General features: G+C 45.5%; 1 long non-coding RNA gene across 2 annotated transcripts; it reads left to right on the top strand.

Annotated features, from left to right (window-relative positions):
- Window positions 1-44,207: 44,207 nt before the first annotated feature.
- On the top strand, window positions 44,208-70,080 carry LOC148139879 (uncharacterized). 2 transcript variants are annotated; one of them, XR_015753401.1, is made up of 4 exons: window positions 44,208-44,435; window positions 57,192-57,273; window positions 62,539-62,705; window positions 69,844-70,080. It is a non-coding gene; the product is annotated as an uncharacterized LOC148139879 (long non-coding RNA). The 2 variants fall into 2 exon arrangements; XR_015753400.1 differs by lacking the exon at window positions 69,844-70,080 and having other exon boundaries at window positions 62,539-62,865.
- Window positions 70,081-72,089: the final 2,009 nt, after the last annotated feature.

Genomic DNA, 72,089 nt, shown 5'->3' with positions numbered 1-72,089 from the left:
CTGAGTTTGCACAAGATTACGGACCACTGAATATTTTTGGTCACCCTGTATCCATGTCTCCCTGGTGTCTAAATCTCTTTTATCTCTGTGTCACAAATCCATCGACCTTATTGCAGCAACGTTGTCCATTCAAATAAAAACATTATATACTCTCTTCCACAATTTTCTGTCACAAATCTATTTGCTGATGTACAATTTTAGTTAAACTCTGTCCCATTCTGTTCCTTTCTGCTTGTCTTCAGTCACATTCCCATTCCGTTTCATTGCTTCACCTTTTCCCTTTGGATTTGGAAAGCTCCTTTCACCTGCATCCTCTCTGTCAGTTTAATGCCCTGTCCATAAACCTAGGGACATGATTGGTCATGACATTGGTCCCAGCACAGTTCCAGGGGGACTATCCTAATAGATTTTTTTTTTAAAAAATCAGGTATCGGATGTGAGTCTCTGGCTGACCAGCCTTTCTTGCCCAGTCCTAGAAGCCCTTGAACTGAGTAGCTTGCTCGGCCATTTCAGATGGTTATTGAGAGGCAAACACTTTGCTCTGGGGATGTCGTGCAGGCCACGTCACGATGGGCAGATGTCCTTCTCTAAAGGACAAGTGTTTGGATTTGTTGTACATCAGTAATGGTTTCATACTTATTTGTGGATTGTTAATTATTATTTTTAAAATTATTGATTTCAAATGTCTCCTTTTCAGATGGCGGGATTCAATCCTGTCTCCCCTGAAAATTAGCTGAGGTTTTGGATACATTCTCTCGCAATAATACCACTAGTACATTACTTCACCTGCTCACTGGGTGCTCATCCCTGAGCACTGATACCAGGGCATCATGAAGCTAAACCCATTCTCCCGACACAATTGTGCGAACCTGACATCTTCCAGCAATCTGGGACTATTACTTAATGTCGTTCCATTTTCCAGATCTCTGTGGAACTCAGTGCCATTCTCGATGTGTAACCCTCACTGCATCTGTTTAACTTCCTATTCTGTCTATTTCTCTGTCTCCTGTAGGTACTCAGGAAAGTCCTGACTCAGTAGCCTTCCCAGCTGCTGGGTGGATCGTCCATCACCTCATTGAACGCAGTTGGTCTGCCAGAGAGAGACAAAGGGAAAGGAGATCTGGAGCCTTCAATAAATCCTGTAGTGAAGTAAGGTCACCCACAGTGCACAGAGCAAAGAACAATGAGAGGGCCCCAAACATCTGTGAACAAGACATGACATTGATACACTGCTGGAGGGGAGCACAGGACACACACACACCCCAGGCTCAATCACCACCCCAATGTAAGTTCTGTTATATTAAACTCGCTACTCTGCAACAGTGTATCTATGGCATGTCTTGTGGTCCAGTGTCTTCAATAACTTTTAATTCCTATAACAGATCCTATTGCTGTAACCTACTCCCTTCCCGATAATCCCTCCATGTATTTGAAATGTACTGCATTCCAGATTACCATCCCTATCGCTGTTACCTGCTTCACTGTCTACAACATGCCTTATTTCGGTAGTCTCCTCCTCCAATAAGGTAAAAACAAATTATGCAGATGCTGGAAACCAGAGTCTAGATTAGAGTGGTGCTGGAAAAACAGGGCAGGTCAGGCAGCATCCGAGGAGCAGGAAAATCGACGTTTCGGGCAAAAGCCTTTCCTCAGGAACAGAGGCCGGGAGCCTACAAAGTGGGTAGATAAATGAGAGGGGGGTGGGGATGGGGAGAAAGTAGCATAGAGTACAATAGATGAATGGGTGGGGAAGAAGGTGATAGGTCAGAGTGGAGGATGGGGGAAGGTAGCAAAGAGTACAATGGGTGAATGGGGGTGGGGATGGGGGTGATAGGTCAGAGAGGAGGGTGGAATGGATCGTTGGGAAGGGAGATAGACCATTAGGACAGTTCATGAGGGTGGTGCTGATCTGGAAGGCTGGAGTTGGGGTGAGATGGGAAAAGGAGAAATGAGGAAACTGGTGAAGTCCACATTGATGCCCTGGGGTTGAAGTGTTCCGAGGCGGAAGATGAGGCGTTCTTCCTCCAGGCGTCGGTTGGTGAGGAAGTGGCGGTGGAGGAGGTCCAGGACCTGCATGTCCTCGGCAATGTGGAAGGGGTAGGTGAAATGTTGGGTCACAGGGCGGTGGGGTTGATTGGTGCGGGTGTACCAGAGATGTTCCCTAAAGTGCTCTGGTAGGAGGTGTCCAGTCTCCCCAATGTAGAGGAGACCACATCGGGAGCAACGGATACAATAAATGATATTGGTGGGTGTGCAGGTAAAACTTTGGATGTGGAAGGCCTTGGATAGAAGTGAGGGAGGAGGTGTGGGCACAGGTTTTACAGTTCCTGCGGTGGCAAGGGGAAGGTGCCAGGAAGGGAGGGTGGGTTTTTGGGGGGGCGTGGAACTGACCAGGTAGTCACGGAGGGAAGAGTCTTTGAGGAAAGTGGAGAGGGGTGGGGAGGGAAATATATCCCTGGTGGTGGGGTCTGTTTGGAGGTGGCGGAAATGTTGGCGGATTATTTAGTTTATGCAAAGCTTGGTGCGGTGGAAGGTGAGCACCGCGGGGTTCTGTCCTTGTTACGGTTGGAGGGGTGGGGTCTGAGGGCGCAGGTGCAGGATGTGGACGAGATGCGTTGGAGGGCATCTTTAACCACGTGGTAAGGTAAATTGCGGTCTCTAAAGAAGGAGGCCATCTGGTGTGTTCTGTGGTGGAACTGATCCTCCTGGGAGCAGATACGGTAGAGGTGGAGGAATTGGGAATACGGGATGGCATTTTTGCAAGAGGTAGGGTGGGAAGAGGTGTAATCCAGGTAGCTGTGGGAGTCGGTGGGTTTGTAAAAAATGTTAGTGTCATGTCGGTCGTCATTAATGGAGATGGAGAGGTCCAGGAAGGGGAGGGAAGTGTCAGAGATGGTCCAGGTAAATCTAAGGTCAGGGTGGAATGTGTTGGTGAATTTGATGAATTGCTCAACCTCCTCGCGGGAGCACGAGGTGGCGCCAATGCAGTCATCAATGTAGCGGAGGAAGAGGTGGGGAGTGGTGCTGGTGTAATTACGGAAGATCGACTGTTCTACGTAGCCAACAAAGAGACAGGCATAGCTGGGGCCCATACGTGTGCCCATGGCTACCCCTTTCGTCTGGAGGAAGTGGGAGGATTTGAAGGAAAAATTGTTAAGGGTGAGGACAAGTTCAGCCAAACAAATGAGAGTGTCATTGGAAGGATACTGTCGGGAGATGAAGAAACGGAGGGCATGGAGATCCTGGTTATGGTGGATGGAGGTGTAGAGGGTTTGGATATCCATGGTGAAGATGAAGCGTTGGGGGCCAGGGAAACGGAAGTGTTGGAGGAGTGGAGGGTGTGAGTGGTGTGTCGAACGAATGTGGGTAGTTCCTGGACTGGGGGATAGGACAATGTCGAGGTAGGCAGACATGAGTTCGGTGAGGTAGCAGCATGCTGCTACCATGGGTTGGCCAGGGTGGTCAGGCTTGTGGATCTTGGGAAGGAGGTAGAACCGGGCAGTGGGGGATCCCAGACAATGAGGTTGGAAGCTGTGGGTGGGAGATCTCCTCCTGAGGTGATGAGGTTCTGTATGCTCTGGGAGATGACGGTTTGGTGACTGGAGGTGGGTCATGATAGTGGGGGTGGTAGGAGGAGGTGTCTTTGAGTTGGCATCATGGCTTTAGCGGTGTAAAGGTCAGTGCACCAGACTACCACTGCACCCCCTTTATCTGCTGGTTTGATGGTGAGGTCGGTATTGGAGCAGAGGAAGTGGAGGGCTGCACGTTGTGAGGGTGAGAGGTTGGAGGGGGGTAGATAGGTTGAGGCGGTTAATGTCTCGGTGATAGTTGGAAATGATGAAATCGAAGGCAGGTAATAGGCCAGCACGGGGTTCCCGGGTGGATGGAGTGTATTGGAGGCCGGCAAAGGGGTCCTTGGAAAATAGGCGGGAGTCTTCATTGTAAAAGTAAGCTCTGAGGCGGAGGCGGTGGAAGAAGTGTTCGATGTCACGTCGTGTATTAATTCTTTGATGTGTGGACGGAGGGGGATAAAGGTGAGGCCTTTGCTGACGACTGATCATTCGTCCTCAGTGAGGGGGAGGTCAGGGGGAATGGTGAAAACTCTGCAGGACTGGGAGCTGGGACCAGGCGTAGGTGTGGAGCTGGGGGAGGCGACGGAGCTTGTAACTGGAGTGGGTGTGGTGTTAGGGGGAATGGGGATGGGGTCATGAGAAGGGGTGATATTCCCCTCAGGGTTCTGGGGGCGGGGATGGTGACAGTGGTACCTGGGGTGGGGTGTCAGCAGAATGCAGGTGAGTGGTGTTGGTGGGGGCAGAAGTGATGGCAAACACGGCAGTGGGGGAAGCGTGGAAGTCACTGAGTGTGTGAAATCAGCGATCATGTGAGGGGCGGAAGTGATGTCACTTGTGGTGTATGAGGAGTTGTGAGGGGCGGAAATGGCATTTACTTTATTTAACCAATAATTTCCTGTCACAAATTTGATTGACAATGTCGTAGTTTAATTAAACTCAGTCCCTTACTGTTTCTTTCTTTTGGTCTTCATCACATCTCCATGGTGTTCCAATATTTCAACCTTTCTCTTTGGACTTGGGAATTTCCATTCACCTGAGACCTGTCTCCCTCCTCATCTTTGTCCGTTTATAGCACACTGCATAATCTGGTACCAGAGGAGCCTATTCCAATAAAATAGCTCCGTCCTCTCTGAGTACTGGTAGCAGTGCTCACTGGTCAGAACCACTTCTGATGATACCATTGTGTGATCCTGATATATTCCTGCACTCTGCTGATATCACTGTTTCTCTCCATGTGATATCCCTCACTGTGTGGGTCTAATTGCAGCCTCTGTCAGTGTCTCTCACTCTTGCAGCTACTCCAGAACCTGAGTCAACAGCATTCTCCACTCCAGAGGGAAGCAACTGCACAGGCCATGGATGGAGACTGGGAATTTCCAGATCTCTGTGGGACTCAGTGCCATTCTCCATGTGTAACCTTCATTGCATTAGTCTAATTTCCCATTCTGTCTACTCTGTCTCATGTAGGTATTCCTGATGTCCCTGGCTCAGCAGAATTCCCAATTCCTGTCTCATCCATCACCACATTGAAGACAGTTGGTCAGCCAGAGAGAGATGGAGAGTGAGATCTGGAGTCTTCAGTAAATCCTGCAGCCGGTAAGATCACTCACAGTAAACAGCACAAGGAGGAGTTAGTGGACTTTAATTCAGACCCTGAGGGCATGATGTAGGAACAATGCTGGGCAAGGAGCATGAGAAAATTCTCAGGCTTCATTATCACCATCTTGTCTGTAAATTCATCTGTTCCACAGAACCCTCCCTCTGTCTGTCAGTTTCTCCATTGTCCGTTTCATCGAGACCAATTCCCCTATCTCTATCAGCTCCTACAATCCTGCCTATCCCTGTAAGCTCCTCATATCAGTAAAACTCTCCAAGTTTGAAAGCCTTTGCCTTTAATCCCAGGTTCTGTCACATCTCTCCTTAACTGAAGAAAAACAACTCTTCAGGTCCTTAAGCCATCCTCGTCAGGGTCGTCCTTTGCAGACCTGAAAAACCTCCCTGTCTTTGTGACTTTTTTGAACTCCTATTACCTTCATGATCTCTGTAACCTTCCCCGTCACGACAACAAAAAACCTCTGTACCTTAGTAACCTCTTCCAGCTGTTAGACTCCTCCTTGTCTCTGGGCACAAAGCAGAGTGACCCTGCTTCTCTCATAAATTAGTTTCTGCATTTCTAATGATGACTATGAACTCTTCCTGTCTCTAAAACGCAGTCAGTCACTGTAAACTCTGCTGGTCCCGATTGATGTAATTTCCTTCGGTAACTACAAACCTTTATACCTTTAACCTCCTCCAGACGTGACCACACAGTTTATTTATCTAACCTCTTTGAGTGATAGAGTCATAGAGATGTACAGCACAGAAACAGATCCTTCGGTCCAACACGTCCATGCCAACTAGATACCCCAACCCAATCTAGTCCCACCCCAACCCAATCTAGCACCCGGCCCGTATTCCTCCAAACCCTTCCCATTCGTATACCCATCCAAATGCCTCTTAAATGTTGCAATTGTACCAGCCTCCACCACATCCTCTGGCAGCTCATTCCATACGCGTACCACCCTCTGCATGAAACATTTGTCCCTTAGGCCTCTTTTATATCTTTCCCCTCTCACCCTAAACCAATGCCCTCGAGTTCTGGACTCCCTGACCCCAGGGAAAAGACTTTTGTCTATTTATCCTATTCTATCCATGCCCCTCATAATTTTGTAAACCTCTGTAAGGTCACCCCTCAGCCTCCGAACCTCCAGGGAAAACCGCCCCAGCCTGTTCAGCCTCTCCCTGTAGCTCAAATCCTCCAATCCTGGCAACATCCTTGTAAATCTTTTCTGAACCCTTTCAAGTTTCACAACAATTCTTCCGATAGGAAGGAGACCGGAATTGCACAAAATATTCCAACAGTGGCCAAACTAATGTCCTGTACAGCCGCAACATGACCTCCCATCTCCTGTACTGAATACTCTGACCAATAAAGGAAAGCATACCAAATGCCGCCTTCACTATCCTATCTACCTGCGACTCTACTTTCAAGGAGCTATGAACTTGCACTCCAAGGTCTCTTTGGTCAGCAACACTCCCTCGGGCCTTACCATTACGTGTATAAGTCCTGCTAAGATTTGCGTTCCCAAAATGCAGCACATCGCATTTATCTGAATTAAACTCCTTCTGCCAGTTAGCCCATTGGCCCATCTGGTCCAGATCCTGTTGTAACACCCTTCGCTGTCCACTACACCTCCAATTTTGGTGTCATCTATAAACTTACTAACTATACCTCTTAGGCTCGCATCTAAATAATTTCTGTAAATGACAAAAAGTAGAGGACCCAGCACCGATCCTTGTGGCACTGCACTGGTCACAGGCCTCCAGTCTGAAAAACAACCCTCCACCACTACTCTGTCTTTTACGTTTGAGCCAGTTCTGTATCCAAATGGCAAGTTCTCCCTGTATTCAATGAGTTCTAACCTTGCTGATCAGTCTCCCATGGGGAACCTTGTCGAATGCCTCACTGAAGTCCATATGGATCACATCTATCACTCTGCCCTCCTCAATCTTCTTTGTTACTTCTTCAAAAAACTCAATCAAGTTTGTGAGACATGATTTCCCACGCACAAAGCCATGTCGACTATTCCTAATTAGTCCTTGCCTTTCCAAATACATGTACATCCTGTCCCTCAGGATTCCCTCCAACAACTTGCCCACCACCGAGGTCAGGCTCACCGGTCTATAGATCCCTGGCTTGTCTTTACCACCCTTCTTAAACAGTGGCATCACGTTTGCCAACCTCCAGACTTCAGGCATCTCACCTGATAAGCAATCACTTCTCCAGCTTCCCACAGAGTTCTCGGGTATACCTGATCAGTTCCTGGGGATTTATTCACCTTTAACCGTTTGAAGACATCCAACACTTCCTCCTCTGTAATCTGTACATTTTGCAAGATGTCACCATCTATTTCCGTACAGTCTATATCTTCTATATCCTTTTTTACAGTAAATACTGATGCAAAATATTCATTTAATATCTCCCCCATTTTCTGTGGCTCCACACAAAGGCCGCCTTGCTGATCTTTGTGGGGCCCTATTCTTTCCCTTGTTACCCTTTTTTCCTTAATATATTTGTAAAAACCCTTTGCATTCTCCTTAGTTCTATTTGTCAGACCTATCTCATGTCCACGTTTTGCCCTCCTGATTTCCCTCTTAAGTATACTCCTACTTCAATTTATACTCTTTTAAGGATTCACTCGATCTATCCTGTCTATACCTGACATATGTTTCCTTCTTTTTCTGAACCAAATACTCAATTTCTTTAGTCATCCAGAATTCCCAATACCTACCAGCCTTCCCTTTCACCCTGACAGGAACATACTTTCTCTGGACTCTTGTTATCTCATTTCTGAAGGCTTCCCATTTTCCAGCCGTCCCTTTAGCTGCGAACATCTGCCTCCAATAGCTTTCAAACGTTCTTAACTAATACCGTCAAAATTGGCCTTTCTCCAATTTAGAACATCAACTTTTAGATCTAGTCTATCCTTTTCCATCACTATTTTAAAACAAATAGAATTATGGTCGCTGGCCCCAAAGTGCTCCCCCACTGACACCTCACTCACCTGCCCTGCCTTATTTCCTAAGAATAGGTCAAGTTTTGCACCTTCTCTAGTAGGTACATCCACATACTGAATCAGAAAATTGTCTTGTACACACTTAAGAAATTCCTCTCCATCTAAACCTTTAACACTATGGCAGTCCCAGTCAATGTTTGGAAAGTTAAAATCCCCCACAATAACTACCCTATTATTCTTACAGATAGCTGAGATCTCCTTACAAGTTTGTTTGGCAATTTCCCTTTGACTACTGGGGAGTCTGTAATACAATCCTAATAAGGTGATCATCCCTTTCTTATTTCTCAGTTCCACCCAAATAACTTCCCTGGATGTATTTCTGGGAATATCCTCCCTTAGCACAGCAGTAATGCTATCCCTTATCAAAAACGCCACTCCTCCTCCTCTCTTGCCTCCCTTTCTATCCTTCCTGTCGTATTTGTATCCTGGAACATTAAGCTGCCAGTCCTGCCCATCCCTGAGCCATGTTTCTGTAATTGCTATGAGATCCCAGTCCCATGTTCCTAACCATGCCCTGAGTTCATCTGCCTTCCCTGTTAGGCCCCTTGCATTGAAATAAATGCTGTTTAATTTATTAGTCCTACTTGTCCCTGCCTGCCCTGACTGTTTGATTCCCTTCTGTTCTCAGCTGTACCCGTCTCAGATCGAGCTCCCAAAACCCTCCCTGTGATTGTTACCATGTCCATCCCTGCATTCCTCCATGTAAAGTCCTCCCATTCCTAAAACCTTCCCTGCACCTGTCACCTGTTCCAGCTTCCACAACTCTCCTATTCTCAGTAAGACACCCCCACACACACCCCCGTCCCAGTTACTACAGCCCGCTGCATCACTAAATGCCAGTGGTCACTGTAATATCAGAGTAAGGTGTGAAAGCAGGAATACTGTACTGGGTTAGATGATCAGTCTTGATCATATTGAATGGTGAAACCGACTCTGTGGTCAAATGGCCGATACCTGCTCTTCTTTCCTGTGCTTCTCTATAAACTTACTATCTCCATAACCTCCCTCATGTCCCCACAGTCCTCCCCATGTGTGTAAGCCCCTTCAGTCCCCACAGACCTCTCTATCTCCATCAACCCCTTCAGTCCTCACGACTTTTCCTATCCATGTAACCTGAATCATTCCGCACAAACCTCCCTAACTCCATAACCTCCAAAAGGCCCCACGACCCTTCCTATCTCCATAATCTCATCCTGACCCAACGACCCTCCCATTCAGAGTAACCTCCTTCAATCCCCATCCTCCTCCTGATCTGTGCAACCTCCTTCAGGCCCAACAGCCCTGCAGATCTCTTTGGCCCCTTTCAGGCCCCACAGCACACCCTGTCTCTATAATGTTCTTCAGTCACCACTGCACTCTCTGTGTCCATAATCTCATACAGTCCCCACAGCACTCCCTATCTCCATAATGTCCCTCAGTCCCCACGACCCTCCCTATTTCCAAAGCCTCTATTACCTGTTGAACCTCTAAGATACCTTTTATCAGATTGATAAACAAGAACTTCCATAACCCTTTCTGGTGCCAGTCTGAAACCAAACAGTGTTCGTTAGCCTGACAGTAGGTTGGGAGCTGGAATGTATTAGAAAGGATATGTCAATAAACAATAACTGGGTCCTCAGAAACACATTTAATAAAAAGAGAATGTGTTTTTTAGCCTGTCGGATTATATTCTCATCAGTAAAAATACAAATAGCAGAATAGATACGGGTGTAGGAGTGGTTGTACCGAGGATACGATTTATTTGAATTTTCAGAAACCTTTACACAAGTTTCAGTTCGGGCTAAAGAGTAACTTGGTAGAGAATAGGGCACCTTAACTATCAGGAGGTGGGTGAGATATTGGACAAAGCAATCTTGTCAGAATTTGCTGTGGAGAAAGACACAGAAGCTCGGGAACTTGGGGAAATAAATAGTGATGTCTTGGAAAGAATCTCAACAGAGAAGAGAAAGTGCTGGACTCTTAAAACAAATAAAAGTAGATCAATCCTCAGTAGCTCATTAGATCTATCCTTGAATATTCATGGGAAGCTGGGGAAGAGATTGCAGTGTCCCTAACAGAGATACTTATATTATCAACAGACACAATGAGTTACCGGAAGACTGTAGGGTGGCTAATGCTATTCCATCACTTAAAGGCTGCAGGGAAACACCAGGAAATTACAGCCCCATGAGCCCAGTGCTGGGTAAGTTGTTGGAGGAGATTCTGAGAGAAAGGAGCTACATATATTTGGAAAGGCAAGGGCTGATTAGAGATAGTCAGCATGGCTTTGAGAGTGGGAAAACATGTTTCACAAACCAGATTGACTCTTTGAGGAGTTGGCCAAGAGATAGATGAAGGCAGAGCAGTCAACGTTGTCTACATGAACCTCTGCAAAGCATTTGACAAGATTCCAACGGATGTAGAACATCTAGTCAAGAGGAAGAAGGAAGCTAACTTAACGTTGAGGATCCAAGGATCAGAAGCAAGGCTCTAGAGAGTTACATGGGGCAGCACGGTGGCTCAGTGGTTAGCACTGCTGCCTCACAGCACCAGGGACGCGATTTCGATTCCAGGTCCAGGGGACTGTCTGTGTGGAGTTTGTACATTCTCTCTGTGTCTGTGTGGGTTTCCAATAGGTGCTCCAGTTTCCACCCACAGCCCAAAGATGTGCAGGTTAGGTGAATCAGCCATGTGTTGTTCAAGAAAGGGAATAGAGATAATCCTGGGATTCACAGACCTGTCAGTCTTCTGTCTGTGATGTGCAGATTATTGGAGAGGACTCTGAGATACAGGATTTATGATGCCTTAGAAAACCATAGTTTGATTAGAGAAAGTCAGCTTGGCTTTGTAAGGGACAGGTCATGCCTCACAAATCTTATTGAATCCTTTGAGAATGTGACAAAACATATTTGTGGCTCATTGAGAAAGTACAGGGCATGGGATACATGGAAACCTGCCTGTCTGGATACAGAATTCCTGGCCCATACAAGTCGGAGGGTGATGACAGATGGAAATCATTCAGCCTGGAGCTCGGTGACCAGTGGGTTTTCTGCAGGGAGAGGTAAAAAAATCTCTGCTCTTTGTGATTTCTGGATGACTTGGATGTGTGAGTGGAAGGGTGGGTAAGTAAGTTTGCCAATGACACGAAGGTTGGTGGAGTAGTGAATAATGTGGATGTCTGCTGGAGGTTGCAATGGGACATTGACAGGATGTAGAGCTGGGCTGAGAAGTGGCAGATCAAGTCAAATCTGGAAAAGTGTGAAGTGATGCATTTTGGAAGGTGAGACTTGAATGCAGAATACAGGGGTAAAAGCAGAATACTGAATAGTGTGGGGGAACAGATGGATCTTGGATTTCATGACCAGAGATCCATCAAATTTACCACCAAGCTGATAGTGTTGTTGAGAAGAAATATATTGTATTGGCTTTCATTCGCTGGGGGATTGAGTTTTAAAGCCACGAGGTCATGCTGCAGCTCCATAGAGCCCTGTTTAGACCTCGATTAGAATATTGTGTTCAGTTTTGGTTCCTTCATTACAGGAAGGATGTGGAAGCTTTAGAGAGGGTAAAGAGGAGATTTACCAGGATACTACCTGGGTCTGGAGGGCATGTCTTATGAAGAAAGGTTGAGGGAGCTAAGGCTTTTCTCAGTGGAGTGAAGAAGGGTGAGGGGAGACTTGATAGAGGTGAACTTGATGGTGTGAGGCATAGATAGAGTGAATAGTGAGAGACCTCTTTATCCCATGGCATGCATGGTACAAGGGGGCATAATTTTAAGGTGATTGGAGGATGGGTAAGGGGAGATTTCAGATGTAGGTTCGTTACACAGAGAGTGGTGGGTGAGTGGAGCGGACATTTAATAGACTCTTGGATAGGCACATGGATGATAGTAAAATGAGGTTATGTAAGGTAGTTTGATCTTACAGTCGGGTAAAAGATGGGCATGGCATCATGGTCGAAGGGTCTTGTGCTGTACTGTTCTGTGTTCTATGTTCTGTATGGTAAACTGGATAATAAGCTCTGATCAATGTAAAAGGATATGGCATTCAGGAGGAGCTAGTCGACTGGATACAAAATTGGCTTGATGGTAGGAGACAGAGGGCAATGGGAGGCATGTTGTCTTTCTGAGTGGAGGTATGTGACCAGCGGTGTAGTGGGTCCACTGTTGTTTGTCATTTGGATAAATGGTTTGGATGGGAATATTGGTTTCCTGATAAGTAAGGTTTTTGGATGATACTGACATTGGTGGGAAAGTGGACAGTGAACAAGGTTACCTGTGATACAACAGGATGAACAGTACTGCTGGGATAGTGGGCTGAAGAATAGCAGTTGGAGTTTAATTAGATAAATGCAAACTGTTCCATTTTTGGTGAAACAAACCAGGGTGGGACTTGTACAGTTAATTTTCGGGCCCTGGGTAGTGTTGTCAGTCAGAGACCCAGTGACCCAGGTACACAGTTCTTTGAAAGTGGTGTCACAGGTAGACAGGCTGGTGAAGCAGGCGTTTGGGATGGTTACCTTCATTGGGGAGAGCATTAAGGGTAAGAGTTGGGATGTCAAGATGCTGCCTGACCTGTGCTTTTCCAGCACCACTATAATCTAGACTCTGGTTTCCAGCATCTGCAGCCCTTGTTTTTACCATGTTGCATCTGTACAAGATACTGGTGAGGTCACCGTAAAAGCATTGCTGATCTGTAGGAAGAACTCATCTGGTTCACTGACCTCTTTTAGGGAAGGACATCTTACATTCTAACCAGGTCTGGCAGACATGTGACTCCAGACTCCCAGCAATATGGCTGACTCTGAGCTACCCTCTGGGCAATTCGCAGTGGAGCAAAGAATGCTCGTCCAATCAGTGACACCCACATCGCATTAAGGAATAAATTAAAATACATATGTCTCTCCCTACCTCTGTAAACCCCTCCAGCTGCAGCAATCCGTACTGGCTTTGTAACACCGTTGAGGCCCTGACCACTCTCTGTACCACACTCAGCACCTCCAGCACCTTCACTTCTCCCTATTCCTGCCGTGTCATTAAACCCTGATCATGATTCCCCTTCCCACTGCCCTCCTCCTGTTAGCTGACCCTTTGCAATCCCTTTAACACTTACTCCTCAAAATGCTCTCTTACTTCAGGATTTTAAGTACGTTTTGGTGATCTTCTTGGCCTCATAATCTAAAATGATCCATGCATACCAGTGCATGATGAAGCAAAACTGTTCTTCCAACACAGTTGTGTGATCCTGATATCTTCCAGCATTCTGGTGATATCACTTAGTATCTCGCTCTTTCTCTCTCTCTCTCTCTCTCTCTCTCTCTCTCTCTCTCTCTCTCTCTCTCTCTCTCTCTCTCTCTCTCTCTCTCTCTCTCTCTCTCTCTCTCTCTCTCTCTCTTGCACCTACGCCAGATCCTGAGCCAACAGAATTCTCCACTCCAGAGAGCAGAGAGACGAGGCAGCACAGGCCAGGGATGGAGACTGGGATTTTCCAGATTTCTGTGGTGGTATCTGTGCCATTTTTAATCCTCACTGTATCCGTCTAATTTCCCATTCTGTCTATTTCTCTGTCTCCTGTAGGTACTCAGAAAGGTTCAGACTTGATTAACTTCCCAGCTGCTGGGTGTCTCGTCCATCACCATATTGAAGATGGTCGGTCAGCCAGAGAGACAAAGGGCAGGGAGATCTAGAGCTTTCAATAAATCCTGCAGTGAGGTAAGATCACTCACAGTGCACAGAGCAGAGGGCAATGGGAGAGCTCCAAACATCGGCTAACAAGACATGACACAGGTACAGTGCTGGAGGGGGAGCACAGTTTACACACACCCCAGGCTCAATCACCACTCCTTAGTTCTGTTGTACTAAGACTCACTACTCTGCAACACTGTATCTATGGCATTTATTGTGCACCAGTGTCTTCAATAATTTGTAACTCCTATAACAGTTCCTATCCCTGTAATGTCCTCCTATCATGGACGGCACGGTGGCACAGTGGTTAGCACTGCTGCCTCACAGCGCCAGAGACCCGGGTTCAGTTCCCGACTCAGGCGACTGACTGTGTGGAGTTTGCACATTCTCCCCGTGTCTGTGCTCTGGTTTCCTCCCACAGTCCAAAGACCTGCAGGTCAGGTAAATTGGTCATGCTAAATTGCCCGTAGTGTTAGGTAAGGGGTAAATGTAGGGGTATGGGTGGATTACGCTTCGGCGGGGCGGTGTGGACTTGTTGGGCCGAAGGGCCTGTTTCCACACTGTAAGTAATCTAATCTAATCCCAATAGTCCCTCCACATATTTGAAATGTACTGCATTCCAGACTACCATCCCTATCGCTGTAACCTGCTTCAGTGTCCACAACATGCCTTATCTCGGTCGTCTCCTCCTCCAATAACTGGAGACAGAGACATGCAGCACGGAAATTGTCCATTCACTCCAACTAGTCCATGCTGACCAGAGTCCATGACAAGTCACGTTTCCCTGCATTTGACCGGTATCCATAAAAACCTTCTCCTGCCCAAATGTCTTTTACATGTTGTAATTGTACTTCTCTCTACCACTTCCCCTGGAAGCTCATTCCATAACTGCACCATCCTCTGTGTAGAATATTTTCTCCTAAAATCTCTTTTAAGTCTTTCCTCTCCCATCTCATATTTATGCCCATTGGAACACAGAACATGACAGCGCAATACAGGCCCTTCAGCCTTCGATTTTGCGCCAACGTGTGGAACCAATCTGCAGCTCACCAAACCAACACTATTCCAATTCGTGTCCATATGTCTATCCAATGACCGTTTAAATGCCCTTAAAGTTGGCGAGTCTACCACTATTGCAGGCATTACATTCCATGCCCCGACTATTCTGAGTAAAGAACCTTCCTCTGGCATCTGTCCCATATCGATTTATTAATAATAATATCTACCTCAATGTAAAGCTAACTCCCCTCGTGCTAGGCATCGCCATCCAAGATAAAAGGCTCTCACTGTCCAACCCATCTCACCTGCTGATTATCTTATGTGTCTCCATTAATTGACCTCAAACACATTCTCTTGAACAAAAACAGCTTAAAGTCCCTCAGCCTTTCCTCATAAGACCTTCCTTCCATACCAGGTAACTTCCTAGTAAATCTCCTCTGAATCCTTTCCAAAGCTTGCACATCCTTCCTGAACAAATGTGGCCACACCCAGAGTTTCGTACAGCTGCAGCATGATCTAATGGTTCTGAAAAAAATCCCTCTACCAAGACAAGCTCACACACTGAATGGCTTCTTAAAAAAACCCCATAAACCTGGGTGGCAACTTTGAAGGATCTATGTACATGGACATAGAGATCTCTCTGTTCATCTACACTACCAACAATCTTACCATTATCTCAGAACCCTGTGTTCCTGTTACTCCCTCCAGAGTGAATCGCCTCACACCTTTCCACATTAAACTCCATTTGCGAACTTTCAGTCCAGCTCTGCAGCTTATCTACACCTTTCTGTATCCTACAACATCCTTCGTCACTATCCACAACTCTACCGACCTTAGTGTCTTCTGCAAATTTACTAACCCATCCTTCAATGCCCTCATCCAGGTTATTTATATAATTGACAGCAACAGTGGACCCAAAACACATCCTGGAAGTACCCACCAGTAACAGAACTCCAGGATCGATATTTCCCATCAACCACTACCCTCTGCCTTCTTTCAGTGAGCCAATTTCTGATCCAAACTATTAAACCGCTCACAAACCTATGCCTCTGTATTATCGGCATAGCCTACCATGGGGAACCTTAACAAATGCCTTACTGAAATACATATACACCACATCAACTGCTTTACCCTCATCCATCTCTTTGTTCAACTTCATAAAGAACTCATTAAGGTTTGTGAGGGCACAACCTACCCTTCACAAAACCTTTTTGACTATCCCTAATCAACTAACTCATCTCCAGATGATTATAAATCCTATCCCCTCCAAGCCTTTCCAACACTTTACCCAGATTCAAAGTAAAGCTCGCAAGTCTCTAACTATAAGGATTGTCTCCACTCCCCTGTTTGGGGTGGCACGGTGGCACAGTGGTTAGCACTGCTTCCTCACAGCACCAGAAACCCGGGTTCAATTCCTGCCTCAGCCAACTGTCTGTGTGGAGTTTGGACATTCTCTCCGTGTCTGTGGGTTTCCTCCGGGTGCTCCGGTTTCCTCCCACAGTCCAAAATGTGCAGGTTAGCTGAATTGGCAATGGTAAATTGCCCATAGTGTTAGGTGAAGGGGTAAATGGATAGAAATGGGTCTTGGTGGGTTGCTCATCAGAGGGTCGGTGTGGACTTGTTGGGCCGAAGGGCCTGTTTCCACACTGTAAGTAATCTAATCTAAGGGGATAACATTTGCTCTCCTCCAACCTTCTGGTACTATTCCTGTAAACATTGACGACATAAACCTCAAAGCCAAAGGCTTGGCAATCTCCTTCCTGGATTCCCAGAGAATCCGAGGGTAAATCCCATTCGACCTCGGGGTCTTATCTATTTTTGGACTTTGCAGAATTGCTAACACCTCCTCCTTCTGCACTTCGATCCAATCTAGTTATGGACTCCGCTACCCTGGGGTAAAAACGTTGGCTAATCACCTTACCTGTATCCCTCGTGGTTTTAATCATCGTCCTGCGATTTGTATCATCGAAGGACAATGATGCAAATAGTTCTGCTTGGGTCCCTGCCACTACTTTGCAACATGTTCTGGGATACACTTGTTCAGGACCTAGGGCTTTCTCTACCTTTATGTTTGAAGACCTCCAGCACCACCTCTTCTGTAATGGGGACTCTTTACAAACCATCATTGTTTCTTTAACTTACTTGTCCACAGGAAATTCTGACATAAAATGTTCATTTAGGGTCCCACCCCTCCCCTGTGGTTCCACACACGGATGGCCTTATTGATCTTTGCGGGGCCCTATTGTCTCTCTAGTTGCTTTTTGTATGTGTGTGCTTTAGAATTTCCTAGCATTCTCCTTAACCTTATCAGCCAAAGCTATCTCATTCCCCGATGTTGCTTTCCAGCTTATCCAGCTTCTCCATTTCTCTCAAATCCTTTAGTATCAGTAGCATCTTCGTCAATCCTTGCTCCATTTACAGTTTCGGGAAATGCTTCCTAAAGCAGGAGGATCGGAATTCCATGCAGTACTCCAACTGGGGACCCAGCAATGTCTTGTACAGCCCTATCATGATGTACCAGCTCATGTCCTCAATGCTCTGACCCATGAGGGCAAGTGTGCCTGATGTCACTTTCCCCAGCCTGTCCACCTGCGATGCCACTTCCAAGGAACAATGTAACTGTACCCCTTGGTCTCTCTCTGTTCCACAACACTGCCCAAGGCCCGACCATTAACTGTTAGTCCTCCCTAGTTTGCCTTAACAAAATCCATCACCTTAATCCAACTCCATCTTACATTCCTTGGCCCACTGGCTCAGTTGTTCGTGATCGCCTTCGGTAACTGTATTCCCAGCCCACTATAACCCGTGTTATATAAGGACCTTTATAAACAAACTTACTAACAATGACTCCTATGCTCTTACAGAAATATTTTCTGTAAATGATGCAAAACAGTGGATGTAGCACTGTTCCTTAAGGCACACCGCTGGTCATAGGCCCCCAGTCTGCACAACAACCCTCTCCCACCACTGTTTCCTACTGTCAAGCCAATTTTGTATCCAGTTGGCTAGCTCTCCCTGATCCCATGTGATCTAACCTTACTAACCAGTGTTCCACGCTAAACCTTGTCCAAGGCCTTGTTGTGGTCAGTATAAACACAGTCTCCTGTTCTATCTTCTTCTATCTTCTTAGTCACGCCTTCAACAAACTCAGGCAAGTTTGTGAGACACTACTTGCGTACTTTGCGTTAACTGTCCCTAATCAACCCTTGCCTTTCGAAATGCACGTAACTCCTGTCCCTCAGAGCCCCCTCCAACACCGTACGCACCCCTAACATCAAGCCAATTGGTCTTTTAGTGCCTGGCTTTCTCTCACAGCAGTTTTAAATACTGACACAACGTTAAACATCCTGCAGGCTTCCAGCTCATCACCCGTGGCTGTCACTGATGTAAATACCTCTTTAAGGGGCAATTCTTCCTGAGTTTCCCCCAATGTCCTTGGATATACATGATTAGCTCGAGAGATTTGTCTTTGTTAATGCGTTTTTAAAACTCCATCTCCTCATATTCTATTATGCGGAGTCTTTTGAAGACTTTATTTCCCTGACTTCCCCAGTCTTTAAGTACTGATGTGAAATTTTCGTCAAGGATCTCACCCATCTTCTGTGGTTCCACACATGGATTATCCCATTGATCTTTAATGGGGCACATTCTGTCTCTAGTTAATCTTCTGTTGTTAGTATTCATGTCAAATGCCTTTGGATCTTACTCAGCATTATCAGCCAAGGTTTTCTCAGGTCTCCTGTTTGCCCTACTGCTTTCCCTCTTCAGTGTATTACTGTACCCACAATGTTCTTCGTGGAATCCAGCTAGCCAAAAAAGACATGGACTGCCTTTTTCTTGACCAGAACCTCAATATCCCTAGTCATCCAGAATTTTCTACTTGTAATCAGCATTGTCCTTCACACGAACAGAAATATCCTGACCCTGAACTCTCATTTTATCTCTCTTTTGAAAGTATCCCACCTGCCTGAGGTCCCTTTACCTGCAAATCGTCTCCACAATCAACTGTTAAAAGCTCTTGACCGAAACCTTCTGGATTGGGGCAGGACAATGTTGATGGTTCACTTGTGGACCAGGCCTGTCCTTTTCCATAACTGTTTTCAACCTAATACAGTTGTGTCACTTTGTCAAAACTATCCCCAACTTATACCTCAGTCCCTTTCCCTACCTTTTTCCCCAAGGGGAGGTCAGGTTTTGCCCCTTTCTCCAGGGGGAGGGTGAACAACCAGTGGTAATTGTGCACATCAGTATACATGACATAGATACATTGGATGGGTTCTGGTCAAGTGAGTATCGGGAGTTAGGTAAGAAGGTAAAAAGCAGGGCTACAAGGGTAATGAGCTCCAGATTACTCCCAGTGCCGCTTGCCAGTGAATATGGAAATAGAAAGACAAGGCGGATGGATGAGTGCCTGAGGAGCTGTTGGAGGGGGAAGGACTTTTATGTCTTGGATCATTGGGATCACTTCTGAGGTAGAGGTGACCTGGACAAGGGAGACGTGTAGGACTTGAACCAGAGGGGCAGTAGCAACCTGGGGGTGAAGATTTGCTAGTGTTACCTGGGAGGGCTTAATCTAGTTTGCCAGGGAATTGGGATTCTGAAAAAGAGAGAGACCATTGGCCAGTCAGAGGAAAATACACCAGCCACCGAGAGCAAGTTTCCTATTCAGGATATCCATGGGCACAGTCAATGGACGGAAAAGACTTCTGGTTGAAAGGGCATTTATTTCATGAGGCCTGACTGGTAAGGCAGACGAGCTCAGAACATTGATTGGGTTTGGGGACTGTGATATTATAGCCATAACAGAAACATGGCTGAGAGAAGGGCAGGACTGTCACCTCACTGTTCCCGGATACAGAGGGTGCAGGCATGACAGAAAATACATGTAAGTGAGGAAGGGGAGTTGCGCTTTTGATAAGGGAGAACATAACAACAGTGCTCAGAGAGGATACTCCGAAAGAGTCATTAAAAGGAGGCCATATGGTTAGGAGTTAGAAAGCAGAAGGGGGTGGTCACTTTGGGAATGTATTACAGACTCGCAAATAGCCAGCGGGTATGAGAAGAGCAGCTGTGTAGAGAGATTGTGGACAGCTGTAGGTATAAGAGAGTAGTATTGATTGGAGATTTTAATTTCCCCTAGATTGACTGGGCCACTCGGAGAATAAAAGGCCCGTATCAGTTTGAATTTGTCAAATGTGTCCAAGAAAGTTTCCTAGATCAATATGTATATCATCCTATTCTACTCAGGTGGGCCCAACATTGGACCCCCCCGCCCCCTGAGAAAACAAGGTCAGAAAGTGTCAGTCGGAGAGCACTTTGGGTCCAGTGACCGCAACTATCTTAGTTTTAACGTAACTATGGAAAACGATAGGAGAGGTCCACAGGTTAAGGAGCTATGCTGGAACACAGCCAGTTTTGGGGCCATGAAACAGGATCTAGCAGAGGTTGAGTGGGTGAGTCAGTTTGAAGGAAAGAAACGACTGGAAAATGGGAGGCTTTTAAAAGTGTGATACTGAAAATCCAGGGTCAGTATGTAACTGTTAGGGTGAAGGGAAAATGACAGGTTTAGGGATCCCTGGTTGATGAGGGATATTTAGGCTCTGGTCTGGAAATGAAGATGGTATACATTGGGTTTAAGGTTTCCGTATCTACCTAAACTCTTCCAGCCCTAAAGACACAATCAATCTGTGGAGACCCTATACTCTTCTCAGGCCTCTGCCATACTCCGATCTGTAGAACCCACTCCAGTCCCTGTGACTCTCTCGATCCAGTTCCTAAAGGAACCGCGATCTGTGTAACATGCTCTCAGCACTATCACCAACCCTGTCAATGGAAGCTCTTCCAGTATTTCCATCTATCTACTCATCTGCATAAAGTTTTCCAGCTCTTACACCCCTATCTGTGTTAATAACAACCTCCCCTACAACCCTTCCCCACTTAGGCCAAACTGGAGGAGATTACTAATGCTCCTTTATCTGTGTAACTATCTACAACCAAAATTGCTGTTCTTATCTCCAGGAAAATCTGTCCGATTCCACACCCTCCATGTCTAAATAACCCCAGAACCGAAGCCTTTCGATATCTCTAAACCTGTTCAGTCCCGATTACCCTCCATATGTGTGTTTTTCTTACAGTCTATACATCCTACATTATCTCTGTAATCTGCTTTATTCCCTAAATAGTCCCTGTCTGTGATCAGACCTTTCCTACGAACTTCCTTATCCATGTAAACTGCTCCATCCCTCCCTCCTCCCCAACTCCATGAACTCCTGCAGGCCCTATAGCTTTCCACATTTCTGTAACCTCTTGAGGCCCTCTAGTCCTCCCTCCCTGTGAAACCATCTCCAGTCCCCACATCCCTCCAAATCTGGCTCCTCTGCTCCAGATCAGGCTATTGCTGTCTCTGTAAACACCTCCACCTCTGACAACTCTTCCCATTTGTGTAACCTCGTTCAGACCCCATACTCTCCAGCTTCCTGAATCCTCTTCCTGCCATTTCAACCAAAACCATGTTTATGTAACAACCTCCAGTGCTTAAACCTCCCCGACTCAGTAACCTCTTGAAGTCTTAACGAAACACATAAAACTGTGAAATCTCTCATTTCCTTCCAATCCTCCTTCGCTCCGTCCTCAAATGCCTTCATCACCATAAAACCTCACAATTACTGAAGCCTCATTTTGGCACTGCAACCGTCCTAATGTCTGCAAAACCCTCTTGTCCTGATATTCCTCCGTATCTCTGTAACTCCCTCCACCCTCCAGTGCCCTTCTGGGGAACTTGGCAGAGGAGTGAAGATTTGTAGAGTCTGGGCCATGTTACGGAGGTAGAATCCTGGGAATTACAGATTTAATCTAATGTTTGTTGTGTGCAAATTATTGGCGGGGACTCTATATACAGGATTTATAACTGCTTGGAAAATCATGGTTAAATTTTAGACAGTCAGCATGGGTTTGTGAGGGGTCAGGTCATGTCTCACAAACCTTATTGAATTCTTTGAGGATATGGCATAATATGTTGATGGCTCATTCAGAAAAAAAGGATGATTGGGATACAGGGAAATCTGTCTGATTGGATGGCTCAGAGATGACAGAGGGTGGCAGCAGATGGACAGTATTGAGCCTGGAGCTCAGTGACCAGTGGTGTTCTGTAACAGTTGGCTCTGGGACTCTGTTCTTTGTGATTCTTATAAATGACTTGGATGTGGATGTTGGAGAGTGGGTTAGTAAGTTTGCCAATCACATGAAGGTTGGTGGAGTGGTGGGTAATGTGGAGGGCTGTTGTAGGTTGCGATGGAACATTGACAGGATGCAGAGCTGGGCTGGAAGTGGCAGATGGAGTTCAATCTGGAAAAGTGTGAAGTGATTCATTCTGGAAGGTCGAATTTGAATACAGAATACTGGGTGAAGGGCAGAATACTTGGCAGTATGGAGGAACAGAGAGATCATGGGGTCTATGTCCATTATTCCCTCAAGTTGCCACGCACGTTGATAGGGTTGTTAAAAAGGCATATGTTATGTTGGCTTTCCTTAGCAAGGGGATTGATTTTAAGAGCCGTGAGGTTTTACTGCATCTTTATAGCGTCCTGGTGAGACCATACTTGAAATATTGTGTTCAGTTCTGGTCCCATTTTTACAGCAAGGATGTGCAAGTTTTAGAGAGTGTACACAGGAGATTTACCAGGATGCTGACTGGAGGGCATTTCTTATGAAGAAAGTTTGAGGGAGCTAAGGCTTTTCTCATTGGAGTGAAGAAGGTGACTTGGTAGAGCTGAACAAGGTGATGAGAGGCACAGAGAGAGTGAATTGTCAGAGACTTTTCCTCCCATGGAGTAAATGGCAATTGCAAGGCGGCATAATTTTAAGGTGATTGGAGGATGGATACGAGGATAGAGAATGGTAGGTGGTTGGAATGCACTGCCAATGGTGATAGTAAAATTAGACACATTCAATAGGCAGATACATGGATAATAGTAAAATGAAGGGTATGTAGGTTAGTTTGATCTTACAGTTGGATAATAGGTTGGCATGAAATCATTGCTGAAGGGTCTTGGGCGGAACTGTTCTGTGTTCTATGTTCTGTGTGGTAAACTGGGTAATAAGCTCAGATCAGTGTAAAAGGATATGGCATTCAGGAGGAGCTAGTGAACTGGATACAAAATTTGCTTGATGGTTTTAGACAGAGAGTGATGGGTGTCATGTTGTTTTTCTGACTGCAGTCATGTGACCAGCGGTGTAGGGGGTCCACTGGTGTTTGTCATTTGGATAAATGTTTTGGATGGGAATATTGGTTTCTTGGTAAGTAAGCTTCTTGGGTGACACTGACATTGGTGGTAAAGTGGTTAGTGGAGAAGATTATATATGATACAACAAGATTAACAGTACTGCTGGGATAGTGGGCTGAAGAATAGCAGATGGAGTTTAATTAGATCATGTGAAGTGTTCCATTTTGGTGAAACAAACCAGGGTGGGACTTGTACAGTTAATGCTCAGACCCTGGGTAGTGTTGTCAGTCAGTGACCCAGGAATGCAGGTACACAGTTCTTTGAAAGTGGTGTCACAGGTAGACAGGCTGGTGAAGCAGGTCTTTGGGATGGTTACCTTCATTGGGGAGAGCATTGAGAGTAGGAGTCCGGATGTCATGGTGTATCTCTAAAAGTCATTGCTGAGGCTATCATAAAAACATTGTTGTTCAGTAGGAAGAACTCACCTGGTTCACTGACCTCCTTAAATGAAGAACATCTGATATTCTAACCAAGTCTGGATGATATGTGACTCCATCCCACAGCAATATGGCTGACTCCAAGTTGCCCTCTGGATAATTACCAGTGGGGTCAAAGAATGTTCGTCCAGGCAGTGACACCCTCATCCCATGAATGAATAAATAAAAATACACATGTCCCTCCCTACCTCTGCAAACCCCTCCAGCTGCAGCAATGCGTACTGGCTTTGTAACACCGTTTAGGCCCTGACCACTCTCTGTAACATCTCACCACCTCCAGCACCTTCACCTCTCCCTGTTCATTAAATGTCAATAAACCCTGACAATGATTCCCCTTCCCACAGCCCTCGTCTGCTAGCAGACCCTTTGCAATCCATTTGACATTTACTCCCGAAGCACTCTCTCACTTCAAAATTTTAAGTATTTTGTGGTGATCTTCTCAGCCTCATAATCGAGTATGATCCCTTTTGTCCTGAGTGAGGGATCAGTGGGGATTTCTTGCTGAGGGTTTTACTGTTTCAATAAAATGTCCTTTTGTTGAGTGTTTTATACTGTTCCTTTAAATGTTTTCCACTGTTCATTTACAGACACATGTTTCAGTCTGTTCAGCCTGTTTACCTTGGTCAGTTCTCCTCTCAAACTCATGTAATTGGCTACTTTTGTTTCTAGTTGTAGCTTGTCCTTTCTGTGATTCACTTTAAAACTTTATGTTTATTTAAACTGCACTTTATCACAATTTCCCGAAGGATCTCTGCAGGTGACATTACTCATTCACTAAGTTTCATTACACGGTCGCTCTGCGATAGTTATGTCCCTAGCCAGTTGCACAATGTGTTTTTCAAAGAAACACTGGAAAAGAAATAACCTAACTCCTCTTCCAATATCAATGCTGCCCGTGTGATTGTCCCAGATTATACGAATATTGAAGTTTTCCAAAATTATCATAATGCCTTTATTAAAAATCCAATGAGTTCCTGTGTGATGCTGTGATGAGCAATGGAATGCTGTTCGGTGGCTAAAATGTTCTGCTGCTTGTGTCCTTGGCAAGTAGTAGCCAGAATTTACATTCAGACTGACTCTACTTCATGATCTGCAGCCAATTGCTTTCTCTGTAATGCCTTTGTTGACAATAATTGTTTGGTTTACCCATTTTGCCTGAGTTTGCACAAGAATATGACCTACTGAATATTTTTGTTCACCCTCTATCCATGTCTCCCTGGTGTCTAAATCTCTTTTATCTCTGTGTCACAAATCCATCTACCTTACTGCAGCGATGTTGTTCATTCAAAACACAGCGACAGCGATAGCTAGACAACACACTGAAGGTGTTGCCCCCCCCGTGCTGTCCGTCCACCTTCAGTGTGTTATCTAGCTATCACCATTGTTGACGGCTGGCCCGGGAATGCAACTTTTGGAAGGGGTTTTGTGATTTACACATGGAAGGGGCGAAACTCGCTGTGTTCTAGCAGATGGAAGGCTTGACAGACAGTCAAATTTTCAATGTGTGGTTTCGGTTCCATCACACTGAAAATTGTTGCTGTGGATTCTGTGTTGCGATCGAGCCCTCCGCTGTCACCTGATGGAGGAGCGTCGCTCCGGAAGCTGGTGTGCTTCCAATTAAACCTGTTGGACTATAACCTGGTGTTGTGTGATTTTAAATCCTGTAATGCAGTAACCTTGGGTGGCACGGTGGCACAGTGGTTAGCACTGCTGCCTCGCAGCGCCAGAGACCCGGGTTCAATTCCCGCCTTAGGCGACTGACTGTGTGGAGTTTGCACGTTCTCCCGTGTCTGCGTGGGTTTCCTCCGGGCGCTCCGGTTTCCTCCTACAGTCCAAAGATGTGCAGGTTAGGTGAATTAACCATGCAAAGTTGCCCGTAGTGTTAGGTAAGGGGTAAATGTAGGGGTATGGGTGGGTTACACTTCGGCGGGTCGGTGTGGACTTGTTGGGCCGAAGGGCCTGTTTCCACACTGTAAAGTAATCTAATCTAATCTACTCAAATGTGGCCACACCCAGACTTTTGTACAGCTGCAGCATGATCTAATGGTTCCGAAACTCAATCCCTCTACTAAGACAAGCTCACACACTGAATGGTTTCCAAAAAAAACCCAAAACCTGGGTGGAAACTTCCAAGGATCTATGTGCACGGACATAGAGATCTCTCTGTTCATCTGCACTACCAACAATCTTACCATTATCCCAGAACCCTGTGTTCCTGTTACTCCCTCCAGAGTGAATCGCCTCACACCTTTCCACATTAAACTCCATTTGCGAACTTTCAGTCCAGCTGTGTAGCTTATCTATACCTTTCTGTAACCTACAACATCCTTCGTCACTATCCACAACTCTACCGACCTTAGTGTCTTCTGCAAATTTACTAACCCATCCTTCAATGCCCTCATACAGGACATTTATATAAATGACAGCAACAGTGGACCCAAAACACATCCAGGAAGTACCCACCAGTAACAGAACTCCAGGATCGATATTTCCCATCAACCACTACCCTCTGCCTTCTTTCAGTGAGCCAATTTCTGATCCAAACTGTTAAATCACCCACAATCCCATGCCTCCATATTATCGGCAATCGCCTACCACGGGGAATCTTAACAAAAGCCTTACTGAAATACATATATACCACATCAACTGCTTTACCCTCATCCATCTCTTTGTTCACCTTCTTAAAGAACTCAATAAGGTTTGTGAGGGCACGACCTGCCCCTCACAAAACCGTTTTGACTATCCCTAATCAACTAACTCATCTCCAGATGATTATAAATCCTATCCCCTACAAGCCTTTCCAACAGTTTACCCAGAATCAAAGTAAAGCTCACAGGTCTTTTACTACCAGGATTTCTCCACTCCCCTGCTTGGGGTGGCACGATGGCCCAGTGGTTAGCACTGCTTCTCCAGAGCACCAGAAACCCGGCTTCAATTCCTGCCTCAGCCAACTGTCTGTGTGGAGTTTGCACATTCTCTCCGTGTCTGTGTGGGCTTCCTCTGGGTGTTCCAGTTTCCTCCCACAGTCCAAAATGTGCAGGTTAGGTGAATTGGCCATGCTAAATTGCCCATAGTGTTAGGTGAAGAGGTAAATGTATATAAACACGTTTATATAAATGTCTGTCGGTTCACCCCTCAGTCTCCGACGCTCCAGGGAAAATAGCTCCAGCCTATTCAGCAACAACCCTGGAAACATCTTATTAATCTTTTCTAAACCCTTTCGAGTTTCACAACATCCTTCTGACAGCAGGGAGACTAGAATTGCACAGAGTACTCCAATTGTGTTGTAACGTAGTAATCTGAGTTCCCCAGTCTTGGTGCACAGTAAGTCCTGGAATGAACAATTTGTTTAGGACCTTAGCCATATCCAGAAGTCATGCACATCGACGGCTTTATTGATCTTTCAGGGCCCCTACTTTGTCCCGAGTTAGTCGTTTACTCTTATTGTATCTATATTATCTAAAATCAGTTTTGGATTGTACTCATCCTTCTTTGCCGATGCGATTTCATGTCTTCTTTTTGCATTCCTGATTTCCATCCTCCAGCCCCTGTGCTCCTCAGGGATTCCCTTGATCCAGCTGGCTATACCTGACACGTGCCCCCTTTTCCTTGACTAGACCCTCAATGGACAGCCAGTGTTTCCGAATGCTGTCAGCATTGACTTGCACACAAACAGGAACATGCTGGCGCTGATCGCTCAATTTAACTCACTTTTAAAATATTCTCACTTGCCAGAATTCCCTTTCCCTGCAAGTAGACTCCCCAATCACCTTTTGAAAGTTCCTGGCTGATACGATCAAGATTGGTCTGGCTCGATTTTATAACTTGAACCTATGGACCAGCCCTGTCCTTTTCCATCGCTGTTTTCAAACTAATAGAACTGTGGTCACTTTGGCAAAATGCTTTCCCACTAACACCTCAGTCCCTTTCCCTACCTTGTTTCCCAAAGGGAGGTCAGGTTTTGCCCAATTCTGTTTTCAGGCCGTTTATATATTGATTGGGAGTTTACTGGAAATTAATTACCAAATTCTTCCCTTGCAAACGCTGGAAAGTTAAAAAAACATCTATCATAACAGCCCCAATATTATGATTGACATTTGAGATCTCCCGACATATTTGTTCCTCAGTTTGGCACTTGTTATTAGGGATTAGTAGGACAATCAAATCGAAGTGATGACCCATTCTTATTTCTCAGTTCCACTAACATAGCTTCACTGGGTGATCCCACAGGAATATCCTCTGTAAGTACTGCTGGGATGAGTCATGCAATCAAAACACATCACCACGCGTCCTCTCTTGCCTCCCCTTCGATGCTTCCTGCAGTCCCTCTACCTTGAAACAATGAACTGCCAGTCCTGCCCCTCCCTCAGCTGTGTTTCTGTAATAACTATAATCTCCCAGTCCCATGTTCAAATCCATGTCCTGAGTTCATCTTCCTTAGCTGTCAGGCCCCTTGCATTGAAATAAATGCAGTTTAATCATCAGTTTTCGCCCATTCCCTGCTATGTACTTTCCTGCCTTATCTCTTGAAATGGCTCTCTTTAACTTGTGTACCAGCCTCAATCTTCTTTCTGATCCTTCGACTGTTTAAGATACAACACCCTGCCAGATTAGATTGTATCCTCTCTAGCAGCTCCAGCAATTCGCCCCACTAGGATATGGGTCCCCCTCCCGCTCCCAGTTCAGGTGCCTTTCCCACCCGGTCCACCTGTGCTGACACCTTCAGCGATCTTTGAGTTGTCCATTCAGGTCCCTGTGTTCCTCAGTACTCCGCAAGGTCCGAACACTCATTACGTCTGTCCTTCGCTTATCATACCTCCCACAGGGTCTGACCTCACATCGATCAGAACTACACTCTGCTCAGATTATCATCTGATCGTCATCAGACTGTAGCCTGAGACCATCCCCCTAACTGTGAACAACACCCTCACCTTCCATGTCATCTGCAAACCGACTAATGATACTTTCTGCTTTCACATCGAAGTTATTATTCCCCAGAATAACCAGTGATCGTTCCTGCACAGATCCCTGTGGTACACCCGCTGGTGAAACAATTTCAAACACGAAAAAGATTATCCACCTATTTTGTATCCAATTTGCCAACTTGCTTTGGATCCCATGGGCTCTTTTCTTTTGATCCTTGCATTTGCAAGTGTTGATTCATCCTCAGAGTGGTATCCAATAATATCCCTCCCCCTGCTGTCAGACTATCTGCTCTGTAATTACCTGGCCTATCCCTGCTGCCCTTCCTGAACAAATGAACCACATTCGTACCGCACTTAGGTGGTAGTGTGGGGGTTAAATTTAAGAAAAAAAAACAGGAGATCAGGGTGCTGCACGCAGCAGTCCCCTACAAAAAAGAGAAAAAAAAATAAACAGGAGATTCCTACCCTCCCCTTCACTGTTTTGATCACACACCAAACGAAAGAAAAAAAAAATGAACCACATTCGTGATCCTCCAGTCATTCGGCACTTCACCTGTGGCCAGCAAAGTATTAAATATATCCACCAGGCCCCAGCAATCTCCTCTCTTACTTCCCATAGCAGCCTGGGATACATTTCATTGGGCACTGGGGAGTTCTCCACCTGTTTATGCCTGTGAAAATATTTAGTACCTCCTCCTTATTGATGTTAACATGTTATAGAACCTCACCTTCCCCGTTTGAAATCCCCGGCTACAATGTCTTTCTCCTGCATGAATACAGATGGGAAGTATTAATTGAAGACCTCACCTACTTCCTCAGGCTCCATGCACAGGTTGTTTATTTGGTTTCTAATAGGCCTCACCCTTTCCTCAGTTACCCTTTTATTCTAACTATACTGACAAAGTACCTTGTGGCTTTTCCTTCATAGTATCTGACAAGATTATTTCACAGCCATTTCTAAGGACCCCGTTGCACTCCCTGTCCTTGTGAATGGCTTCACCTGGTTTTATTGCACTGGTTTTCTTCATCAAACTCACAATATCGTTTGATCTGTATTCGCTGGACTTGCGGCCTTTACTACTCCCTCTTCATGAAGACAATGGGATCGGGTCCTGTGAAATGAGTATCAGGCGTTAGGTAAGAAGTTAAAAAGCAGGACCTCAAGGGCAGTGATTTCTAGATTACTCCTAGTGCCACATGCCCCAGTGAGGATAGACATAGAAAGATAGGCCGGGGGGTGGATGTATGCCTGAGGAGCTGTTGGAGGGGGCAGGGTTTTCAGTTCTTGGATCATTGGGATCTCTCCTGGGGTAAAAGTGACCTGAATGGGGCGGGGGGGATGGGTTAGACTTGAACCAGAGGGGCACCAGTATCACTGCGGGAAGATTTGCTCGTGTTACCCTGGGAGGTTTAAACTAGTTTGGCAGGAGGTTGGGACTCTGACTAAGAGAGGGACCATCGAAAAGTCAGCGGAAAATACATTAGCCATCAAAAGCAAGTTTCCTATTCAGGATATCCAGGGGCACAGACGAGGGAGGGAAAAGACTTCTGGTTTAAAGGGCATTTATTTCAATGCATGAGGCCTGACTGGTAAGGCAGATGAGCTCAGAGCATGGATTTGCTCTGGGGACTGGGATATTATAGCTATAACCGAAACATGGCTGAGAGAAGGGCCGGACTGGCAGCTCAGTGTTCCAGGATACAGAAACTACAGGTGGGATAGAAGGACAAGTAAGTGAGGAGGGGAGTTGTCCTTTTGATAAGGGAGGACATAACAACAGTGATTAGAAAGGATATGCTCAAAGAGTCAACAAATGAGGCCACATGTTTAGAACTTAGAAACAAACCAGGGGTGGTCACTCTGTTGGGATGGTATTATAGACCCCCAAATAGCCAGCAGGTACTAGAGGAGCTGATGTGTAGAGAGATTGGTGATAACAGTCGGAATAATAGAGTAGTATTGGTTGGAGAATTTAATTTTCCTAGTATTGACTGGACCACCCAGAGAGTAAAAGGCCCGTACTGAGTGCAATTTGTCAAATGTGTCCAAGAACGTTTCCTAAATCAAGATGCAACTCTAACAAGGCCCAACTCTACTCAGGCGGGTGCAACACTGGACCTCCCCTCAGAAAACGTGGTCGGGCAAGTGACTGAAGTGTCAGTGGGAGAGCACTTTGGGTCCAGTGACCACAACTGTCTTCGTTTTAACATAGTTATGGAAAAAGATCAGACAGATCCACAGATTAAGGTGTGAAACTGGAACAGGGACAGGTTTGGGGCCATTAGTCAGGATCGAGCAGAGGTCGATTGGGTGAATTAAAAATAACACAAAACCAGGTTATACTCCAACAGGTTTATCTCACAGCACCAGCTTTCAAAGTGCAGATGATCATCCTAAAAGATGAAAACTTAAACTAAACGTGTTTGTTATTACATTCCATGACACTGCAATCCTGTTGCTATAAATTCTGTGCCTTATGATTGTGCTCCACAACCACCTGATAAAGCAGCGAACCAAAACCAATCGCTCCCAAATAAACCCACTGGACTGGAAGCTGGTGTTGTGTGATTTTTAACTTTGCCCATCCCAGTCACCACAGGCTCCTCCACATCATGCTCCCATCAACTGGGTGAGTCTGTTTGAAGGAAAAGGAATGACTGGCAAATGGGAGCCTTTTAAAAGTCTGATATTAAGAATCCAGGACAAATTTTTCCCTGTTAGAGTGAAGGGAAAAGCTGGCAGGTTTAGGGATTCGTGGCTTATGAGGGATATTGAAGTTCTGGTCCGGAAAGTGAAAATGGTATACATTGGATTTAAGCTTTCCATATCTACCTCACCTAGCTCACCAGACTGATTGACACAATCAATCTGTGAAGACCCTACAATCCTCTCAGGTCCCTGCAGCATTCCGATCTGTAGAACCCGCTCCAATGCCTGACTCATCCAATCCACTTCCCTATCTGCGTGACATCCAACCGTCGCCAGCACACTCCCTGTCAATGCAAGCTCCTCCAGTCTCTCTATCTAACCGCCCATTTCTATAACCTTCTCCAGCTCTTTCACCCCTATCTGTGTAAACGTCACCGTCCCCCACAACGCTTTCCACTTTGACCAACTGTAAAAGATTAGTAATGCTCCCTTATCTGTGAAACTGTCTCCAACCAAAATTGCCCTTGTTATCTCCTGGAAAATCTGTCTGATTCCACATCCTCCATGTCTAAATAACCTTCACAACCGAAACCTTCCTGTATCTATAAACATCTACTGTCACGACTACCCTCCTTATGTCTGTATGTTCTTCCCATCTGTACAACCGTCTTTACCTCTGTCATCTGCTCCGGTCCCTAAACAATCCCTGTCTGTGTAAACCTCCCCAACCTAACAACATCCTTATCACAGTAAAGTGCTCCACCCCTCCCAATCTTCTTTGCTCAGTGAAACCCCTCCAGCTCTCCACATCTCTGCAGGATCCTGCAGTTCCACAAAACTTCCCTCTATGTGGAACTTCCACCAGAGACCACTACCCACCATATTTTTAATCCCCTGCTGACCCCTCTATCTCTGTTCCCAGCTTCAGTCCCGTCAACCCTACTTCCATATACAACATCATCAAGTCCTTGCAATCCTCCAGATCTGAGGAAACTCCAGCAGACATTGTCACTCCATCATGATCTCTGACTGCCTACAGTGATTTGAAACTTCTGCAATTCAATAACATTTCCAGTCTCCGTGCCCCTGTCGATCATGGTGAACGGCTCCAAACCTCTCAACCCTCCCTGCCTGTGTTCATCATCAAGTTGATACAACTCGTCTCATGTCTGTAGTTCCCTGCAGCCGTACAATCTTCCCCGTTTTTGTGAAGTCTGCCTATCACTATTACTGTCCCTACCTGTGTAACTGCCTCCAGTTACTACAGCCTCTTTACTGTGTAGCCCCCATCAGACCCTAAAGCCATGCTATCTGTGTAACCTCCTTCAGGTCTATATCCTGCAACTTGCTGAAACCTGCTGTCACCATTGCAACCCCCATTATTACTCAACATTGCTTTGTCTTTAAAACCATCCCTATCAGTGTGATCTCTTCCACTGCGTACAACACTCCCAGTCTGTGCAATGGGCGATGCGTGGTTTTATAAAAGGGGAATTAAAAAAAAAAATCTGTTGGATTCTATATTTTGGTGTGACCATAATAGGCAGAATAGATAAGGGTGGGGGAGGCTAGTAGAGGTCGAAGTATATTTGAAATTTAGGAAGCATTTTGATAAGTTTCAACAAGGGTTAAATATTAGCTCAGGAGAGAATAGGGCCCCTGAAAGGTCAATGAGGCTGTCTATGAGGAATCACTGCTGATGGGGGAGGTTCGAAACAAATATTCTGCATTTTGATTTACTTTGGAGAAAGATTGGAAGCTCGGGAACTTGGGAAAATACATAGTGATGTATTGAACAGAGTTCACCTTGGATAACAGGATGGTTTAAAATGAAAAAAGGTTGATAAAACCTTGGGACATGATCAGATGTATCCCAGCGCTCTGTGAGAAGCTCGGGAGGAATTTACAGGGCACCTCACAGTGATAATTGTATCATCAACAGCCACTACAGACCAGTGAGACTGATGGAAGAGGTGGGTAAGTTGTTGGAGGAGATTCTGAGAGAAAGGATCATCATGCATTTGGAAAGGCAAGGATGGATCAGCGATGGTCAGCATGGCCTTGTGCACGGGAAACTATGTCTCAGAAACTGGATTGAGTGTTTGTGGAGGTAGAAAAGTGATAGAGCAAGGCAGAGCAGTGGATGATGTCCACATTAACTTTAGCAAGGCCTTTGACAAGGTTTTGCACGGCAGACTGGTTAATAAGTTTAGATCACTCATAACCAGGGATCACTCACCAACTGGAAACATAATTAGATTGACGGTAAGAGACAGAGCATGCTCATAGAGAGTTGCTGCTCAAACTGAAGTCCTGTGACCAACGGTGTGTCATGGAGTTCGGTGCTGGGTAACTGTTGTGCATCATTTATATGAACGGTTTGGTGATAATACAGGAGTCATGGTTAGCAAGTTTGTAAGTGAGACTGGAAGTGGTGGTAAAGTGGACAGTGAAGAGGATTATCTGAGAGTGGGCCAGTGAGTTTAGGAATAGCAAGTGGAGAAATACACAGTGTTGCACTCTGGTAAAGCTGACCAGAGCTGGACTTGTACAGTCAGAGACCCAGGGATGCAGGTAAAAGGTTCTTTGAAAGTGGTGTCACAGGTAGACAGGTTGGTGAAGCAGATGTTTGGGATGCTTACCTTCATTGGTCAGTGCATTGAGATTAGGAGTTGGGATACCATGTCATGTTATATCTGTACAGGACATTAGTGAGGCCACCATAAGAATAGTGTTGATTACCTGGAAAAACTTAACTAGTTCACGTCTATCCTTTAGGGAAGGACATCTGACATTGTTACCTGACATCTGACACCATGGCTCACGTGTGACTCCAGACCCATAGCAATATGGCTGATTCTGAGCTGCCCTCTGGGAAATTAGCTGTGGGGCAAAGAATGCTGACTCAATCAGTGACATCCTTATCGAATGAATGAATACATTATAAAAAAGTGTTCCTCCCTACCACTGTAATCCCCTCCAGCGCAGCAATCCGTACTGGCTTTGTAACACCGTTCAGGCCCTTGCCCCTCTCTGTAACACTCTCACCACCTCCAGCACCTTCACCTCTCCCTCTTCCTATCATCTGATTCCCCTTCCGACTGCACTCCTCCTGCTAGTAGACTCATAGCGATCCCTTTAACAAATACTTCCATATTTCTAAAGCATTGGCTTCTTCAGAATTTGTCTTCTGTGCATCGCTTAATGAAGTCTGGTAAATCCTGGGAATTACTGAGCCAAGACCGTCCAAAGTGGGGGAGGAGCAGTGGGACGGCATCGAGCAGCTGGACACTTGATGTGGGGAAAAAGGGGAATCCAGGAGAAAACAGCACAAGGAGCGCGCTGTCACACCAACGTCCCACCCATCCCCATCCCACGGCCACCTTCTGCCCCAAGTGTGGAAGGCCACATCGGCCTGTACAGCAACACACATACTCCGTGAGAGTGGGAGAGAGTCAGCCTGGTTTGTGACCCACCGCCAATGAGATGGTGAGATAGGGAAGCTGATTCCCCTTTCAGTTGTCCTACTGTCTTTGTTATAAATTCCAATAATTCCCTGTCCAATGCCATGCCTCACAATGTAATGCTGTAATGGGGCCTTAACACTGCCCTTCACCTTCTGTGTTCTGACTCTTATTACCCAGAATTTGGTTTCCTAATGTTTGATAGTGTGAGGCCACATATAATACCATTGTTATCCCTAACGATGAGAGTTCCCCATTCTCCTTCCCACTCTGCCTGACTTTCCACAATGTTGTGTAGCCGTGAATATTAATGCCCCACCTTTTGTTCACCCCTGTGACCACGTCTCCCTGATGGTGATTAGATAGAAATCACAGTCACACGAGCATATCCCTTATTACAAATGCTTCGTGCATTCAAATTACGAAATAGTAATTTACTTTTGAAATCACAAATTCCTGTCACAAACCTATCTACTGATGTATAGTTTTAGTTAAACTTAGTCTCTTCCTGTTTCTTCCTGTTTTTCCTCAGCCTCAGCCCCATGTTTCAATATTTGAACATTTCTCTATGGAATTGGGAATTTCCTTTCAGATGAGCCCTGTCCCTCCTTGTCTGTGTCAGTTTAAAGCAGTCTACATTGACCTGGTCATATGATTGCCCAGGACACACATTGGCCCCAGCAATGAACCATCTCAATAAAATAGCTGACTCCTCCCTGAGTACTGGTAGCAGTGCCCACTGCATCAGACCCACTTCTTCTGACACTATGGTTTGATCCTGAAATCTCTGGTGATATCACTCAGTCTCTCTCCATTTGGTATCCCTCACTGTGTGGGTTTAATTGCTGCTCCTGTCAGCGTCTCTCACTCTTACAGCTACTCCGGATCCAGAGCCAAAAGAATCTTCCGATCCACCACAGTACGGACCAGGGATGGAGACTGGGATTTTTGTGATCTCTGCTGGACTCAGTGCTACTCTACATGAGTTATCCTCACTGCATCAGTCTAATTTCCCATTCTCTCTATTTCTCTCTCATGCAGGTAATCAGGATGTTTCTAACTCCTGTCTCATCCATCACCTCATTGAAGATGCTTGGTCAGCCAGAGAGAGATGGAGAGGGAGATCTGGAGTCTTCAGTAAATCCTGAAGCCGGTAAGATCAATCATAGTAAACAGCACAGGGTGGAGTTAGTGGCCTTCTTTATTCAGACCTGGAACACAGGACATAGATACAGAGCTGGGCAAGGAACAGCAACATTCTCGGCCTCATTCCCACCATCTTGTGAGGGCCCTCCTGTCACCTCTGCTCTACTGGAACTCCCTGAGACTGCACAGGAGGTCCCAGGCATCAGTCTTGGCACATACTCTATTAGTGATCTCTGTAATATACTACAGCCCCGATAATCCTTCCTCTATTTGGAATCGCCTCTAGTACACACAATGCTGTCTGTCTCTGTCAGGTTCTCCAATCCCTGACACCCTAATCCCTAACCTTCTCCAGTAGATACTAAATTCCTTCATCCCTGTAATTGCCGATCCCTGTCTATCCCTGTAAGCTCCTCCTACCAATGCCACCCTCCATGTAAATGTGTTTTGTCTCTAACCTCTCCATCCATCCCTATCTGGGTAAACTTCTCCAGCTCTTACAACCCTTCCTTACCTATGAAAAAAATCGTAACCTCCTTATGGTTCGACTAATCTTCGATCTTAATCTATTTAAACTTCACCCTCTCCTCACCGACCTTCCTGACCACAGGAACCTCTTTCATTTTGTGCAACCCTCCCCATTTGAGTAACTGTCTCCAGCCCAGTAACCTGGCATTCTCCATTGCCTTCCTATCTATGCAGCCTCCTGAACCTAGAAGCCTTCTTATATCTTTAAATATCTGCAGTCACTACAACCTTCCACATCTCTGTCAATATACACAATAATCTCCTACTGAAACACTCCCTGTCAGTGCCTCTCAGTCTGCCTGCCTCTCCCAATAACCATCCCTATCCCTATCTCCAGAATCTAATCCAGCTCCCTCTCCCTCTGTAAATTCCTCCAATCCGCAAACCCCTTTGTCCCATGAACACTATTGCCCAGATTTACCTCGAAAATCCTCAAGTCCCTGTAAGCCTCCCTATCTCTGTAACCTCTATCCATCTGTTTAACCTCCAACTACTGAGTAATGACACCCTGCATTCGCCATAAGGCAGATGGAATGACAGTGAACAGATATGATGGAAACGTCATTCTGGAGATGTAGCTGCAGAATGACTATGGCTGGGAAGGGATATTGAAGGGTTGTTGGGATCTAGGCAGGATAGGCAAAAATCCAACAAGTTGTGAAGAAAGGATGAGGTTAATGCATTAATGAGATAGCCACGTGGAACTGAAGATCAAAAGTTGGAGTCTATTTGGATGGAGCTGGGAATGAAAAAGTAGCTGCAGCAATCATTGGCTGGAATTCTTTTAAAGGAATCAACCAGTGATGGGAATGTCAATATGGTTACAGTCAGGACACTGAATGTACTTGTAGCAAGGGCAGTACAGTAACTGTGTGTGACAGTGGTCTCCATCCCGACTGGATAACTAATGAGGATCAGGGCTGTAATGGATGGAATCCTGGATTGTATACGAGATGGTTTTCTATAACATCATATCAAGGAGCCAGCAACAAAATTCTCCATTGGAGTTCAAATGTTGTGTAATAATAAATATCCAATCGTCCCATTTTAGAGGAGTTTGTGAGGAAAGACCCATAGTGTTATAATGCAGATATTGAGTTCGAGTTAAGACCATAAGATGTCGGAGCAGAATGAGGCCATTTGGCCCATTGAGGATGCTCTGCCCTTCAGTCAGATCAAGGCTGACCTGATACTCTCCAACTCTACATTCCTGCCTTTTCCACAAAACCCTTGTTTCCCTGATCCATTAACATCTGACTATCTCTGCTGTAAATATTCTTAATGACCAAGCCTCGACAGCCCCCTGCAGTCAGGAATGCCCCCTGCAGTCAGGAATTCCCACAGATTCCCAACCCTCTGAGTGAAGAAATTCCTCCTCATCTCCATCTTAAATGGGTGAGCACTTGCTGGGATTTTCTGCCGTCTGGTTACACATTCTCACACAATTGAAACGAAAGGAAGTCACAAAGATAATTATTGCAGATGATATGAAAATTGGTGGAGATGGGGGGAATGAGCATGGAGATCCAAGGTTGCAGGAGGTTACTGATCAGTTGGAAAGATGTACAGAGAAATGGCAAATCAAGTGTAATCTGTACAAGTGTGAGGTCAAGTCAAATTCAAGAAGAAAGTGAGGGTACTGAGGGACATTGATGTCCAGAAGGATCTTGGTGCACTGAGTGGTAAGGTCCGAGGGAGTGTTACTGAACAAAGAGACCTTGGAGACCAGGTTCATAGTTCCTTGAAAGTATAATCCCAGGTAAATAGGATAGTGAAGAAGGTGTTTATTCTACTTGCGTTTACTGATCAGAGCACTGAGTAGAGGAGTTAGGAGGTCATGTTGTGGCTGTACAGGACATTGGATAAGCCATTTTTGGAATATTGCATGCAGTTCTTGTCTCCTCCCTATCGGAATGATGTTGTATAAATTGCAAGGTTTCAGAAAAGATTTACAAGGATGTTGCCAGGATTGGAAGATTTGAGCTAAAGGGAGAGGTTGAATGGGCTCGGGCTACTTGAGGCTGAGGGGTGACCATATAGAGATTTATACAATCATGAGAGGTATGGATAGGTTTAACAGACAAGGTCTTTTCCCTGAGGTAGTGGAGTCCAGAACCGGACGGGCTAGGTTCAGGGTGAGAGGGGAAATATATAAAAGGAATCTAAGGGGCAACTTTTTCAGGCAGAGGGTGATGCGTGAATGCAATGAACTGCTAGAGGAAGTGGTGGAGGCTGGTACAATTACTGCATCTAAAAGGCATCTGGATGGGTATACGAACAGGAAGGGGTGAGGGGGATTTGGGCCAAGTGCTGGCAAGTGAGACAAAATTATGTTAGCGTATGTGGGCAGCGTGAACGAGATGGACTGAAGAGTCTGTTTCCGTGCTGTACATCTCTATGACAAAATGTTTTGCACTGTACATTTCCAGCCACACACTTCACTGTTTCCCCTGTTTACCTTGGTCAATTCTCGTCTCAAACACATGTCAATGGCTTTGGTTGTGATTGTAGAGTGTGCTTTATGGTCACTTTAAAAATCCATCATCTCACAGAATTCCACTATACTGCAATTTCCCAGAGGATATCTCAGTGTGACATTACTCCTTCACTCAGCTTCTTCACCCAACGGTCGATCTGAGATAGTCACGTCCCTGGCCATTTACACAATGTGTTATTCAAAGAAACACTGACACAAACACTTGAAGAGGAGTTCAGAGAATATCATTTTTGACAAAGATTGAAGTCTCCCAAAATGATCACATTGCCTTTGCATTACACAGGAATTCATTGGAAAGTGTAACAGTGTTGAGCAATGAAATACTGTCAGGCAGCCTAAAAACTGTTCTCCTGCTTGTGTTTTTGACACGTATTACCCAGAATCTGCATTCAGGCTGATTCAGCTGCATAATCAGATGCCAAATGCTTTCTCTGTAATGCCTTTGTTACCCATTACTGTCAGGGTTACCCATCCTGCACTCACTGAGACCCCTCAAGGATGGGTACAATTGAATATTTATGTTCTGCCTTCGTTTCTCCCCTAACCACATCTTCCTGGTGATTAAATCTTATTTATCTCTGTGTCACAAGTCTATTACCTTATTGCAAATACTTTGCCCATTTCAAAGAAAGAACATTGTATTTGACTTTTTCCCAGAATTTCCTGTCACAGCCTAATTCCCTGATGTACAGTTTTAGTTAAACTCTGTCCCATCCAGTTCCCTTCTGCTTGTCTTCAGCCACATTCCCATGCTGTTCCAATGTGTTCCCTTTTCTCTTTGGATTTGGAAAGCTCCTTTCACCTGAACCCTGTCCCTGCATCTTCTCTGTCAATTAAAGCACTGTCCATAAAACCACCGACATAATTTGCCAGGACACTGGTCCCAACGATGTTGTTTTTAATTCACTCCATGGGATGTTGCTGTTTCAGGCTGGCCAACATTTCATGCCCACCCTCGAGCTGCCATTGAGCCGAGTGCCTTGTGAGACGATTAGAGAAGGCAGTTTAGAGTCAACTCCATTGCTGTGGGTCTGAAGTCATATGTAGGTCAGACCAGCTGCCTATCGCAGATTTCGTTCCTGAAAGGATATTGAACATTCAGATGGGTATCCCTACCACTGGCATTATATTCTGGATGAACAGTCTAGTGAGAGTAACACTCTCTCTCTCAGTCTCTCTCCATGTGGTATCTGTCACTGTGAGAGTCTAATTGCTGCAAGTGACTGCAGCTTTTGTAGTTACTCCAGATCCTGAGGCAACAGAACTCTCCACTCCAGAGAGACGCAGCAGCACAGGCCAGGGATGGAGACTGGGATATTCCAGATCTCTGTGGTACTCAGTGCCACTCTCTCTGTGCAACTCTCACTGCATCAGTCTAATTTCCCATTCTGTCTATTTCTCTGTCTCCTGCAGGTACTCAGGATGTTCCTGACTCAATAAACCTCCCAATTGCTGGGTGTTTCATTCATCATCTCATTGAATGCAATTGGTCAGCCAGAGGGCAGGGAGATCTGGTTTCTTCAATAAATCCTGCAGCGAGGTAAGATCACTCACAGTGAACAGAGCAGAGCGAATTTAAGGGATCGAAGTTTAGTCCGGAAGACACAGATAGAGTGTTGAAGGGTGAATACAGAGCATGATGGGCCCAGACTCAATCCACACTCTCTTGTTCACTTTCATCACTGCTGTACTGAGCCTTCCTATATCAATATAGGAAGTTGACAGTTATCAATCCAGGCCTGTGCTGTCTTAGTGAGGATCAGGACAACAGAGGGGAAAGCAGGCCTCCCTTAAGAAGGTGGTATTGAAACCTGGGGTCTTTCTGTTCTATATTTCCCCTGTCACAGTCTCTTGTCGTGTGATAGAGTCATACAGCAAGGAGACATACCTTTTGGGCCAACGCATCTGTGCCAGTGTCTTGAATGCTTGTAATTTCCAGAAAAGTTCCAATTTCTGTAACCTCCACTCCTCCCATAATTTATTTGAAACCTACTCCAATGCTGACGACACTCCCTATGTATAATTTGCTCCAAACTCGGTAACGTGCCCAATCTCAGTAACCTCATCCTGCACTTAATACAATAATCTCTATTTCTGTAGTTTTCCACAATAACTACAGTCCACCCTGTCTCTTTAAATCCTCCAGCCTGGACCACAATACCCACCTGTGTACTTTCCCCAAACCCCAAGAGAACATGATCTCACTGTAACCTTCTGCAGGCCAGATCACATTCCTGCCTCCTGGCCTATAGCACCACATGACCTCTGTAACCATCTCCCATCCTGACCGGACTCCTTATCTGTGTAAACACCTCCAGACCCTTTTCCAGCTGCAACAACACTTCGCATCTCTGTGTGCTCCTCCCTGCCCACAAATACTCTCTCTTTGTGTAGCTCTGCAGTTTGGGGTGGTTCAGTGGTGAGCACTGCTGCCTCACAGCGCCAGAGACGCAGGTTCAATTCCAGCCTCGTGTGACTGTCTGTATGGAGTTGGCACATTGTCTCCGTGTCTTCATGCGTTTCCTCCCACAGTCCAAAGATGTGCAGGTCAGATAAATTGGCCATTCTAAACTGACCGAGCGTTAGGTGCATCATTCAGAGGGAAGTGGGTCTGGGTGGATTACTCTTTGGAGAGTTGGTGTGGACGTGTTGGGCCAAAGTGCCATTTCCATATTGTGGGGAATCTAATAAAATCTAAACTCTCCATCTGCATTCCATATTAATGACCCTAAAAATATCCCTCTAACAATTAAACAGCTCCAAACATCCCAAACTCTGTAAATTACGACAGCTCCAACATCCCTCCTTATCGGTGTAACCTCTTCCTGAAAACCTCTCAACATGTGGAGGAGACCCCACAATCCACCCTATCTGTGTAATCCAGCAGGTCCCGATCTGTCGAACCCAATCCAATGCCTGTGACTCTCCCAATCCAGTTCCTGCAAGACTCACTATCTGTGTAACAGTCTCCCGTCACTATCACTCACCCTGTCAATGTAAGCTCCTCTAGTATCTCCATCCATCTAATCATCTCCATAACCTTCTCCAGCTCTTGTACCCTATCTAGTAAATGTCACCTTCATCTATAACCCTCCCTACGGTAGGAACCGTTCCACAGATTCATCAACGTCTGGCTAATTAAATTTCCCCAGATCTCCATTCTAAAGGGTTGTTCCTTCACTCTGAAGCCGTGCTCTTGAGCCCTGATCTCTCCAGCAGTGAAAAGATCTCCCCACCCCCGTCCACTCCATCTAGGCCCCTCAGTATTCTGTAAGTTTGAGTGAGATCCTGCCACCGCAGCCTCTGAAAATTCATCAAGTACAGACTCAGAGACTTCACCTGCTTCTCATATGACAAACATTTCATTGTGGGCTCTTTCTTGTAAAACTAGTTCTTGTACCCCTTCACATCCTTTGTCCAGACTGTTAATGTGTAACATGAACAGCGTGGTCCCAACACTGACCTCTGCGGAGTTCCCCTCGTCACCAGTTCCCATCGTGAAAACGACCCCTTTATACCTACTCTGTCTTCTGCTAATCAGCCAATCCTCTCCCCATGCCAAGCATGTTGTTCTGAAACTGAAATTTCATTTCACAAACCCTGCTGGGTTTGTTTTCCTGTCTGGCTGTGAATAAGCAGAGTAGATAAAAGAGAGGAATGGTTTGTCGGGGTTGACAGAAACCTTTCAACAAGGTCCCACTGACGATGTGGACAAGCAAAATTGGTAAATGTGGGATTGGAGGGAGTGTACTGGCATGGATTGGGAATTCTTGAACAGAAAACTAAGTGGGAATAAATGGATTAGTGCTTGACCCCCAACTATGCACAAAGGGATTCGATGCATTTGATGGATGGACAAAATCTACTGCTTCCATATTTGTTGCTGACACAGAACGAGATGGGAATGTGGGTTGTGTGGAGGAAGCAAAGGGGCGATGAACAGTCCATGAGTTTCCCTTGTACAAATTCATTGATGGGATGTGGCCATCACTTGCTTGGCCACATTACCTTTCCATTTGTAATTCCCTGGAGAAGGTGGTGGGGAGCTGCCTTCCTCACCCACTGCAATCCTTTAGGTGTAGGGACAGACACAGTGCTAGGAGGATGGAGCGTGGTTTGTAGGGCACCTTGGAAATGCTGATGTTACCGTGCACCTGGAGCTCCTGTCCTTCCAGGGAATAGTTGCTCCGGGTTTGTCAAGTGGTGACGAAATGGCCTTCCTCAGTGACCTCAGTGCTGCTTGTAGATACTTTATTTATTTATTTATTCATTCGTGGTCATGAGCATTGCTGTATGTATTGTTGATTTGGAGTTGTCCCTGAGAAGGTGGTGGTGAGCTGCCTTCCTGAACCACTGCACCAGTCGTTGGAACTGTTGTTATCTGTGTACCCTCCAGCAGGCGCTACAACACTCCTAACATCTGTAACTGCATCCAGACAATGCAGCTCTTCCTGTATATGTGACATCCTCCTCTGCCGACAACTCTTATTGTTCATCAGAATGTCTCACCACCTCCATTCCCATCTGTGCTAGTGACCTCTCAAATTTCTTTATTCTTGTTGAAACTTCTGATCACCGAAAACCACTTCCGTTCTGAATTTGTAACCCCTCAGTATCTGTAACTCTCCATATAACTGTATTCAATGAACGCAAAGGTTCCCTTCCTTAAATCTCTGTGAATTAGAGCGGCTGGTTGTGCTGCATTGGTACTTTTCATCCTCCTCATCCATCTTATCTCTTCCAGCCGCTGCAATCCCACTATTTAGAATGCTCCCATTCTCTGTACCGCCTTATGTTCTGAGGATCTTTGAATACCACGAGTGCTTGAAACATCTGTAACTCCCCCAGTCTTCTAACTCTGTAACATCCAACATTCTCCAGTGCCACACAATACTCCCTGGCTGTCAATTTGAATTTGTTGAAGTCTTCACATCTCAGTAAGCAGCTCACAAAAAGCCCTTTAGACTCTACAAGGCTCCATCACCAACAAGCCGCCATCTCTCTACTTCTTTTGATCCCCTCAGTGCCTACAACCTTCCCTGTATCTTCCAGTAACCTGCTTTAGACACTGCAGGTCTGCCTACCTCTCCAGATAACCTGTTCCATCCCCAACAGCTCCCTCAATCACGTTAACACCCTCTGATCTGTCTAATCCTTCTCTTTTCCACTATCTTCCAGGCACAGCGGCGATCCTGTGAGAGACCAGTGTGCAATGGGATGTTATACATCTCAGCTGAGGCTTGAGGCCTACCATTACCTGGAAGTCACAAAGAGAGAGACCCTGAGAGAGCAGCACAGAGCGGGAGAATATTAATCAGCAGCGAGGATCGAGGCCGACTGGGACTTGGAGTTGGAGAAACAGCAGAGCAGGAGGCTCGAAATCAGCATCGAGTCACAGAAGGAGTGACCATGTGAGGGAGTAACTTGAAGCAGGAACATAAGGTTCACTCACGCCTGGGAGTTACAGAAGCACCAAAGTGAGAGGATATAAATCAGCACTGAGGAACGAGGCCTAGTCATACCTGGATATCACAGAGACAGTGACCCTGTGAAGGAGCAGAGTGCAATGGGAGCTGGAGGATTACACGTCCCTGGGAGTCACAGAGATAACTTTCTGCTGCTGGGACCTGCCTGCAAGAGCCATCACAGAAAATGCAGTAAGTTCATTGGCTGATAAATTCGCTGTTATAAACGACTGTCAGTTAATTGCTATAAGTTAGCATTTTTTTTTCAACTTCTGAAATAAGGGTTGAACACAGAAATAAGAGGGAGAAGTAAAATTGTGAGCCAATATAATAAATTACCTTCAGTAAGCCACAGTTGAATAAGGGATTTAAGCATATTGTTATTTCCTGGATGTTAACTTCATTCTAAGTAATTAATTAAGTAACTCGAGACAAGATGCATTTTAGGACATGTTTGTCAGATGAAAAATGTGTTCTGTTAATTGGGAAGTCATAGCCCCTACTCGTGTCTTAGATGCACACTGGGTCATGGAGCTCAGACAGTGGCTAGAGACACTATGGGACATCTGTGATGCTGAGATTAAGTGGAAAGCACACACACCGAGCAGATCACCCTGCAGACATGACGGCCTGGAAGAAGGAAGGGTCTGGGGTCTATGCAATCGGAGAGAAACAGTCAGGGAATATAAGCATAACCTGGTGTTTCCCTCTCAATTCAATTTCCCAGTTTGGAAGCTGATGAAGGTGCTGGCTGCTCAAGGGAGGGCAGTCAGAGCCATGTCTGTTCCCCCACAAGCAGCCTGATTGTACAGGAGGGGAGGGAGAAGGAAGGAGGGGCAATAGTCACAGGAGAGACAGGGAAGTGAAGAAGGTGTCAGCGTGTCTGTCATTCCAGGATAGTGGGGTTAGGAATGTCACTGTGTCAGCAGGACATTCATCTGGGGGACAGTGAGCAGTAAAAGATCATGCCCATGTTGGTAGGAATGACCTGGGTAGGAAGGGTGAAGTGGTCTGGGAATCAGAATTTAGGGAGCTCGGTGGATGGTTAGCAAGCCGGTCCACAAATGTAGCAGTCCCTGGAATACTCCCAGTGCCGTGTCCAAGTGAGAACAGGACTTAGAGTTTTAGGTAGATGACAGTGTGTCTGGAACGATGGTGCAGCAGGAAGGGCTTCAGATTCCTGGGACATTGGAACTGGTTCTGGGGAAGACAGCAACTGTACAAGCCGGGTGGGCTAACGTGACAGAGTTGGGACTGAATTTCTTACGGGTTTTTTTTTGGGAGGGATTGAAAATAACTCGGTGTGTGCTTAGGATCCAAAAAGAAATAGTAAAGGTAGAAATAGTAATAGGAGAGTACCAGGATTCTCAAAATAATGGGAGATACAGTTGGTACTAATTTACAACAACATGATTAACAGTGGAAGACGGAGTGAGAAAGAAAGCCTTAATCTGAGGTCCTCTGCATGGACCTGAATACTGGGAGTGTGCGGAGTTACAGACGCAGATTGGTGTGTGGAAATCTGATGTACTGATCACTGAGAGCTGGCTCAGTGAATGGCAGGACGGGATGTTAAATATTGCTGGGTATAAAATATCCAAAATGATAGAAGGGAAGGGAAAGGATGAAGGTAGAAGTATTGGTTTAGATTAGCATTAGTTAAGGAGTCCAAGAGAAAGAGGATCCGTCCAAGGACAGAATGAATTTGGCTGGAGCTACAGAACAAAAAGTGTATAATTACACTGTGAGGTACAGTCTGTCGGCCAGCAACCATTGGAAAGGATGGAGAGAATAAATATGCAGAGTCATTTGAAAGCGATGACCATATTACAGATTAGTTATAATGAGAAACTTAATTTATTCAGATATTGACTGGGTTACTGGTGGTGCAGCGTCCTGAGGGGCGACTGTTCCTGGATTACATGGAGGCGAGCTCACTGCAGGAGTATGTGTCCAGCCCAAGAGAGCATGTATTGTTGGACCTGGTCCTTGGGGAAGACGTGGGGTAAGTGGATCCATTGTCAGTAAGGGAACGTTTTGGGGGTCAGCGATCATTTTATTGTAATGTTCAGGATGATGATAGAGAATGCTATGCAATAATTGAGAGTGAGAAACATTAGTTGACTGAGAGCAGCCTTCAATGGAGCAAGAATGAGCTGGGAACTTTTCAACGAGGCCAGTGAAAGGTTAGCTTTAAATAGTGTGAACCAAATCAGATGGAGCTGGGATTATGGAGATGGGGCTGCAGTGTGACCATGACTGGGAACTGGATAATTAAAGGTTTTCCCCATTTCGACGGGAAGGATTAATATACCAACACGGTGAAGTAGCATTGTGTGTAAAGGATGGGATCAGTATTATTGTGATGCGAATCATTTACATACTGCTCCTCTCTGCCCTCATCCCTCATGCCTGTGTCCTATGAGATATTGCTCCCATCAGATATTGGTAACCTTTTGAAAACTTCAGAAAACAGCAGTATAGAGGGGATGACTCTGTCCACTGTCTGCACTGGTCAAGATGTAATGTTTTGTAAAGCCCTAGTTCTGTCTCCCCGGACACTATTGGTCTTCGGGTGCAGATCCCGGCACCTTTTTAAAATGGTTTGAGTGTTTCTGCCTATACTCGGCTTCCATGTGTGCCTCCCAGATCCCGACCATACTCTGGGTGAAATAATAACTTTCCTCACCACTTCTCTAATACTTCAACCAATTATATTAAATATTCGCCACCGGTCACTGAGCTCTCCAACAGGAACAAGGTGTTCGCTCCCTCTCTACCCAGGCTCCTGACAATATATGCACTCCAATCAAATCTCCTCTCAGCATCCTCCGTTCCAATCTTTCCTCATAACTGCACTTCCACTGTCACAGGGTGAAGAATCTCCTCTCTCCCCTCTCCAGTCGAATTCCAGCTTTCCATGTGATGGGTGACCAGAACTGCACACGTCCCCACGCTGTGACTGAGCTCATTATTTATACAGTTCCAGCATAAGCTTCCTGCTCTGACTTTCTGCACTTTGGCTGATAGAGGAAATGGTGCCATTTGCTACATTAACGAGATTATTGGTGTTTCCAGCTACCTTCATTTATCTGCCCACACTGACTATGCTCTCATTTATTGTCCATTCCTCTCTATTGTGGATGTCCCCAAATGCCGTGCCTTGCACTTCTGAGTTGTTTGCTCCATTCACCCGGATCCTATAGTTTCTGTTTTTAAACAGCCTGCCATGGGATCTCTCATCAAATCCAAGTCAGTCACATGCAGTTACAAGTTACTGCCTCAAACCGACACAGTCAGATCAATTACACATGATCTTCCTTGAACAACTCCAGATCGATTGTCCTGGAGTCCTTGGGACTTCCTTAGTGACCGTTTATCCACTGTCTCAGAATTCCAGCCTCGACCTATTCAGTCAGTCCCTTGCTCCACATTAAACAAAGCTGCAGGGTTAGCCATTCTCCAGGTCTCTGGCATCATCCCTGCATCCAGGTAGGATTGGATAATGGAGGTAACTATAACGCAGGGGATTTTCCCCGGCTCCTTTTAAAAGTCTGGCACATTGTGTTACCCCTTTTTAAGGATTTGAATCTCCTTTATAACTCACCGCTCCAAGTTTAGGTAAAAAAGATGACTGCAGATGCTGGAAACAAGATTCTGGATTAGTGATGCTGGAAAAGCACAGCAGTTCAGGTAGCATTCGAGGAACAGTAAAATCAACGTTTTGGGCAAACCCCTTCATCAGGAATACAGGCAGAATGCCTGAAGGGTGGAGAGATAAATGAGAAGAGGGCGGGGTGGGGAGAAAGTAACATTGAGTACAATAGGTGAATGGGGGTAGGGATGAAGGTGATAGGTCGGGGAGGAGGATGGAGTGGTTAGGTGGAAAAGAAATACTCATTTCCCCTTCCCCCACCTCACCCTATTTCCAAACTTCCGGCTCAGCACTTGTCCTACCTGCCTATCCTCTTTTCCACCTATCCACTCCTCCTCCCTGACCTGTCACCGTCATCCCCTCCCCCACTCACCTATTGTACTCTATGCTACTTTCTCCACACCCCACCCTCCTGTCATTTATCTATCCAACCTTCAGGCACTGTGCCTGTATTCCTGATGAAAGGCTTTTGCCCGAAACGTCGATTTTACTGCTCCTCGGATGCTGCCTGAACTGCTGTGCTTTTCCAGCACCACTAATCTAGAATCCGTTCCAAGTTTGTTGCTCCCAATATTTCACACTGCATCCCTATTTTGATTCAGACAGACAGAGGCCGAAACCAACTTATGATGTGGTCAAGTCTCATTTTAGTCAGGTTTTAAGGAGGGGGTTTCTCTCCACAAAGTGAAGTGCATTTTCTCATGATACCATCCCCAATCTGCCTCATTAGCTACCCTCCCTGCCCACGTGGTTGCCTTCTCATCTGATACTAACGGAATGATTTTTCCCCTTCATCATAACAGCTGCCCACTGCCTGGATATCCCAGAATGCAGGTGCCTGTTCCAGGTGCCATTTGTAAAATGACATTACACTCTTAGATTGTCAATCTGAAACTGCCCTGGACATGGCAGAGAGGTAAAACTGGGGCTTCACTTTGCGGACAAGCCCCTGAGGTTCTGTTGAATGACATGGTGTAGGAGAGGGACATTATCTTCCTCCAGGACTGGCAGGGAAAGCTATGACACCAGACTATGCCAGCTTGGTATGAGGCTGACCCCGGGTCAGTGAGGTGCCAGCCTTCTGGGTGAATGCCCAGCAGAGTAGGAAGTAGGTCAGTTACCTTCCCCACTCCACCAGGGGAAGTGCCACCATCTGCATTTTGTGACCTTGCCCTCACTCTATCTCTGTTACTGCACCCACCTCCCACCAAGGCTCATGTTCTCCCACTGTCACTGAATGCAGCACCTTCTGTCAGTCTTTCCAATCTCATCACTGCCCCTCTACCCAACTCTGCCTGGTGTCTGTGCTGCTTAATCACTCATTCAGGACACCTCATCAGCTTGCCCCCAGCTGTACCAGCACTGACAGCTGCACCAACCTTTTCCATCTTCCTTAAGACCTCATGCTAATTTTTACATTCCAGAAGGAACCATCCCACAATAGGAGAGAAAGAGCCAAGAGAGATAGGCGTTTCCCAACATTCAGCTCCTCACCCCCTCACAGGGGAGGGATCCTGACCTTAACAACCACGATAAGCTGACTGACCGTGTCCAAGCTCCCAGATTGGGACTTGAGGCTCCCGTTGACTGACTGTACTGGGCACCGTGACTGACTGTGGACAATGATATCAAGCATCCTGTGTTTGTGTCTGTGCTAAATACCAAGACAATACAGCAGGCGGATGAGTCTGGTAGCTCTGGCTGAGGGGAAACACTGCTAAAGGCAGGGTAAGGCAAGGCAATAAGACAAGCCAATAATTCTGTAAGTATTCACGTCTGCTCAAAGTGAGTGTACAAACACGGAGTGAGCACACCAGCGGGGCAGTCCATGAGCTGAGTGTATGTCCCTGAGAACAGTGTCCTTGCGGCAGCATTGAGTGTGTACAAACACGGAGTGAGCAGCCCAGCAGGACAGGCCATGATCTGGGTGTGTGCCCCTGAGCACAGTGTCCTTGCACTAGTATTGAGTATGTACAAGCACACAGTGAGCAGCCCAGAGGGACATTCCATGAGTTGTGTGTGTATCCCTGAGCAGTGTCCATACAATTAGAGTTGTCAGTGCACCCCGAGCTGCAGCATTGAAGTACAGAAGTGTACTGTCAGTGGGTCGGAGATGTGCTGGGAATACATGGTGAGGCTGGCATGTGACAGATGCCAGCATTGGTGGGTGTGGAGTACATGTAGTTTTTGTTCGTGCATTGTCACCCGAGAGGTTGGTGTCCAAGAGAGAAGGCCGCAGGAGCAAGGTGCAAGATGGAGTCACCAGTTACCAACTCTGGCATTCATGTCAAATTCTCCATATTGAGCTTCCCCACAGTGGGAGGGAGGATATGAAGGTGAAAATTGATGAGGAGAGATCTACAATAATGTGGCTGTTGATCATCAGTCATCATTCAGTCAGCACCTCGTCACTGCTGCACTCAAATCTTGACTTAAAGAACAGTCCAGCACAGGAACAGGCCATCCCGCCCAGCAAGCCCACACTGACACATGATACCCTTCGAAAGTTCAAATGAAAGTTTTTGCTTCTACACATTCTATCTCATTATTTTCGGTGCTTTCTCTTCTCTGTGCCAAGATAACTCTTAATTCTTGCTATATTAGCTCCTTCCCCTCTATCAGTGCATCCCAATCACTTGCACATTCTGTCTGAAAAAGCAAAAAAAAACTTACCAATCATATCTCTTGAACTTTCTCCATTTTAACTAAAATATATGGTTCCCCCTAGTAATTGATATTTCTCCTCTGGGAAAAAGCCTCTAACTGTCCTTCTATATCTCTGACAGTTTTGTAAATATCTATCAGGTAGCCCCATAGTCAATGATGCCCAGGTGCAAACAAACCACGTGTGTTCAATTTCTCCTTCTGGCTAATACCCTCCAAACCAGACAACACTCTGGTAAACCTTTTCCATATCCTCTCCAACACTTCCACATCGTGTGGCAAACAGTACTCGACAGAATATTCCAATGTGCCCAAACTAAGTTTCTCTACAGCTGCAATATGGCCTGCTAATTTTCATACTGCATGCTCCGATGCCTGTATGCAAGTTTGCCGTCAGTCTTCTTGATCACCCTATCCACCCGTGTTGCCACTTTCAGGGAACTGTGGAGCTATACACCTAGATCTGTTTGGATGTTGATGCGCCCAGTAGTTTTTCCATCCACTTCTCTCCTGCATTAGACATTCTAAAACGCACCACGTCACAGTTGTCCAAATAAAGTTACACCTGTGTTTTCTCTGTCCAAGTCTGCAGCTGACCTATATCTTGCTGTATTCTCTGGCAATCATCCTCACAATCTGCAACTCCACCATCTATTTACAGATCTCCAGTCACACAAACACTGTTCCACCACTACTCTGTCTTCTATGACCAAGCAGTTCTCTATGCACCTTACTAACTGACCGCTGATCCCATTTCACTTCACCTTCTGTATGAGCCTGCCATAAGGAACTTTATCAAAGGCCATGCTAAGGTCCAAACGGCTAGCATCCATGCCCTCATCAATCAATTTTCTCACTTCCTCAAAATAATCAATCAAGTTTGTGAGACAGAATCTTCCCCACACAACTGTGTTGCCTGTTGCGAGTAAGTCCATACTAGAGTACTGTTGGAGCTGCACTCATTCAGATAATTGATTATTCCATCATATTCCCGACTTGAACCTTGGAGAGTAGATTAGATTCCCTACAGTGTGGAAACAGGACCAGCGGCCCAACCAGTCCACACCAACCTTCCAAAGAGTAACCCACCCAGACCCATTTCCCTCTGAATAAAGCACCTAACACTATGGGCAATTTAGCATGGCCAATTCACCTGACCTACACATCTTTTGCCTTTGGGAGGAAACCCACAAAGACACGGGGGGGGGGGGGGAACGTGCAAACTCCACACATTCACCCCAGGTCCGTGATGCTGTGAGGCAGCAGAGCTAACGACTGAACCACCATGCCGCTCTTGATGGTTACCGTAGAGAAGGAGGCATGTTGGAACGTGATGGTTACTGTACAGTGGGAGATATGTCGGGCCATGATGGTTACTGTACAGTGGGGGGTATGTCGGGCTGTGATGGTTACTGTACAATGGGAGGTATGTCAGGCCTTGATGGTTACTGTACAGTGAGGGGTATGTCGGGCCGTGATGGTTACTGTACAGTGGGAGGTATGTCGGGCCATGATGGTTACTGTACAGTGGGGGGTATGTCAGGCCTTGATGGTTACTGTACAATGGGAGGTATGTTGGGCTGTGATGGTTATTGTACAGTGGGAGGTATGTTGGGCCGTGACGGTTACTGTACAGTGGGAGGTGTGTTGTGCCGTGATGGTTACTGTACAGTGGGAGGTGTGTTGTGCCGTGATGGTTACTGTACAGTGGGAGGTATGTCGGGCCGTGATGGTTACTGTACAGTGAGAGGTATGTTGGGCCGTGATGGTTACTGTACAGTGGGAGGTATGTCGGGCCGTGATGGTTACTGTACAGTGGGAGGTATGTTGGGCCGTGATGGTTACTGTACAGTGAGAGGTATGTTGGACCGTGATGGTTACTGTACAGTGGGAGGTGTGTCGGGCCGTGACGGTTACTGTACAGTGGGAGGTATGTCAGGCCGTGATGGTTACTGTACAGTGGGAGGTATGTCGGGGTGTGATGGGTACTGTACAGTGGGAGGTGTGTCATAACGTGATGGTTACTGTACAGTGGGAGGTGTGTCGGGCCGTGATGGTTACTGTACAGTGGGAGGTATGTTGGGTCGTGCTGGTTACTGTACAGTGGGAGGTATGTCAGGCCGTGATGGTTACTGTACAGTGGGAGGTATGTCGGGCCGTGATGGTTACTGTACAATGGGAGGTATGTCGGGGTGTGATGGTTACTGTACAGTGGGAGGTATCTCAGGCTGTGATGGTTACTGTACAGTGGGAGGTATGTCAGGCCGTGATGGTTACTGTACAGTGGGAGGTATGTCGGGCCGTGATGGTTACTGTGCAGTGGGAGGTATGTCGGGCCGTGATGGTTACTGTACAGTGGGAGGTGTGTCCGGCCGTGATGGTTACTGAACAGTGGGAGGTATGTCAGGCCATGATGGTTACTGTACAGTGGGAGGTATGTCGGGCCGTGATGGTTACTGTACAGTGGGAGGTATGTCGGGGTGTGATGGTTACTGTACAGTGGGAGGTATCTCAGGCTGTGATGGTTACTGTACAGTGGGAGGTATGTCGGGCCGTGATGGTTACTGTGCAGTGGGAGGTATGTCGGGCCGTGATGGTTACTGTACAGTGGGAGGTGTGTCCGGCCGTGATGGTTACTGAACAGTGGGAGGTATGTCAGGCCGTGATGGTTACTGTACAGTGGGAGGTATGTCGGGCCGTGATGGTTACTGTACAGTGGGAGGTATGTCGGGGTGTGATGGTTACTTTACAGTGGGAGGTATGTCAGGCCGTGATGGTTACTGTACAGTGGGAGGTATGTCGGGCCGTGATGGTTACTGTACAGTGGGAGGTATCTCAGGCTGTGATGGTTACTGTACAGTGGGAGGTATGTCAGGCCGTGATGGTTACTGTACAGTGGGAGGTATGTCAGGCCGTGATGGTTACTGTACAGTGGGAGGTATGTCAGGCCGTGATGGTTACTGTACAGTGGGAGGTAGGTTGGGCCGTGATGGTTACTGTACAGTGGGAAGTATGTCGGACCGTGATGGTTACTGTACAGTGGGAGGTATGTCAGGCCGTGATGGTTACTGTACAGTGGGAGGTATGTCAGGCCGTGATGGTTACTGTACAGTGGGAGGTATGTCGGGCCGTGATAGTTACTGTACAGTGGGAGGTATGTCGGGCCGTGATGGTTACTGTACAGTGGGAAGTATGTCGGGCCCTGATGGTTACTGTACAGTGGGAGGTATGTCGGGCCGTGATGGTTACTGTACAGTGGGAGGTATGTCAGGCCCTGATGGTTACTGTACAGTGGGAGGTAGGTTGGGCCGCGATGGTTACTGTACAGTGGGGGTTATGTTGGGCTGTGTGGTTGCAGACTGTATGAGTTGTGCAGAATATGATTCTGCTCCTGCCGATGGCCCTCTACACTTCATGGATGCGTCATTATTAGTTTCTCAATCTATTTAAATACTGTGCCATTCACTGCCCAAGGGGCTACATATCATGGTGAGGTGGGTCTGCAAAATGTAAAGATAGCCCTTGCTCCCCATAAGGACTGTGCAGTGACCTATTCTTACCGATGTATGAAATGGAGTGGTGTACCTGCAGCAGGCAGATCGGTGATGATGTGGTCAGTTATAGGTTTCCCTTTTATTGATTCCCCCATAACCAGCCACAGAGCAGTCTAGCAGCCATAGGATCCAGCATCAATACCGAGCACTGTACTGACTATATACCAAGGAGCTGCCCCCTCAGCCTGGCTGTGTGCTTCAAGTGGGGCAGACCCCACCAGAGAGGGTGGTGATGTTGCCTGGGATATAGTCCTGTTCACAGAATCCTGCTTTACAGACAATATCTGACTGTTGCTTGATTAGTCCTTGGGAAATATACAACAGGTCACTTTTCCTTTTTGTATAATGAAGAGTTAACATCCCTTACATATTTAAAAGAATCCAAACATCATTATTTTTCAGTTGAAAAGAATTGAAGTGAACAATAATTGAAATACCAGAGCGCACACCTAACTATTACACAATTCAGTGACTGTAGTAAACAGCTCATTGATGTTCAGATGAATGAACACACCATCTCGCAGGAAGCAAAGCTGTTGAAAAAGACTTTCAGAAAAAACCTGAATTCAGACACAGTGTTACTGGGCCTCACCATAACCTCCAAAACACTGGCCATCTCCAAAATCTGTCCAGAGAGCTTCCAAACTGGAGCTGGGCAGTTACTCACACAATCCCTCACAATAGACTGGTTAGAGACATACCTGAACAGCAGGGAGATGTGAGTGGGGAAACTGGTCAATGGACTAGCACATGGTGCTGGTCTAGACCCAGTTCAACATTTGTAACAATGACCTATGCACAACCATGTCTTGCAAGTATATCTCTTCTGATATGGCCCCTAAACTCTGTAATTCTGCACCTTGTACCCGATCCTGAATGAAGGTATTATAAAGGTGATGGGCTCCTGCAGCACATGGCATCATACATTGAATCCCTCATAAAAGATATCCAGTGTTATAATATCCAATATCCAAACAGAATTGTGCAGCTCCATTGATGGCCAGAATGATCCAAGCCCAACAACCTTGTGTGTGACTTGAGCTGGAAATTTCTGTGTAAATGTTTACAGCGTTGTTTTAACCGTTAACAGCAAAGTCTCTTTACTGAAGGTATGACAGCCTTTCATAATACCAACTTTTAGATTGTCCAATAAGCCCAAAATCCTCCCATTTATTCCGTTCACTTTTATAACAACGATATGATGAAAACAGTGCCCAACTCACGGTAAGGAGCATTGAAACGTTGAGTCTCATTACCACACCCAAGACCAAATTATTATTAAATGCACGGACTTTGAAAATATGCAATTATTTCCCTTTGTACTACTATTGTGAACTAATAGTTGACCCTCCTGTTCCTCAGATGCTGCCTGAATGGCTGTGCTTTTCCAGAACCACACTTTTCGACTCTGATCTGCAACATCTGCAGTCCTCACTTTCTCCCTGCTAATATCCATTCATAATCATTTTCGTGGCAACAATATCACTGTGTATTTAAACATGTTACAGTCAGATATGGATATATTTTCAATTGCTTCTGCCTATCTTAGAGCTTAGTAATGTGGGATGTGAATGTCAGTGTATGTGTGATGCTCGGTATGTAGGCCATGGGTCTGAAAGACTGACAGATTATTTCAAACAACATATCCCTTCAGCTGTTCAGAACAAGCAAGATACTGCCTAGACACAACCAGCCTGAGCTCACAAAGTCCAATAGTCAGGGTCCAGCATTTGGAATGTTTGGACAATATTTTTCATTTTAATTTCTTCATGGAATATGATTGGGACGGTATTTCTTGCCTGTTTCGTGTTGCCCTTGAGAAGATGGTGTTGAGCTTTCACATTGACCCGTTGCAGTTCATGTGATGTAGATGTGCATTAGCGAGGGTCTTTGAAACAGTGGCACTGAAGGAACAGCAATATACTTCCTAAATCAGGATGGTGGACAGCTGGGATCGGAACGTGAACATGGTGGGGGTCCCATGTATCTGTTTCCTTTGTCCTTGTTGATGGTCGGGCTTCAAAGGTACATTGTAAGGAGCCTTGGTAAATTTCTGCAGAGCACCGTGTAGATGGCAGGTATTGCTGCTCCTGAGTGTCAGTGGATGAGGGGTGAAGCTGCACTAACACAGACAAACAGTGGGTATTTCATCACACACACATTCAGTGTGTGTCTTCTGGATGGGTGACAGGCTTTTGGAAATCATGAGGTAAGTTATTTCTGCAGGATTCCTAGCCCCTGGCATATTATTGTAGCTGATTAAGTTATATGCATCAAAGTGTAACACTGGACAAGCACAACAGGTCAGGCAGCACCTGAGGTACAGGAAACGTGACGTTTTAGCATTAGCCCTTCACAGGAATGGGTAATGAAATTATATGGTCAGTCCAGTTCTGGTTAACGGTAATCCCCGGGATATTGCTAGGTGGGAGTTCAGTGATGGTGGTGGCATTGAACGTGAGAGAATATGGTTCAATTTTCTATTGTTAGAGGTAATCGTTGTCTGGCACATGTGTAATGGAAATGGTACTTGTCAATATTAAGCACAAACCCGCATATTTCCAGGTCCTTGTTGCATTTGGATAAGGATTGCTTCAGTACCTGAGTAAATCACAAGTAGTGTTGAACATTGTCCAATCATTAGCAAGCATCTCCACTTGTGATTTTAGAGCTTAGGGATGGTCATTTATGATTAGGCTTAGGGCAGAGAGCAGTCTGAGAGCTCACAGATGCTGCCCCTCTCTCTGAGCGAGGAAGCTGGCTTCGAGTTCGACCTGCTCCAGAGGTTTCTGACAACATATCTGAACGGATTAATGTTACAATATTTATCCCAAGAAGCTGCGTGGGGACTTGGTTAGCTCAATCGGTTGGACGGTTAGTTATTAATGCCAACAATATGGGTTCAATTCCTGCACTGACTCGGGTGACTAACGGACTGTCCTACTCAATCTCACCCTTACTTGAGGCATGATGACTGTCCAGTTAAATTGCCACCAGTCGTCTCTGTCTAACAAGAGAGCATCCCTATTATTCTGTAGGAGTATGGTGGCTTACTCTTCCATTTCTCATCTACAGGCTTACCCAGAAACCCCTCCCCTGGAGAACTGGAGCTGAGATGGCTGCTCCCACCGACCCCAGCCACCTTCCTTTGTACCAGGTATCACTTCAGCCAGTGCAGACGATTCCTATTTGCTCCAGTTTTGCCGTCAATCCTGGATACGACACTTGATCAAATGCGGTTATGATGATGTTAAGTGCAGTCCTTGTCGCCTCATCTCTAGAATTCAGCAGTGTGTTTTCTTGTTGTACATCGTTAAGCCAAGGCTTCAATGAGCACAAGGTATGAGAGCCCAAACTGAGCTTCATGAGCAGGTTGGTGCTGAGGAAGTGCTGCTTGATTTCACTGTGAGTGACACCTTCCATCACTTTATTAATGATAGGGATTAGAGCAATGGGGCAGTCATTGATTGTCTGATGTTTTGTCTGTGTGAGTACAGGATCCGCGCGGATAGTTTTCCACATTGTCAGGTAGGTCCCAGTGCAATATCCCTGCTGGAACAATTTGAATGGAATGTTATCAGAGCCCATATCCTTTGCATTATCCCATCCCTCCAGCAGTTTCGATTTAGCACACACAGTGAATCAAATTAGCTGATGACTCCCATCTGGAGAAGACTAAAATAGATCATCTCATCGACACTTCGGTCTCAACATTGTTGTGAATGTTTCATCCTTAGCTTTTCCATTGTTGTGCTGGGCCGTTCCATAGTTGAGGAAGGTGATATTTGTGTATCCTACTCTTCCAGTGAGTTGTTTAATTGACCACGCAATTCACACTGATTGCATGTGACAGGATTGCAGAAGTTAGGTCTGATTTGTTAGTTAGATCTGTCTGTTACTGGCTTTTTATGCCATTTGGTGAATAATTGGTCCTGTTTGGTAGGTGTATCTAGTGCTGCTCTTGACCGGCCATCCTGTGTTCTTCATTGAACAAGGGTTTATCCCCTGGCCTGATGGTCAGGGTATTGTGGAGCACAGGCCAGGCAGTTACAGTGAACATTGTGCAGGAGTACAATTCTGCTGCTGTTGGTAATGTCCCGAATCACCACACACACGCCAGTGCTGAGTTCTAGATCTCTTTGAAGTTTGTTCCGTTGAACATGTTGATAGTATCTCTCACATGTGTGCTCATGTGTATACACACTCTCACACACACTCACACTCTCACTCTCACTCTCACACTCACTGTCACTGTCATTCTCACTCTCACACTCACTCTCACAATCACAAACACAATCACACTCACTCACTCTCACTCTCACATTCTCTCACTCTCTCACTCTGACTCTTTCACTCTGACTCTCACTGTCTCACTCACTCTCTCTCTCACTCACTCACTCTCTCTCTGTTAGTCACTCACTCACTTACTCACTTACTTACTCACTCAATCACTCTCTCACACTCTCACACTCTCACACTCTCACACTCTCACACTCTCAAAATTCACAATGTAAAATCGGGACTTTGTCTATAGAAACACTGTGTGTGGTAGTCACCTTTCCCAATACGGTCATCGATCAATGTGCCTGCAGCCGGTAGGTTGGTGAAGATAAGGTCAAGACTGTTTCTCCCTCTCACTCGTTCCCTTCCCACTCAGTGCAGTCCCTGTCTTGCAGCTATGTCCGTTTGGACCCGACCATCTCGATGAGCAATGCTGCTGCTGAGCCCCACTGGGTGTTGGTTTTGAAATGGCCCACCCAGTATACCTTCTCCAGCTTTGTCACTCTCTCAGGGCTTCCATCAGAGGGACACTGATCCATCAGCTGAGGGAAGGGAGTCAGCAGGTTTCCGTGTCAGTGTTGGATCTGACACAATGAGGTTTCGTTATGACACATTGTTGCTTGAGGAGTCTGTAGGACGCCTCTCCCACATTTGGCCCTAGCCCCCAGATGTTAGGAAGGAAGGATTTCCAGGGTCTGCAGGGCTTTTAATTTTTTGTCACGATCAATCGAAGGGCCTCTTCTGTGCTGTATGACACCCACTCTATGACTCTTATGATTTGACAGTCCAAGGTCTCACTCCTTCAGTTCCCCCAAGTGCCTTGTCTATTCCATAGATTTCTACGATATTTTCTCCATAAAGACATTGCATAATTCCGTTTTTAAACTATCTCCGTGTATTTCTGTTTCTTTCCCTGTCATCTGCTTCAGCTGCAACATTCATTTGTAACTCAGTAACCCTCCGTATCACAACAATCTTTATCTCTTACTCGAGTCCCATCTATCGCTGTAAATTCAGCCAGCCCCTACACCTGTCCCTATCTCTCTAATGTTCAGCTGCTTCATCATTCCCCATATTCTGTAAATGAATTTAAAAATATCTCGCTAACCTATTCTAGCATGCACAGGTCACATTATCTCTGTAACATCTCCAGCCTTGTTTTCCTATCTCTGTAAAATCGCTAGCCTTGCTTTTCTCTCGATCTGTAACATCTCCAGCCTTGCTTTCCTTTCTCCCTGTCACATCTCCAGCCTTGCTTTTCTCTCTCTGAAACATCTCTAGCCTTGCTTTCCTTTCTCCCTGTCACATCTCCAGCCTTGCTTTCCTCTCTCTGTAACATCTCCAGCCTTGCTTTTCTATCTTTGTGACATCTCCAGCTGTGCACTCCTTTCTCTGTAACATCTCCAGCCTTGCTCTCCTATCTCTGTAACATCTCCAGCCTTGCTCTCCTATCTCTGTAACATCTCCAGCCTTGCTCTTCTCTCTCTCCAACATCTCCAGCCTTACTTTCCTATCTCTGTAACATCTCTAGCCTTGCTTTTCTCTCTCTTTAATATCTCCAGCCTTGCTTTCCTATCTCTGTGTAACACCTCCAGCCTTGCTTTTCTATCTCTGTAACATCTCCAGCCTTGCTTTTCTCTCTCTTTAATATCTCCAGCCTTGCTTTCCTATCTCTGTGAAACATCTCTAGCCTTGCTTTTCTCTCTCTCTGTAACATCTTCAGCCTTGTTTTCCCACCTCTGTAATATATTCAGCCTTGTTTTCCTCTCTCTGTGTCATCTCCGGCCATGCTTTTCTGTCTCACTGTAACATCTCCAGCCTTGCTTTCCTATCTCTGTAACATCTCCAGCCTTGCTTTCCTCTCTCTCTCCAACATCTCCAGCCTTGCTTTCCTATCTCTGTAACATCTCTAGCCTTGCTTTTCTCTCTCTTTAATATCTCCAGCCTTGCTTTCCTATCTCTGTGTAACACCTCCAGCCTTGCTTTTCTATCTCTGTAACATCTCCAGCCTTGCTTTTCTCTCTCTTTAATATCTCCAGCCTTGCTTTCCTATCTCTGTGAAACATCTCCAGCCTTGCTCTTCTCTCTCTCTGTAACATCTCCTGCCTTGCTTTTCTATCTCTGTAACATCTCCATATTTGCTTTTCTCTCTCTGAAACATCTTCAGCCTTGCTTTCCTCTCTGTCTGTGACATCTCCAGCTGTGCTCTCCTATCTCTGTAACATCTCCAGCCTTGCTTTCCACTCTCTGTGTAATATCTCCTGCCTTGCTTTTCTATCTCTGTAACATCTCCATATTTGCTTTTCACTCTCTGAAACATCTCCAGCCTTGCTTTTCTGTCTCTGTGACATCTCCAGCTGTGCTCTCCTCTCTCTGTAACATCTCCAGCCTTGCTGTCCCCTCTCTGTAACATCTCCAGCATTGCTTTCCTTTCTCTCTGTAACATCTCCAGCCTTGCTTTCCTCTCTATGTGTAACATCTCCAGCCTTGCGCTTCTCTCTCTCTAACATCTCCAGCCTTGCTTTCCTATCTCTGTAACATCTCTAGCCTTGCTTTTCTCTCTCTGTAACATCTCCAGCCTTGCCTTCGCATCTCTCTAACATCTCCAGCCTTGCTTTTCTCTCTCTCTTTAATATCTCCAGCCTTGCTTTCCTATCTCTGTGAAACATCTCCAGCCTTCCTTTTCTCTCTCTCTGTAACATCTTCAGCCTTGTTTTCCCATCTCTGTAATATCTTCAGCCTTGTTTTCCTCTCTATGTGTCATCTCCGGCCTTGCTTTTCTGTCTCTCTGTAACATCTCCAGCCTTGCTTTCCTATCTCTGTAACATCTCCAGCCTTGCTTTTCTGTCTCTCTGTAACATCTCCAGCCTTGCTTTGCTGTCTCTCTGTAACATCTCCAGCCTTGCTTTTCTATCTCTGTAACATCTCCATATTTGCTTTTCTCTCTTTGAAACATCCCCAGCCTTGCTTTCCTCTCTGTCTGTGACATCTCCAGCTGTGCTCTCCTGTCTCTGTCACATCTCCAGCCTTGCTTTCCTGTCTATCTGTGACATCTCCAGCTGTGCTCTCCTGTCTCTGTCACATCTCCAGCCTTGCTTTCCTCTCTCTCTCTCTAACATCTCCAGCCTTGCTTTTCTTTCTCTCTCTGACATCTCCAGCCTTGCTTTTCTTTCTCTCTCTGACATCTCCAGCCTTGCTTTTCTGTCTCTCTGTAACATCTCCAGCCTCCTTTCCTGTCTCTGTAACATCTTCAGCCTTGCTCTCCTATCTCTGTAACATCTCCAGCCTTGCTTTCCTCTCTATCTGTAACATCTCCAGCCTTGCTTTCCTTTCTATCTGTAATATCTCCTGCCTTGCTTTTCTCTCTCTCTGTAACATCTCCAGGCTTGCTTTTCTCTCTCTCTGACATCTCCAGCCTTGCTTTCCTCTCTATCTATAACATCTCCAGCCTTGCTTTCCTCTCTATCTGTAACATCTACAGCCTTGCTTTCCTCACTATCTGTAATAACTCCAGCCTTGCTTTGCTCTCTCTCTATAACATCTCCAGCCTTGCTTTCCTCCCTCTCTGTAAAGTCTCCAGCCTTGCTTTCCTCTCTGTAACATCTCCTGCCTTGCTTTCCTGTCTCTGTAACATCTCCAGCCTTGCTTTCCTCTCTCTGTAACATCTCCTGCCTTGCTTTCCTGTCTCTGTAACATCTCCAGCCTTGCTTTTCTATCTCTTTAATATCTCCAGCCCTGCTTTCCTATCTCTGTGAAACTTGAGTTTATAATTAGTTTAAGGTGCGTCAACTGAACAGAAAATATTGTTGTATGGAGCATTGTAGGATGTATTTTCTGTGCGCTCAACGATGTTGGCAGGTTGTATCGAAAGGCAGTATATTATTTCAATGGACAGATTTGGCTTGAGGCGCAGAAGAACCGGGCACCTGGGTTACAAAATAAAAACTTTATATGTGCATAAAGATTTGAGGGAGGTAAGATAAATGTAGACATTTTCTGAAATAGAATACATTTAGAATTAGGGAAGATTTTCTACAGAGTAGTGGCGAGACTACATCGCGAGAATAATGGTCACACTGACACGCAGGTCAGTCCAGAGAAGATTCACTCAACTGACTCCTGTGTTGGACGTTTATTTCAGGTGGAAATCTTGAACTGACTGACTGTGGATCTGCTGGAGTTTAGGTGAACAACATGTGATCATGGTGACACCAGGATATTCCAAGTCGTCTTTCCATGTTGAATTCTGAAACCATATTTCAGCTTGTGTGAGAGATTACCAGGAATGAATGGACTATGAAACTGAAGGTTATCTCACTTAAGAAGATGTTGCATGTTTTAATCCTTCAAAGTGTCGTGTATTTGTGAACTCTCTTCCCAGATAGTAATGGAGGATAAAACATTGAATATTCCTAAGGCAGAAGCAGGCAGATTCTTGACTAACAATGAAGCACTAACATTGTAAAGGCATAGGAGGGATGTGTGATTGATATCACAATCAGATCATCCACGATCTTATCACATGACTGAGCTGTATTGGTGACTAACCCCTGATGTTAGTCTCTGCATTTCTGATGACTTTAGGTACTGAAAAAAATTATGAGATGATTCACATGAACACAGAGACATTTCCTTTCAGATTATTGGGCGCAGGTTTCCATTTGTGACTTTTAAACAACACTCAAAATCACTCAGGGAAGTTTCATGTTATTGGAGAAATGTCAGGAGCAGAGGGCAAAGTGAAAGCCTGCCTTGAATCTGCTTTAGAAATCACATTGGGTCGAATGGATAACTTTAATTTTGCTCATTCCTTTCAGTTCTTGTTGTGAGGTGAGTTTCATTAGCAAGGCCAGCATTCTGTTGCCGATGTGTAATTTCTATTCAGAATATGGTGATAAACACCAGGGATTCTTGTGGTGCAGGAACACTAACAGGTATGTTACAAAGAAAGAAACGGGATTCTGATCCATTTGATAGAGAAGGCAGAATGATATAGCTTCAGGTTGGTGTACTGTGTGACCTTGGAGATTGCATTCCTCACCACTTGATGCTCACAATCTATGGAAATAGTGAGACAACAATTAAAGTGATAGTCATACAGCATAAAACAAGCCCTTCAGGCCAATACATCTACGGCAGCCAGAAAACACCAATGTACATTATTGCCAGTTACCTGAAGACCTATAGCCTACTTTGCCCTGGCCGATTTTGCTTAAATGCTGCATTGTCTTCCTATACACTTAATGGTAAGGTCCGAGGGAGTGTTGCTGAACAAAGAAACCTTGGAGTGCAGGTTCATAGCTCCTTGAAAGTGGAGTCGCAGGTCGATAGGATAGTGAAGAAGGCATTTGGTATGCTTTCCTTTATTGGTCAGAGTATTGAGTACAGGAGTTGCGAGGTCATGTTGCGGCTGTACAGGACATTGGTTAGGCCACTGTTGGAATATTGCATGTAATTCTGGTCGCCTTCCTATCGGAAAGACGTTGTGAAACTTGAAAGGGTTCAGAAAAGATTTATACGGATGTTGCCAAGGTTGGAGGATCTGAGCTACAGGGAAAGGCTGAACAGGCTGGGGCTGTTTTCCCTGGAGCGTCAGAGGCTGAGGGGTGACCTTGTAGAGGTTTATAAAATTATGAGGGGCATGGATAGGATTAAATAGACAAAGTCTTTTTCCCTGCGGTCGTGGAGTCCAGAGCTAGAGGGCATACGTTTAGGGTGAGAGGGGAAAGATATAAAAGAGACGTCAGGGGCAACTTTTTCACGCAGGGGGTGGTACGGGTATAGAATGAGCTGCCAGAGGATGTGGTGGAGGCTGGTACAATTGCATCATTTAAGAAGCATTAGGATGTGTATACGATAGGAAGGGTTTTGAGGGATATGGGCTGAGTGCTGGCAGGTGGGGCTAGATTGGTTGGGATATCTGGCCGACATGGACGGGTTGGACCGAAGGGTCTGTTTCCATGCTGTCCATCTCTATGACTCTATTTGTGACCTGACCATTTTTTGTTCTATTATGTACAAAATGGTTTCATGGACATAGATAACACAATGATAAAGACAGTGTCAAACTCATCAGATGAATAAAAATCAGACTCTGCATTTTTCAATAATTCTAGAAAATCCAATTGTCGTTTCAATTCATTTGGAATTTTAATGGAGCTCGACCAGCATTAATTGACCTTGAGAGTTCCAGTCCAGTTTATGTTGGTCTGTCCAAGTGGCTGGTGGGAGGGAGTGCCAGCAGTGCATCTCATGTGCTGGGTTAGCTGGGAGTAAACATTACTGGTGGTGGATGGAGTGTCCCACAAGCTGTCATGCTGTGGTGAACAGCTCGCAGGCAAACAGGAAAACTGACTCATTGTCAAAGCGAACATATAGGATGGAGTTTATTATTTTTCTGAGAAATAGCAACCTTACAGATACAAATCTCTATAGTAATGAAGGGAAGTCTGTGTCTATGTTGTTGGTGTCCTTAAAATAATGGTGTGAAACAGTTGGAATTATGTTATTACTTTGGAGGGACGATGCTTGCACTGAGCATGTGATTTATCCTGGATATATTAACAGATGGCTGAGCTGTCCTAGGTTGAGTAAGTGCTGATGTTCCATGGGATGATGTTGATTTGTAAACTCGCCACTTACTGAGCTCAGTTCGCCAGAACAAACCAACAAGTACCGTTGGTTGGTGTTTCAGAATGTATCAGAGCTTTCTTGGCTGCCACCACATGGAATCATGTATAAAGACAAGGCTAATCGAATCTGCACCACCCAGTGCTGATGCTAGTGTTTTATACAGTTTGTCAGGTTACCTTCCTGAACCACCCTCCCAGGCAATGCATTCTAGACACAAATCGTTCTCTGGGTTCAAAACGGATTCCCCAAATCCTCTCTCAATATCTTCTCTCTCGCTTCAAACATGTGTCCCTTGTTTTAGACCCTTTGACTAAGGGGAACAGCTGCTGTCTGTTCACTCTGCCCATACCTCTCATGCTCTTATACACCTCTGTCAGGTTCACCCCTCACCCATCTTTACTCCAAAAGCAAGACTAGCCTATCTTCTTGGTTTGAGTTCTCTCTTGTCTTGTTACTTCTTCCAAAGTGCAGCATCTCATATTTTTCAGTGCTAATTTTTATCGGTCATTGATCTGGCCATCTGAACAATCAGTTTGTACCCTCTTGTAACCTAACACGTTCCTCCTCACCATGACCCACCCAGCCTGTCGTTGTGTCATCCACAACATTGTTTATCATTCTCCAACACCCCCCACCCCACCCTCCCATCTCCCACATCAATATCATCAACATTTCGGAGCAGCGAGAGGGGGGAGCCGGGAGGAGGTGATGTTGGTGCAAGGTGATGGTTGGGATGGCCAGTAAGTACATTTAAACTTGTTACCTTCAGGCCAGCGAGGGAGAAGCGAGCCAGGGACTTCTGGGAAGGGTAAGTAGAACAATTTATATTTGCATGGTTGCGTTACCAGAGACACTACTCGGTAACTAGTTTATTTCCTAATCCTTTTTTTAAGTAGTCACTTTGGGAGTTACAATAGTGGCAATGGAGTTTAGGGCAGTGGAATGTTCCTCTTGCAGAATGTGGGAAGTAAGGGTCACCACTAGTGTCCCTGCTGATTACATCTGTGGGAAGTGCACCCAACGCGAAAACCGCGTTAGGGAACTGGAGCTGGTGTTGGATGAACTTCCGATCATTCAGGAGCCTGAGGGAGTTATTGACAGGACTTACAGAGAGGTAGTCACTACCCAGATAAAAGAAAAAGACAGATGGGTGACAGTTAGGGGACAGAAAGGGAACTTGCAGGCAGTGCAGGGATCCCCTGTGGACATTGCCCTCAACATAAGTATACCGTTTTGGATACTGTTTGGGGGGGGGGAGAATGACTTACCAGGGGAAAGCAATGGGGCACCTGCTGCTCAGAAGGGAAGGAGGAAGAGGAGCAGAGCAGTACTCACTGGGGACTCGATAGTTAGGGAAATGATAGGATGTTCTGTGGGGGCGAGAGAGACTCACGGTTGGTATGTTGCCTCCCGGGTGCCAGGGTTCGTGATGTCTCTGATCATGTTTTTCGGTTACTTCGGGGAGAGGGAGAGCAGCCCTGAGTCGTAGTCCACATTGGCATTAACGACATAGGATGGGGACTTGAGGCAGAAATTCAGGGAGCTAGGATGGAAACTTAGAGCTAGGACAAACAGAGTTGTTTTCTTTGGTTTGCTGCCCGTGCCACATGCTAGTGAGGTGAAGAATAGGGAGAGAAAGGAGTTGAACACGTGGCTACAGGGATAGTGCAGGAGGGAGGGTTTCGGGTTTTTGGATAATTAGAGTTCTTTGTGGGGTAGGTGGGACCTCTACAAGCAGGATGGTTTTCATCTCAACCAGAGGGGTACAAATATCCTGAGTGGGAAATTCACTAAAGCTATTAAGATGGACTTAAATTAATACAGCAGGGGGATGGAAACCAAAATTGTAGGACAGGTACAGAAGAGAATGAGAGTAGGGAGTTCCAAAATCAAGTATCTGACACTGGCAAGCGAGAACCTGATTTGAAGTGTGTGTACTTCAACGCGAGGAGCATCCGAAATAAAGTGGGTGAACTGCAGCGTGGGTTGGTACCTGGGACTTCGATGTTGTGGCCATTACGGAGACATGGATAGAGCAGGGACAGGAATGGTTGTTGCAGGTTCCGGGATTCAGATGTTTCCGTAAGATCAGAGAAGATGGTAAAAGAGGGGGAGGTGTGGCATTGTTGATCAGGGACAATATTACAGTTGTAGAAAGGATGTTTGGGGACTCATTAACTGAGGTAGTATGGGCTGAAGTGAGAAACAGGAAAGGAGAAGTCACCATGCTGGGAGTTTTCCATAGGCCTCCAAATAGTCCCAGAGATGTAGAGGAAAGGATAGCAAAGATGATTCTCGATAGGAGTGAGAGACAGGGTAGTTGTCACGGGGGACTTCAACTATCCAAATATTGACTGGGATTACTACTCTACGAGAACTATAGATGGGTCAGTTTTTGTCCAGTGTGTGCAGGAGGGCTTCCTGACACAGTATGTAGACAGGCCTACAAGGGGGCGAAGCCACTTTAGATTTAGTACTGGGTAATGAGCCTGGCCAGGTGTTATATTTGGAAGTCGGTGAGCACTTTGCAGTCAGCGATCACAATTCTGTCAGGTTTACTTTAGTGATGGAAAGGATAGGTGTAGTCCACCGAGCAAGAGTTACAGCTGGGGGAAGGGAAATTACGATGCAATTAGGAAAGATTTAGGAAGCATAGAATGGGGAAGGAAACTGCTGGGGATGAGCACATTAAAAATGTGGACCTCATTCAAGGAAAAGCTCCTGTGTGTCCTAGATAAGTATGTACCTGTCAGGCAGGGGGCAAGATATAGAACGCGTGAGCTGTGGTTTTCTAAGGAAGTGGAATCCCTGGTCAAGAAGAAGAAGAAGGCTTATGTTAGAACAAAATGTGATAACTCAGGGCGCTTGAGGGTTACAAGGAAATCAGGAAAGACCTAAAAAGAGAGCTCAGAAAAGCCAGGAGGAGACATGAAAATTTGTTGGCGGATAGGATCAGGGTTAACCCTAAAGCTTTCCATAGGTATGTCAGGAATAAAAGAATGACGAGAGTTAAATTAGGGCCAATCAAGGATAATAGTGGGAAGTTATGTGTGGAGTCAAAGAAGATAGGGGAAGCACTAAATAAATATTTTTCGACAGTGTTCACTATAGAAAATGAAAATGTTGGCGAGGAAGATACAGAGATACTTGCATCTAGACTAGAAGAGATTGAGGTTCACAAGGAAGAGGTATTAGAAATACTGCAGAGTGTGAAAATAGACACGTCCGCTGGGCCGGATTGGTCTATCCTCGGATCCTCTGGGAAGCAAGGGAAGAGATTGCCGAGCCTGTGGCATTGATCTAGAAATCATCATTATCGACAGGAATAGTGCCTGAGGACTGGAGGATAGCAAATGTGGTTCCCTTGTTCAAAAAGGGTATTTGAGACAACCCTGGTAATTACACACCAGTGAGTCTCACTTCAGTTGTTGGTAAAGTGTGAGAAAAAGTTGTAAGAGATAGGATTTATAACCATCCAGAAAAGAATAAACTGGTCAGGGACAGTCAGTACGGTTTTGTGAAGGGTAGGTCATGGCTAACGAATCTTACTGACTTTTTGACAAAGCGACCAAACAAGTAGATGAGAGTAAACTGATTGATATGGTGGAAATGGACTTCAGCAAGGCGTTCGATAAGCGTTCCCACAGTAGGCTATTATACAAAATGCAGAGGAATGGGATTATGGGAGACATAGCAATTTGGATCAGTAATTGGCTTGCTGAAAGAAAACAGAGGGTTGTCATTGATGGAACATGTTCATCTTGGTGTCCAGTTACTAGCGGCGTACCGTAAGGGTCAGTGTTGGGTCCACTGCTGTTCGTCATTTTTATAAATGACCTGGATGAGGGCTTAGAAAGGTGCGTTCGTAAATTTGTGGACGACACTGAGGTCGGTGGGTTTGTGGATAGTGATGAAGGATGTAGTAGTTTGCAGAGAGTTAGGATGCAGAGCTGGGGTGAGAGGTGGCAAATGGAGTTTAATGTGGACAAGTGTGAGATGATACACTTTGGACGGAGTAATCAGAATGCAAAGTACTGGGCTAATGGTAAGATTCTTGGGAGTGCAGATGAGCAGGGAGATCTGGATGTCCATGTAGCCAGATCCCTGAAAATTGCCACCCAGATTGACAGGGTTGTTAAGAAGGCATACAGTGTTTTGGCCTTTATTAATAGAGGGATTGAGCTCCAGAACCAGGAGGTTATGCTGCAGCTGTACAAAGCTCTGGTATGCCCATACTTGGAGTATTGTGAACAATTGTGGTCACCACATTATAAGAAGGATGTAGAAGCTTTGGAAAGGGTGCAGAGGAGATTTACTAGGATGTTGCCTGGTAAGGAAGGAATGTCTTATGAGAAAAGGCTGAGGGCCTTGAGGCTGTTCTCGTTCGAGAGAAGAAGGTTGAGAGGTGACTTAATAGAGACATACAAGATAATCAGAGGGTAAGATAGGGTGGACAGGGAGAGCCTTTGTCCAAGGATGGGAACGGCAAACATGAGGGGACACAACTTTAAAGTAAGGGGAGATAGGTATGAGACAAATGTCAGAGGTAGTTTCTTTACTCAGAGAGTAGTAAGGGTATGGAATGTTTTGCCTGTAACCATGATAGATTCGCCATTTTAAGTGCATTTAATCCGTCATTGGACAGGCATATGGACGTACATGGAATAGTGTAGATGGGATGGGCTTCAGATTAGTATGACAGGGTAGCGCAACATCGAGGGCCGAAGGGCCTGTACTGCGCTGTAATGTTCTATGTTCTATGTTCTATTTATGAATATCAAATATAAACCTGGATTTTCTACCTGTTCTACAGATCTGTTGCAGAGGAAGAATTGGGAATTCCAGTCTCATGTTTTTCATATTTTGGTGAATTTACAGCGTGATGCAGTTGAGGTCTTTTTATGAGGAAGTCAGAAATAATATTTTGGACATGGAGCTGAATTCTGCTTATACACTCCACCCCTCTGCATGTATTATTCATAAGACTTGTATATCATTAATTTTGGAATAGGTTTTGGCACCGTGCACTGCGACAGTTCAATTTGATGTGGGCCTGCAGCTTATTCTGTAATAAATTTACTACAATAGTCAGAGCTGAAGATTTTTCTTTTCATCTGCGGATGGACACAGGCTTGTTGATTAAGTTTGTTTGAAAGAGCTGGAGGGATGAGGATAAAAATAAAATTAATTTCTACATCAAAAACACTATAGAAGATCAATTCATATTCTCATTTCTACGTTGGATTGGAAGCAAATTATAAGAACAAGGACCCATCGTTCTGAATATTGTTTTAAAAAGTGACATCATGTTGCAATAATGCATTGCGGACAAAGAAAATGTTGTCTGCATTTGATGGAGATACAGAAATGCAGAGTGAATGTACAATATGAACAAGAATCAAGTGTTAATAAAAAAGTATGATAAATCTTTTCTTAATTTTCAAACGAATCCAGATCCCAATTTTCCTGAACAGTGATGTTTGATTGTCCATCAATCTCACTTTTCCAACTATATGCTTTTCCTGCTACTGATGCGCCTTCTGGCACACATCATCCTCCCTTCCTACTCGTTCCTTACCCTTCTAATTTCCTTGCATTGCCCATTCTGATACTACATACCCTTCCACTGACCATTCCCCTTTACACTTCTTGCACTGTATGTCACACCACTTCCCCTGACCCTCCATTTCCCTTTTTGCTCTCACACTAGTTGCTGGAATCTGCTGATTTATGTGCTACTACTGGTCATCAGTGAATAATGAGCTTGTAATGATCAATGTCAATAACAACAGACAATAAGATGTTTGCCACTGTTTGATGCACCGTGAACAGGATAGTTTTGTTCACTGTTGGTACAGACTGGAGCTTCTTCCTGTCCGTCTGTCAAAATGTTTAACAAAACAGCCTCATCACCAACAGGACAAACACCTTCTGTCAGAATCGGAAGGCCAGGTAGCAATTTTCTTTTGAATATTGTGAGGACCTTGTTCTAACAAACAGTGTTTGTGTCTTTTGCTCTTTATTCTTTCAAGTGATCTGCCCATGTAATTTGAGGTGAGATCAGAGTGACTTCCCTTTCAATCGAAGCAGGACTTGACTGAGGGTGGAATCAAGGACCTTGAGCAAAACTGTGATTAATGGGAATTAGAGAACATTCTGCTGTGGTAATGGGAACAATGGGAAAAGCAGTCTCTGCAAGTTATCTTCCAAGTTGCATTTCATATTGACGAGGAACTAATTTGCTCTTCCTTCACAAGTATTTGTTAAAAATCTTAGAATGTCCCTACAACAGCTCTGTGTGGATTTGCATTACTTGTATTGAAGAGATTCAAGTAGGCAGCTCTCTGGTGACTTTTCCAGAGCTACTGGTGACGACAGATAAACTCTGCCCTTGCTAATGCCTTCCAAAACCCTGGATGAATATGTCCTGTTAAAGAAAAAAAAACAGGCAATTTTATGTTTGCACACTCTTATCTAAAGTTTCGGAAAAGTAAGATCTTGCTGTATGAATATGATGCCAGTGACATCAGGAGCATGACAAGACATTGATAACAATTGGAATCGTTAATTCAGTTAGTTACTTACAGATGATTGATTGTGTGATGTCAGTGCCATGGAGTTCATGGAGTTTCATTATGTGTAATGGTAGTCATTCTCATATTTTTAATTTTTTCATTCAGAAGCCATAATCAAATACTCGAGAGCCAACAGAAATGGCAGCTTCACTGTTCCCTTTCAGATCAGATGAATATCCACAGTCCAAAAGACTAAGTAAGTTGAAAGTGTTGTAAAACCTTAACAGGTTCTGAGCAGAGAGAAACAGATTTAACTTATTGAGTCGAATATGAGTTTTTCCCAAATAGGGTAATATCAGGCTTAATATTCTAACTCTGTTTCTCTCTCCAGATACTGGCTCATCTGCAGTGTTTTGCCACTGTTTTCTGTTTATATTACAGATTTGCATTTTCCCCAGTATTCCCTAGCACAGTGATTCATTGGGGGGAGCAGGGTGGGAGTTGCATGGTGTATCATTGATTAGCACGACTGTCTCACAGTAAC

This window comes from Chiloscyllium plagiosum, unplaced genomic scaffold (assembly GCF_037043375.1).
Source record: "Chiloscyllium plagiosum isolate Xiang-an unplaced genomic scaffold, Cpla_swu_hap1 HiC_scaffold_37, whole genome shotgun sequence".
In the NCBI taxonomy this organism is placed as follows: domain Eukaryota; kingdom Metazoa; phylum Chordata; class Chondrichthyes; order Orectolobiformes; family Hemiscylliidae; genus Chiloscyllium; species Chiloscyllium plagiosum.
Note: the sequence above shows the minus strand (reverse complement) of the source record. Positions and strands in the feature narration are given on the sequence as shown.